At 42.2% G+C, this 72,089-nt stretch overlaps 1 long non-coding RNA gene across 4 annotated transcripts; it reads right to left on the reverse strand.

The window, feature by feature from the left end:
- Positions 1-895: 895 nt before the first annotated feature.
- LOC112545280 (uncharacterized) lies at positions 896-26,483 on the reverse strand. Of its 4 annotated transcripts, none has more exons than XR_003088746.2 (6): positions 25,032-26,483; positions 19,951-23,502; positions 16,358-16,542; positions 14,721-14,826; positions 13,294-14,299; positions 896-5,886 (listed from the first exon to the last, which is right to left on the reverse strand). It is a non-coding gene; the product is annotated as an uncharacterized LOC112545280 (long non-coding RNA). The 4 variants fall into 4 exon arrangements; XR_012903301.1 differs by lacking the exon at positions 16,358-16,542 and having other exon boundaries at positions 13,294-13,468; positions 13,892-14,299; positions 25,032-26,481; XR_012903300.1 differs by lacking the exon at positions 16,358-16,542 and having other exon boundaries at positions 25,032-26,482.
- Positions 26,484-72,089: the final 45,606 nt, after the last annotated feature.

Here is a 72,089-nt window from a genome sequence, read left to right on the forward strand (position 1 = left end):
ATTTTGCTGTTATATTCATTCACCCACAACCAAGTTTTGTGGTAAAAAAAACTCAGACCAAATTATTACTGTCTTTAATTATAATGATTACTTGTTTGATTTGTTTGAAACTATTTTTTAAAACCCAATACTTCTGTGCCAAACACAAGGAAAGTGCCCATTTCACTACCTGGTTTTCCTCTAGCCACCATCTGTAAAATTTACAACAGTGGAAAAATCTGTCAGAGACAGTGATATAAGCGAGGGGTCCTGGAATGGGTGAGTGCATCTCCAAAACTCATCTCAGTATGAGGCAGTGGCAGGTGGTGTGTTCAATTTTGTCTTACTAGGCAGCCTTGGTGGGCAAGGCTCTGAATAAATTATAAAACTATCTTCCTCCATTAAAACTCCTAGTGATGATGATGGTGGCTCCTTTGCTTGCCCTTCTCCATGCAGCAGAGATATATGGGAATAAAATCTGCATTGTCCATGTTGTATGGTTATAACATCCCAAATGCCAACCATAATTTTTGGCTGTTGACATGGGGGAGGAGACAGGCGGCACCTAATCAAAGGACTCTAAATACTAATAAGCACACTTGGGGTATGTCTAGACTCCGTCGACGGAGCCATGTAGATGAGTTTACTACACATAGCAAAATGAAGCGGCGATTTAAATAATCGCCACTTCATTTACATAAAAATGGCTGCCGAATTGTGCCAACGATCAGCTGATCGACACAGCGGAGCAGTCTAGATGTGGTTCACCGGAGTGGTTGTCAAAGGCTTTCCTTGTCGACCACGGAGTGTCTAGACTGCCCCGCTGTGCCTATCAGCTGATCGTCGACACAGCGCGGCGGCCATTTTGATGTAAATGAAGCGGCGATTATTTAAATCGCCACTTCATTTTGCTATGTCTAGTAAACTCATCTACATGGCTCCGTCGACAGAGCCATGTAGTCTAGTCATACCCTTGCAGAATAACACACTGTCATTGCAGCTTTGGGTGCTGAAATACCATAGTGATGGGCATGATATAAGAACCTAATCAGAGCCTGGGTATTGCCAGTGCATGGAGGTGAAGGACCTTGAGCAATCATGCTGCAACAGCAGTTATGATTTGCAAGTGGGTTTTAAGGGTAGCCCGAAACACAACAGCATATAACAAACCATTCTGGAGGTTACAAAGGCACAGAAGGCTCTGGGAAGCTCTGCATCAGGATGGAAACATCACAAAACATTTTGGGGATGGAAAAAAGCTAAATTTCTGAAAACATGGGATTCCATAGGGCTATCGAGTGACTGGGCCCAGTAAATGAAGTAGGTTCAGCTTGCCTTTGTTAGAGTGGGTGCTCTCACTTGGCCAGTTAATTGAGCGGGGGAATGCCTAGAGCAGGGCTGGGCAAAATATGACTTACAGGCCAGATGTGGCCCACCAACCTGCCAGATTTGGCCCACAGGAGCTTCAGCCACCTCCCAGCCTGCCCTGCTCTCACTTGGTACTCAGAAAAGCTGGCTGCAGGCTCTCTGAACCCTGCAAGCACAGGGAGTGGGGGAGAGGTTTCTCATGCTGCCTTGCCCCCCAGCAAAATCTTGCAGCTTTCATTGGCCAGTTTCTGGCCAATAGGAATTGCCTGTTTGCAGGATAGGCAGCATATGATGTATTCCTCCTCTCCTCTCCCAGGCTCAAAGCATTCAGTTCAGAGCAGAACACATGGCTCCTACAGCTGCTCTGACTTGTGCTGGGAGTATGGAAGCTAAGGAACCTAGCTAAGGAACTAGCTGTCCAGGTAAGTGCTTCCTGACCAGACCCTGCTTCTGGCACCTTAACCATTCACCAATCATCAGTCCCCTTTCTTGCTTGCTACCCCACATAACCCAAACCCTCTGCTCCTCCATTCCTGTACCCATACCCCTTCCCAAATCCTGTACCCCCTCTTACACCTCTCCAGGTCACAAACCTCTCCCAGACCTTGCACCCTAATCCCCTACCCTTGGTCACAACTCAAATACCCGCACCCTCTTCTGCACTCCTGCCCCAGATCACAACAACCTCCTACAAGACTCTGCACTTCCTCCTGCACCCCTCCTCCAGGTCAGAATCCTTTCTTATAACCCTACCAAACTCTGTACCTTTAGCCCCTCCCCCAGGTTACAGCCCCTTCCCAGATCTTGTACCTTCACCTACACTCCTCTCCAGGTCAGAATCCTTGCCTTTCCCCCTGGACTCTGCCCCCCCTCCTGCACTCCAGTCCTCTGCCCCAGGTCACAACCCCCTTCTTCATCCAAACTCTCTCCTAGTTCCCATACCCACTCCTGTACACCAAGCCCTTACCCCTTCTGCACCCAACCTCCATCCTATACTCCGCATCTCCTCCATTAATATCATGGAAGAGTGCAACCCTTGTCCACTTACCAAATTCTTGGAGTGCCCCCCCCCCCAAAAAAATTATTGCCCACCCTTGTCCTGGGGCTATGAAATATGCAATGAAGGAGCTTGAGTTTTAATGTGAGTGAAGGTGGTTCAGTCAGGAAGGGCAAGTAAGAGCTTGCAGAGTTCAAGAGACTGGGAGACTCCTGGAAGGAAGCAGAAAATGGTTCCAGGTAGAAGGCTGAAGGCAGAAGCATGGCTAGAAGGCTTTGCTGGCTGGCATACCTAAGTCAGTATCAGATGGCTGAAGGCAGGAGGAGCAGCAGCAACAGGAGCAGTGAACTGCCTGCCTACCCTAAGCTGGAGCAATCAGCTATAGGGGTATGAAGGAAGGGAGAGCAACAGAGGTGGTCAGGGTATGTCTACACTACAGCACTAATTCGAACTAACTTAATTTAAATTAGTTAATTCAAACTAAGCTAATTCGAATTAGTGCATCTAGACCTAAAAACTAATTTGAATTAGCGTTTTGCTAATTCGAAATAGCATGTCCACATTGAGTGGACCCTGAACCGAAGTTAAGGCTGGCTGGAACCAGTGCCGGCAGGGCATCAGGTTAGGACTTCAAGTGTGGAGCTGCTACCTCAGGCTAGCTGAGGGCTGTGCTTAAAGGAACCCAATCCCCACCATGGACAGACAGTTCTCTGGGTTCCCCACTTGCTTGTCTACCTCGATGAGGGACAGCTAAGCAGTCCTGTCTTGGAGTGCCCTGAGTGCCCATACTCGGCACATCACAGCACTCGGCCATCAGCCCGGCTGCACTTGCAGCAGGCTGCTATCGGGGGGGGGGGGGGTCAATCGGGGGGCTGTCAAGATCCAGAAGGCCCTGCAGGAGAGCTTCCACCCTGAGGAGCCCGCAGAGCCACCCCAGTCTTCCCCATCGGGGTCCAATAAACCATTCCTTCTTCACCTCCTTCCACTTACCCCTCCCTAGCCCCCCTTCCTGATGTAAAAAATAAAGGACACGTGTGTTCAAAAATAGAAAGTGTGGGGAGGGGGATTAACCTCTGGGGAGACTGGGAAAAGAAGGTGGGAGAGGGGAAGAGAGAAGGTGGGAGAGGAGTGGGAAACCAGGGAGGAGGGAGCTGGAAGGGGGAAGCCAGAGGAAGAAGGAGGAGGGGAAGTATAAAACTATGGTACGCCATATCTTCAGTACTTTGTACAGATGTGGTCTGCTCATCTCAAAAAAGATATTTTGGTCTTGGAAAGGGTTCAGAAAAGGGCAACTAAAATGATTAGGGGTTTGGAACAGGTCCCATATGAAAAGAGGCTAAAGAGACTGGGACTTTTCAGCTTAGAAAAGAGGAGACTGAGGGGGAATATAATAGAGGTCTATAAAATCACGAGTGGTGCGGAGAGGGTGAATAAAGAAAAGTTCTTCATTAGTTCCCATAATATAAGGACTAGCGTACACTAAATGAAATTAATGGGTAGCAGGCTTAAGACTAATAAAAGAAAGTTCTTCTTCACATAGCTCATAGTCAACCTGTGGAACTCCTTGCCACAAGAGGCTGTGAAGGCTAGAACTATAACAGAGTTTAAAGAGAAGTTAGATAAATTCATGGAGGTTGGGTCCATGGAATGCTATTAGCCAGAGGGTAGGAATGGTGTCCCTGGCCTCTGTTTGTGGAAGGCTGGAGATGGATGGCATGAGACAAATCGCTTGGTCATTGTCTTTGGTCCAGCCTCTCTGGGGTACCTGGTGCTGGCCACTGTCGGCAGACAGGGTACTGGGCTAGATGGACTTTGCTCTGACTCAGTATGGCCATTCTTATGTTCTAAGCCAGGCCTCAGGGTCGGGGGTCTCACTGGACCAACTTGATTTTCATGCAAACCTGCTCCTGGGTTTGCATGTGGCCTTTGGTGGCCAGGCTGGCAGCTATCCTGCCCAAGACAGCCATATTCCTGTGCCTAGTGCAGAGATCGTGGATGTTGGAGGCCTCCCCCCAAACCTCGATGAGGTCTACGATCTCTGTACTAGACCAGGTGGGCGCCCGCCTCTTGCGGCCCTGGGCAGACTCCTGTGAGCCACCAGCCTGGTCCCGGGAAGAGGTGGAGGGCTGGGTGGCAGCGGGTGGCTGGCTCATGCTGTGCCAGGTGCAGGGTCTGCTGGCTGGGTGCTGGCAGGCTTGCAACTGGCACAAGCACTATATCCAGACTATGCCCCTTTAAGGGCTCCGGGGCCAGGAAGGGGGCAGAAGAGTTTCCCTTGTTTGGCCCAGAGTGGCCACCAGGGAAAGCTGGGGCTGGCTAGCCTCCCACTAGTTCGAATTAAGTGGCTACACAGCCCTTAATTCAAACTACTTAATTCGAACTAGGCATTAGTCCTCATAGAATGAGGTTTACCTAGTTCCAATTAAGCGCTCTGCTAGTTCGATTTAAATTCGAACTAGCGGTTTGTATGTGTAGCCCCTATTAAAGTTAATTCGAACTAATGGCTGTTAGTTCGAATTAACTTTGTAGTGTAGACATACCCTTACTTAGTGAGATGTTCTCCCTGGAGAGCTAGACACAGGGGAACAGTGAGAGAGGGTCAGGGCGAGGGATGCTCCCCTAAGGATGACCTCCCAGTAGAGAAGCTGCAGGGGATCTTGCTCAGGAGAACAGGGTGTCACTCCAGTGGGAAGAGCTAAGGTGGCAGCCCAGGGACAGAAGTTTAGGGACTGAGTCCAGTTGTGGTTGCAGGGTGCTGGGGTATATGGAGGGACTCCCAGCAGAGACACTGGTTGGGGGTGTGACAGTCTCCATGGGTTGCAAGGCAAGGTGTGTGTAGGGACCCAGCTCCGCCCTCCCAGAAGAGGCAGGGACTCAGGTGGAAGGGATGGAGCCGGGGAACACAGCCCTAAGCACTGCCCTGAACATACCACACCAGCCTGCAGGCAGCCTTTAGTGCTGCCCAGTACACTGGGCCTCTTGCCCCAGCCCTGAGAGCTGCATAGTGATTTCATGTCTAAAATGGTAACAAGCTCAGTACCTACAGGGCTGAATACAAAAGAGCATTTGGACATCTGTAATACATTCAGTTAGTCCCTGAAATAACTATGGGATGCTATTCACATTTACAGTATTAAAAACCTGCTGATGAAATAAACTATTATGAATAGCTATGACAAATTCATAATTCAGAGAGCACCTTATTTCAGAAATAAGTATCATCTCCACATTGTTCCAGGGTTTGAAACAAGACTAGAAAATATGAGTCCAAATCCCTCCAGATGTCCCTGGGAATAATTCAGCCTTCACCTACTTTATGGATATTTCCCAAAACGGCAGATGTTCTGGAGGTGGTTGTTCATTAATTACTTTACTCCTTTGAATTCTCTCCAGCTTTTCAATAGCCATCTTCAGTCAAGCTGTTCAGAACTGTGCCATGGATGTGCTCTTACCAGTGCTGCATAGAGAGGGACTTGCTTTGACATTTCCCTTTTCAACGTATCTTTTCCTCTCATTGAATATCTGTGTTCTGCATTACATTTCTTCAGGAGAAGAGATATGTGTTAAATGCAATCAACTGTACATAAGCTTATGTAGACTAGCAAGAGTCAATAAAAATGTAAAAAGTATAAGGCAATAATATTCACTATAACAGATTTATTTTTATTCCAGTTGAGACCCTGGAGAGCTCATAAGTCAAGTTAACCTTGGTGCAGAAATGTATTATTGAGAAAAGAGATCACGTTTTATTGTTTTAACGGTGAATCCTTGAATTATAAGTCTTACCTTTGCAGATTCCTCTAACATAGCAGACAAGTTAATATCTTTGGCTTCTAGCACATGCACAACAAATGCTGGGTTCTGCATACTGGTGGCAACATTTCCAAAGCTAAAAAAATGTTACATTCCCTAATTTATATCAATCTATGCGGATCAGGGTTATCCCATTGTCACTATACTGACTTCCTGAGTCGTGTGGCCATTCACATCAAGGGAGCTCATGGCTCAAGAGGGTGTGTGTGTTGTAATATTTTATTTCTGGCTTAGTTCAGTGATATTCAGCCAGAAGTCCTGTAGCAGCATGTGGCTCTTCATGGTGCACTTTTTAAGGGTTTGGGTGAGAAGTCATGCAACATCATGACACGAATATGACAGTTGCCCCAGAAAACAGGCTGGTTTCATCAGTGTGTGAATTATTAGATGACAAAAGTTTCTTTCAGGGTTAAGAGTAATTAGGACCAGATGCAAGAAAACATTATCCCATTTTCCTTTCCAAAATCATGGATTCCTCAAGCTTATGGTGTCATATAAAAGTTTAAGTCTGTGGAATACCATTAAAAAGCTAATGTATCAGAGGAGCACAAGAATCCTGATTTTTTTCCCTCCTCTACCACTCTGTCTGTCTTATTTGTCTGCTTACCAGCATAACTGAAGGAAGAATTAGGTGCCCTGATCTTTCTGAACTATCTAGCTTCCCCAGCAACCTGCCTATTTGCATGTGCCCCATTGCTGTTGTATCTTAGGGTGTGTCTAGACTACAGGGTTTTGTCGACAAAAGTGGACTTTTATCGACAAAACTATACCAGCGTCCACACTACCGCTGAGTTCTGTCGACATAATGTCGACAGAACTCAGCAGTTTTGTCGACGCTGGTAAACCTCATTTTACGAGGCATAACGCCTTCTGTCGACAGAGTTTCTGTCGACAGAAGGTGTTATTGCATGTAAACTGTCCTTTGCGTCTACACTACCATGTCGACAAAGCAGCTTGCTTTGTCGACAGAACTCAATGTAGTGTAGATGCTCTTTGTCGACAGAAGTTTTGTCGACAGTATCTGTCGACAAAACTTCTGTCGACAGAAGCCTGTAGTCTAGACGTACCCTTAGCTCCCAAACATTCAACTATGAGTAATAGCACTCATTTCCTCCCCTGCACACAGAAGTTAAAGTTTAATCAGTGGAAAAAGTGTGTGAGTGTGAGTGTGAGTGAGAGAGAGATGGGGGGGATTTAATGTAAAAACAAACCCCCACTTTTACAGTTAGTAAATATGATGAGATAAGGAGTCCCTTCAAAGAGACTACTGGCATGTCATAAGCTATTGCTCTGTTACACCCTGTCAGGCACGGGCTCCTAGGATTCATGTATGTTGACCTCGATATGTATCAATCACTAATAAATACACTCCATGCTTTTGTAGTTCTGTCTGTGGGTGTCTTGACTCTGCAGTCGTGTGTGTGTGTGTGTGTGTGTGTGTGTGTGTGTGTGTGTGTGTGTGTGTGAGATTTCAACTTGTAGTTCTGTCTGTGGGTGTTTTGACTCTGCAGTCGTGTGTGTGTGAGAGAGAGAGAGAGAGAGAGATTTCAACTTGTGTACATGTACCCAGGCTAGTTATGATCTGGTACAGAACATGCTTCCTCCCAGGCTAGCCTTGAGTTATTGTGCAAAGTAATCTTGCACAACTCACACTGTGAATTTGTTGACATGGCTTTGCTGCTCCGGTACCTAAGCTAGCTGGATTAAACCTCTCTCAGGTAGGTGTACTCAAGCTGCTATCACACCCTGAGAGGTCAGTATAGACATATCCTTTGCCTAATGACTAACTAAGTGGCTCTGACAGTGAGAAGCAGTACTGTCATGCTGGAGTTAAAGTACAATTCTGAAGAAGAAAGTATCAAAGCCATTTATCATAGTTATTCTCCTCACATTTTAGGACAAAGATACTGTACTATGTTTAGCCCTGTTCCTGAAAACAACAGGAGACACATTAATTTTACATAAAATATGCTACAAAACAGTAACAACTATTGGGCAGGTCTTTCTTTTCTTTCTTCAAAAGGGTAAATTCACATCTGAAGACCACGCATGATTTTTTTTTTATAAATCCAGTGTCTTGCTATTGGAACTAATTGAATAGTTTCTCTAAGGAACATTTTTCTGTCAAAAAGTAGCAATTTGTCAACATCTAAATGTTCTGTGGGAATGAGTGAATACTGTCACGCCTTCATGGGCTGCCGCAGCGCTGGGACTCTGACCTGAACTGAAGTACTCAAGACACCCTTCAGAGAAACCAGGAGCCTAGTAGCTCTAAATCAAGCAGGGCTGTCAGGGACTTCCAGGCTTGTGGGTTTTGGCAGCTCATCAGATGGGCATTCACAGCACTGGACAGCTTAGGGACTAGGGTGACCAGATGTCTCAATTTCATAGGGATAACACAATATTCAGGGTTTGGTCATATATAGGTGCCGATGCATCCCCCTCTCCCCAGCTGTTCTTTCATACTTGCTATCTGATCACTCTGTTGGGGACCCTTATTCATTTTTCTTTGAAATAGTTAAAACAGTGTCCTTTCTATTATTCTTAAATAAAAATTCTGGACTCCTTTCATTCCACTTGAAATTCTAAAATGGAATTATTTTTAAAAAACCACACTGGAATTCCCTAAGGAGCATCCATTCTGGGTTTTGACCACCCCTACTTGGAATTGGGTTTTTTTAAAGTAAATGGAACAGTACAATTAATTGCATATTTTGTTACACAATTTCAAACTTGACTTTAGTGCCAACTCCCTTCTCTCCTGGGCTACACAACTATCAGGAAGCCCTGCTGGAGCACTGCAGTGTTCCAAAGAAGATTCAGAAGAACCCAGACCAGGAAAGCACTTAATACATGCTTGGCTCTAAATAAATGAGTAATGCAACTGAAAAGATGATGCTGAAAAGAAGGAACCAGATGGCAGGGTTCCAGGGCATGTGAAATCAAAATAAAAACATTTCAAATCAGTTAATTTCTGAAGTGAATAACACATCATTGAGTGAAGGCCACGTGGTAATAAAAGTACATTTTCTTCCCTTCTAGTTACCTAAAGTTAACAATCCATTGGCTAACTCTTGACAATTCTAGCATTATTCATCTCCTTACTGGAGTGTGAGGCTTAAGTCCCCTGTTAAGCAAAGTAGTACTGAACGCCTGCTGTGAAATCCTGAGCTACCTCTACTGCTATGAAGCTAATAGAAAATGGTGATACTCTGCACTTTGTAGGTTGAAGCCAGCATTCTTGATTCTGCTGATGAAGTCAGACAAACATTTTCGTGCAGAAACCAGAACACAGCAGAGTCACCTCGTGGCACCAAATGTGCACAGGGAACATGGATCTGGTAAGAGGAGCATATCTAAGACATCAGACCAAGTTTTACAAAAGAGAACTAAGGCTCCGAGCCTGACATCAGATTTACAAGGATGGGTCTATATATCTGTATAATGCCACAGTGACTTCACTAGGATTCTGCATGATAATAAGGGTCTGCCCATTTGGATCAGATGGCAGGATTTGGATCAAATGTTAAAACACTGCAACTGGTCACAACAAAAGGAAGAAACTTTCATGACTTCATCAGTGTGCTTGCTACTTTAAAATACAAACTGCTTAGTATATCCAGAATAATTATGGATATATGTTACTGTCTCTGGTCGTTATGTATAAAATGTGTGCACAGAATGAAGGGGAAATAAAAGACTGCTCTGCAAAATAAAAGATTCTGGCTTCAAAAATGTTGGGTGCAGAGATTCTAAAATATTGTCTCTTCTACCCTATGATAACAGTTGTGTGAAGATACAGGGATAAAATAGTATTAGCAGATTTATCAAACATATTTTAGATCACAGTGTAGATTTAGGCAACACTTATATTAAGCAAATGATTAGGAACAAAAGATTTACTTAATGTAATGAATAAGGGCTTGCCAGAAGAGAAAGAATGGTCTCATTCTCATTAGAATTGTCTTCTATCTCTCTCTCTGACACAGAGATCCTAGGTAATGCGGGGCAAGTCACTTTTCACAGATGGTCATTGCAGAGGTATGTTTGTAGATTATAATTTAGAGATGTTCCCTCATAAAGGACAATATTATGAACATGGGAATTTGGAGATATGTCTTGCAGGTAGGGATTGGGAACGCTACATTGCTGTGTGCGGCAGCTTCCTACAGAAGCTCTCCATATTACTTTATTAAAGTGTTAGTCCTTTTTCATTCACTGGTTATTTAATGAATCGTGAGATGTTGTCAGACATGTTGTCAGAAGTGCTGTAGTTTCCTTCTCATTCAATGATATTGAAATTAACTCCTGTGTTAGCAATGAAACATAGAGACAAAGGGAGGTACCAGAACAGCATGTGGAATACCAAGTACAGAGGCTTTTGCTACAACAGTAGCTTGACTAGCTTAAGAAAAAGGGAGAGAGGAGGAACCAAAATGGATGAGTTCCAACTGCCTTGTAGTCTGCAACTGTAAGGAAATGTTGCAGAGAAATTTCAGACAATTTGAACTGTATTTAGCGGTCATAGGGGCAGAGGAGAAAAAAGATCAAATGAAATCATCCATCTTTTTGCATGTTGTTGGGGAGAAAGCACTGGATATTTAGAACAATTTAAAATATGAAGTTAAATAAAATACTGTCTAAATTTAAGGAACATTATCTGCCAAAAAGGAATGAGACCTTTGAGAGACAAAGTATTTTTACATGCATGCAGAAAACTCATGTCACCGTAGTGCAATATGTCCCAAAATTAAAGAAACTTGGTAAAACCTGTGACTTTGGTTTGTTGACAGAGTCTCAGGTCAGAGAGAGAATTATTTGAGGCATTAAGGAAAATGTGTTGAGAGACTGCTTTGTGAAGGTGATATAACTTTAGAAAATGCTCTTGAAATATACATGGCAGCAGAAACTGCGAAAACACAAGCCAAAGAACTGAATTTACTATATGGGGTTATCCATGTATAAGGTATTAAAAATAGCCAGAACAGGTCTAATCAGAAAGTGGAATGACAACTTGCTATGAAAACCACTGCTAGAGAGAGGGAAGACACAGATGGTAATATGGAAGATATGGATCATAGCCTGATCGCAAACAAACGTGTTGCCTTTGGGAAACTCCATCGTAAGTTTGTGGGAAATAATCAATTTTCAAAATGCTGCAGATCTCAAATGCAGAAAACTCAAACAAATTCAGTTAATGACAATCTGGTTGAGGACATACTGGGATCTACCAAGTCTGATGAAAGGGATTACATACTGCCTATTCCCGTGAACGGATGAATTTCTCCCCTAAAAGTGGATACAGGAACTCAGGTTTATTATCTGTCTGAGCAAGATTATGAGAGGCTAAAAATAAGTAAAAAAACTGGGACCCCAAAAATAAAAGTATCCGATTATCCTGGAACAAATATACCAGTGAAGGCAGGTGCATTTCTAGCATCAAGCATAAAAACACCAATCTCCTGTTCATTTTAGTGCCAAAAGGAATTATAGCAATTTTCGGCCTGGCTTCAAGTAAGAAGCTCAGTTTGGCAAAATGGATGCTCTCACTCCAAAGTCATATTGAACGTGGCTCTGAGGCACTTTTTACGGAATATCATGACTTATTTCAAGGGTCAGGTTGCTTGCAGGGTGAAAATATAAGCAGATAAACAAGCGGATCATTCCAGTTATCTGTCCATGTGGAAATGTGAAATTTGCACTTGGGGATAAACTCCAGGCTGAGCTTGCGAGGATAGAAGCAATGCAAATAATACAAAAAATTGAGAAGCCAACACAATGGATGTGCTCCCTAGCCATCATGGAGAAAAGTAATGGCCAATTATATATACGCTTATTTGAGAGACCTCAACAGATCTGTAAAAAGAGAACATTTGAACCTACCACCAAGAAAGAGATCATGGCTCAATTTGCAAATCTTATTATATATTTTAGAAATGTGTGTTTGTCTGTCTATCTGTGAGTCCATTTGTTCAAGAACTCCTCCTCAACGGTAAGAATTAGGACCAAATTTAGTATGCAGCTTCTTCTTATCATAATTTAAAGGTGATGTGCCTGGAATTCAATTGATTCTCATAAATTGGCAAGGGAGGAGTTTGACAAGAGGGGCAGTTACATTGCAGAATGACTACAGGGGAAGCAAGGGACAAGAGATGGGAACCAGGACAGCTATAGCCCCACTGGGCCAGCAGGAGACAGGAGTAAGGATGTTAAATTTAGATTAATTTGCTAATCAAATAGTCAGTGCAATTTGCATCGACTATTTGATCAGTCGATATGATCGCCCCCACCTTTGAAGTGAAGCAATAGCCTCTGGGCTGTTGCTACACTTCAAAGGCAAAAGCACTGTGGGGAGCATGAGGCCAGCAGGGGACTCAACCAGTCCCCTGCTGGCCCTGTGCTCCCCATGGCATTTCAAAGTGGCAGCACTGCATGGAGCCTGGTGTCAGAGTCCCCAGCTGACCCCGGGCTCCATGCGATGCTGCCTGTATGAAACACCACATGCAACCCAGGCCAACTGAGGGCTGCTCGCGGTGTTTCAAAGTGGCAGTGCCTCATGGAGCCCAGGGTCTGGCCACTTTGAAGCAACCTCTCCTCTTCTCCCCACTCCTGGCTGCCTCTTTCTGATATAGGCAGCAAGGGGCGGGGGGAAGTGATTAGTCAATTAATGTGTCGACTAGTCATTCACATCGCTTGACAGGAGTGGAGAAAGAGATAGCTATCTACTATATATTTCAGGGAATTTGTCTTTTTATGTATCTGTTTGTCTGTGCATTTGTCTGTTCCCCAGCCAGGGGACATGCACTCCTCTCCTGGCTGTGCCCACTGCAGCTGCCATGGACAGGTGTTTTTCAAGCTCCTGCAGAGAGAGGGGGTTGGGGTTGTTCTCTCTCCCCAGGGCTGCGTGAATACTGAGTTCCTCATCCCCAGGCCCACCCCAAAGCAATGATTCAAATGAAGAGAAACAAAACTTATTTGAGTTAAAGACCTGAGCAATGCTGGGTAAATCTTCTAATGTTCAATATTTCAGCAAACTGGATGCACCCTCAGATTTTTGGCAACTAAAATTACCTGAAGGAAGCTGAAAATTATGCACATTTAATACCCCATTGGAAAATACAGATTCTTACACTTACCCTGTGTCATAGCTTTAGCAGGAAAAGTGTACCACAAATCCATACATATGATCCATGAACATACTAATGGTGTTGATACTTCAGTGGATGATGTCATAATTTGAGGCTCAGTGAAAGAGGAACATGAACATAGACTCAGGAAGTCCCTCATGCAACTAGAGCTGCAAACCTCAAACTAAATAGGGAGAAATGTTTTTAGGAATTACAGTATTGACTTTTGTTAAGGATATTATTTCCAAGGAAGGTGTAAAACCTGTTGCAACCAGGCAGGCAGAAGGCCACTCAGAGAGGTCCTTCCTCCACCTGCTGTCACTCCACCCTCCTGGGCATCACCAAATGTCCTCCGTGTCTGGGGGGCCGCCAGCCCACTGGACAGGCCTAGTCAGCTGGCAGCCTCCCACTATGTCCCTTGCGACTAAGGCCTTCTCAGCCAGTAAGCAGCTGGGAAAGGTAGGGGGCCTTGGGCCCACCTCCTCTCCTCCCGGCCCAGGGTCCTAAGGTCCAGGATTGGGCTCCCTGGTCCAGTTGGTGGGGTTAAAACCAGCAATGCACCAACCTGTGGGCTAGTCCAAAAGCCATGCCCTGGGCCGCTTCCTACCTTCCTCCTCTCCTCACGGTCGCTCCCATCCTCTACACCGGGCGACCCCTCTCTCCTGGAGGTGGTGCTTCTTTTAAGCATCCCGCCGGGGCTGCATCTGACATGGGGAGAGCCGTGCCGCAGGTCTTGTCCCCTCCCCCTTCCTGCTCTTCGGCGCATGAGCACAGGCCGACGTCCCCAGTCACCATGGAGCTTGCATGTCCAGCACCAGGCCAGCGCACCACCACCACTTTTCCCCTGAATGCCAGGGATGGTGCAACTGGCAGGTGGGGTGTCGGAGTGTCCCCATCATATTTGCTGGCAGCCGCAGAGCAGGTGCCGCAAAGCCAGAGCGACGCGGCCGCTTCTCCCCAGAACGCCAGCGACGGCGCGGTTGGCATGCAGGGTGCTGGCACGTCCCCGTCACACCTGTGAAGAAAAAGATTTCAGCCTCTGAAGTGATGTCATGTCTCCAGTAACTGATATTCCACGGTTCCTAGGAATGGTTAATTCTCTTAAGAAAATTCAGACCTGCTGTATCTACCAAAGCAGCAGATTTGATAAAACTCATAAAGAATAGCAATGAATGGCATCAGGGTGCAGAACAGCAGGAAATCCTGGGCAGGTTTAAAACAACAACTGATACAAGAAGCAGTGTATCCCGGAAAAGTTCTGTAGTTTAGATGTACCCTGAGAGTGCAATCAGTGTATTTCTGGAGAAGCAGTGAAAGCTGAAATGGATCACAAGCACCTGAGAGTGCTCTTTCGCAAACAGCTAATGACGGTAATGTAAGAATTCAAAGAATAATGATAAAGCTGCAAAAGTGTGATTTGGTCGTGACCTACACACCTGGTAAATTCGTGTTCACTGCAGATGCACTTTCCAGAGAAGTGGCTCATTCCCATGAAACCAAAGAAGACTTTAGAAACAGAGATGCGAGCCTATGTAGATCTGCCTGTAAAGTCAATTCCCATAATTAATAAGACATTGCGACATGTAAGACAGGAAATGGAGAAAGATGAATCATTTGAAATCCTTAAAGAAGTGATTTTTAAAGGATGGCCTAAAGATATAAGCAGTTGCTGTCCAAGTGTAGCAGAAAATTGGCACTGCAGATATGAACTTACTGTGATAAACGGGATAATTTTCAAGGACAGTCAGATTGTAATTCTAATAAGCCTCTGAAAAGAAATGCTGTGGAGGATCCACGAGGGTCATTTAGGAACTGAGAAGTGAAAACAATGAGCACAAGAAGTACTGTATTGGCCTTGGATCAGTCACGACATTAAGTGGTAGAAAATTGCTTTTCATGCATGAAATACAGGCCATGCTAACAAGCAGAGCCACTGAGACCTAATCCAGATTCAGAAAGGCCTTATGCAAAGGTTGGCTCTGATTTATCCATCTGGCAAGTAAAGCATTATTTAACAGTTACAGACTATTATTCTCTGTATCCAGAAATTTGCACACTGCATAGTGCTAAGAGTAAGCCAGTGACAACTGGCATAACGGGAATCTTCTCCAGACATAGAATTCCAGATAAAGTCTTTAAAGGTAATAGGCTGCAATTTTATAGTGCTGGTTTAGGGAATTTGCCATAGATTGAGATTTTCATCCAGTGCAAACTGCCCCCTATCAAATGGACTTGTGGAAAGGCTTGTGAAAGTCTTTTGACAATGAGGATATTTGTATGAAGTTTTATTGATTTACCAAGGTACACTTCTGGGCTGTGTCTACATTGGCCCCTATTCCGTAATAGGGATGCAAATGTAGCACTTTGGAATAGGCAAATCCGCGGGGGATTTAAATATCCCCTGCGGCATTTGCATTAACATGGCTGCCGCTTTTTTTCGGCTTGTAGATAAGCCGGAGAAAAGCGCCAGTCTGGACGCGATCCTCTGGAAAATAAGCTCTTTTCCTTGAAAGTAGGAATAAGAGATCCCCCGGAAAAGAGCTTATTTTCTGGAGGATCGCGTCTAGACTGGTGCTTTTCTCCGGCTTATCTACAAGCCGGAAAAAAGTGGCAGCCATGTTAATGCAAATGCCGCGGGAGATATTTAAATCCCCCGCGGATTTGCCTATTCCAAAGTGCTACATTTGCATCCCAATTATGGAATAGGGGCCAATGTAGACACAGCCCTGGAGAATAACAGCTGAGCCGGAGAAAAGCTAATGAGAAGAAGGGCATCTAACTTACCAAAACAAAAGACAGGACTATGCAGCACATTAAAGACTAACAACATGGTTTATTATGCTGCATAGTCCTGTCTTTTGTTTCAGCTACACCAGACTAACACGGCTACATCTCTATTACTATCTAACTTACCAGTAACTGATAACTTCCCAAAATCACATAACAAGGAAAATATACAGAAGATGAAGAAAAATAAGAAGTGGAAGGTGAAACATTATTTTGGCAAAAGGGCTAGTGACCTCCTATCTCTTAACCCAAATGACATGTGCCTGAAAAATCACACCTCTAATACCTGGGGCCAATGGAGCATCATTAAAGAACAGCTGCATCCAAGGTTTTATGTAATCCGGACATACCAGGGGGCCACATTTCACCATTATCAAAGGGATACTTGGGTAATCAAGTTCCAACACCTTGACAGTTGATGTGGACTCTGGCATTTCCCATCTGACTGATCATCTACACACGAAGGAGAAACTGTCAAGGAATAGGAAAGCAGTAAACACTCTAATGAAAGGCTGATACTGCAAATATCAGAATCAGAAATTAAATGTACTAAAGACACTTAGGCTGTGTCTAGACTACATGCCTCTGTCGTCAGAGGCATGTAGATTAGACACATAGGCAAAGTCAAATGAAGCCGCGATTTAAATGAACACGGCTTCATTTAAATTTACATGGCTGCCGTGCTGAGCCGACAAACAGCTGATCAGCTGTTTGTCCGTTTAGCGCGCTAGTCTGGATGCTCCCCTGCCAAATCAAAGCCCTTTGTCAGCAGCCCCGTTATTCCTCGTGGGCCCTGTCTAAATGGGGCTTTTTAGCGGCAAAACCTCTTCCGCAAAAAGAATCAGAAGAAGATATGTAAATGAGTGTGCCATTTGTGTATCCTCTTCAGCAAAAAAAAAAAAAAAAAAAAGCAGCAGTGTAGACATAGGTTCTGTGAAAAAAGAAAAACCTGAGCAACAGGGTTCTATGAAAAAAAGTATGTGATTGTGTAATTAAAGACTATATCATAATGCAAATGCACCAGGGTCCAAACTATGATTGCACAGGTAACCTTTATTTTGGCATTTCTTAACTTGGAGTGTTTGATTCACAGCCCTGCTAACTTTCATTTAATGTCGGTTTGTGTACATAATATGTTACATATATCTTTCACAATGGCCGACCTCATAATTCACCCTGGTCAGCAACCAGATGAAGGTCCTGGTCTCACATTTCACTCTTGACAGCCTCACTCTTCTCAGTTCTATTTTAGAGATGATGCAAAGCTGCATGGGGGTGCTTTAGGCTCAAAATAATCTGCTACATTAATATTTCCATATAACTTTGCTAATTTAATGGAAGCCTTCACCACCTGCTTTGTCAGAAGATAAGGAAAAGTACCTGTTAGGCCATATAGTTCATTGCTTTGCAAATGCAGGAATAGTCCTTTTGGGCAGCAGTCTGGACTAGTTTTAAATATACTAGTTAATGGGGCTTTGACTACTGGCTTTGGAGTCTGTTTTACATTCTAGTAGATCTCACTCCCAAGAAGAGAATTTGTCCTGGATGAAATCATGATCTCACCACAACTTGTTGGGAAAGTGTTTCATCTTGCACGTTTTCTGTCCCTTACAAATACAAGCATGGTTTCAGAATCTAATCTTTAGTGTGTTGGTGATTTCCTGAATCTTATGGTTTGATCATGCTGGGAAGAGCACTTGGAACTGTGAGTTTCTTCACTTATAACTTATGCTGATATTTTATATTTCATTTTATTATTTGCTATTGTATATAAAAAGCTAAGCTGTAGAATTTATTATAAAGGGAAAGGGAAGATCCTTTGGATTTCCCAATGTTTGCACATAATTCTTCTTTTCATTTGCCTCATATGGGACCATAGAATCTTGTCAACCAAAGATGCTATGTCTAGGGCCAGATTATCCACACCAGAGACATCTTGCTTGTCATATAACCAGAGGATGGTGTCAGCAAAGATTTTATTATTCCATCTTCCTGACTGCCCACTCCCAATCCTTGGCTAGCATGGCATAGGCAACTCTAGGGTGGATCTATGCCACTCATTGGTGCTGGAACTAGGGATACTCCTGGACCCAGCAGCGCAAAGTGATTTCCATCAGATACAGGGTTAACATTTAGTTCAATGGCTCTCAGCATGTCGATTATACAATTTGTTTAAGCATCCCTGATGCCACCTGAATTTTCAGTTGCTCAAAGGGGATTCACTGCATCCAGATAGGCCATCTTGAAGGCAGCTTTGCTCCAGAAGATTAGTGCCAAGATGCTTTAAGAGACCAGTGGAGATAACACCAGTGCTTCTGAAAAATTATTGTGCTGGCTTCATTGTGTTGCCACAGCACTGTGCACCTAAGTCAATGTTTAAAGCAGAGAACTGGAACTCAAGCCTTGGATTTTATTCTGCTTCTGATTCTTGCATCTGACGAAGTAGTTTTTACCCATGAAAGCTTATGCCCATATAAATCTGTTAGTTTTTAAGATGCCACTTTTGTTTTTGTAGATACAGACTAACTGGATGACCAATTCTCAGGGTGGTCATAGGCCACTTGACCTTTCTATGCTATTCATCTCAAATGCAGATAATATTACTTACCTGCTTCTGTTAGCATTTTTCATCCAACAATATTAAAAAGCTTATCAAAGTGCACAATGTTGTTGGTAATATTATTCCCAGCCTCTGCTGGCACAGAAATGTGCAATGAAAGCCAATCTCAAGTGCAGATCACCAGAGCACTCTGCTAATTATATTTAATGAATACCTTATACAGTAGACTATGCCAGAGTATCGGGAGGCACTCCGGTGGGGGTCTGTGATGGGTCTGCCGGGACCTGCACTGCGTCCAAGAGTGGGCGGGGAACAGCGCGGTGAGGGGAGAATCCTCTGCCATTTTACAGGAAGGCGGGGGAAGCCCCACACAGCCGCCGGCGACAGGCCAGCTGGGGAAACCCAGCCGCTGGCCTGCAAGTGGCAGCAGAGGAGTGGGAGTGAGAGCTAAGTCCCCGAACTTGCCCCGTTCTGACTGCGCTCAGCCCCGTGCTGCCGTCGAGAGTTTCTGGGAGGGGAGCGGGCTCCCCACCCCCCAGACTGCAGTAGTTATCACCAAGCAGGGGGGTGAGGGGTGGTGCTGCGGGAACAATGCGGCAGCACCCCAGCTGCTCTGCTCCACTGCTTCCCCAAGTTTGCCGCTCATCAGTTTCAGCAGCAGCAGCAGGGTTCGCCCCTCGCCGCGCCGTTCCCTGCCCACCCCCCACCCTCTCCGGCCAGACGCAGTGTGGGTCCCAGCAGACCGGTCACAGGGGTATAATCCCCTTCCCATCTTCTCCTCTTCCCTTTCCCATCTGCAAGCGCCCATGGGGCTCACAGCAACTCCAATTGTCTGGCTGTCCGGAGCACTTCCAGGTTCCAGTTGCTGCTGGACTATCGGGAGTGCCGGGCCACTGGATGCTGGACAATTGGAGTTTTACTGTATTTTTTATATAACATGCACAGTTGTAGGTTACCATGATTTCACTTTAAAAAACAACAAAAGGTCTGGTAGCACTTTAACAAAACATGTAGATGGTATCATGAGGTTTTGTGGGCACCGCCCACTTCTTCAGCTGACTGGAGTTTTGAGTTTAGGATGTGCAGACCCAAAATAAAATAGTCCTGTATAGACTAACTCACCTACCACCTGAAGCTTCTCAACATGATTTCACTGTTAGTGCTAATGCGATCTGAGCAGACTACTTAATGGTACCAGGTCCTAAAAAGGATTTAGACTCTGAGGCAACACGTTAGTACAATTTAAATGAGAGCTTTAAAGGTTACATTGTTGAATAAAAAAAATCATACAGTTTGTACTTATTACATAAGCTACTTACATGTTATTTTTGCAATGCACTGTGATGGGGTTCTCACCAGGAGGGGCACCTCGTTGTGGCTGAAATCTTGGGATTTGCTCCCTCAGTTTGAAACCCCTTTCCTCACACTGTCGCCCTCTCTATGAAGGACTCCTTCTTTGTGACTCAGCTCCTCTGGACACGGGAATGCAAACTCTCTCCCTGATGAAAAGTTGTGCTGGAATAATTTTTATGGTGAGAGCAGAAAAGGCAGAAACTACATATACGGGTTATTATTACTACTTGAAGCCCAGGGGTGAGACAGTGTCCCTGGCATCTATGCTCAAGATTCCTTCTACTACAAACTTCCTGGCTATATAGTCTAGACAGCTCTGACCCAGCTGAGCATCTTGCTGAAATGACTTTCCCTCCAGGTGCAGCCAGGTAATCTAATTGGCCCACATTAACACAGAGAAGATGGACTGGGGCAAGCACCCTGGGGCTCCGTGCATTGGGAAGCTCTGTACTTTGGGCACATGTGTGTCGGGGAGGGGACTAGCAGGAGGCTTGGTGCCAGCAACAGGAATCAGACCTGAACCCTCCCTCCTCCTGCCAGGCTGGGCATTTTGATTATTTTTCTTGCCTGCAGCCCTTCCTTTACAGCAGACCTGCAGTGCTCCTGTGCACGGCTCTGCCGGCTTCTGGAGCTGGCAGCTGCAGGATCCTACTGCTCCCCTTTATCCCTTCCACTGGTGCCATTCCAGCAGCCTGTACAGAGCAAGCTCATCCTGACCCTACCCTTTGCAACTAAGAGGCACCCTTTCCCAGTACAGCCCTACTGCACAGGCCCCCCACTCCTAGCACAGGTGACAAAGAGCCAGTCCCTGTGTCTTCCCTCTGCTGCGTGCTCCACACCTTGCCTTCTTCCACTGTCTTTTCTCTCCTCTCCCAGCACTGGATGCGGGAGGGGGGGTCCTTGCCATAAGGGGAGCCACCCCTTATCACTCCTGGCCTCAGGGTCCTCCTTACCCTTTTCAGCTCTCCAGCAGCAGGCTCCAGCCTTGGGGTTCTCCTTCCTGCAGAACAGGACCTACAGTCCCACACATCTGCAACCAGGACTGGCAAATTACAAGAAAACCAGAGGGTTTCTACTGACTTTCATGAGCTTTACAACTCAACATAAGTGCTGGAGTCTTGGAAAACTTCCTTCTGGTGATGCAGAGTCACTGCTGACCCAAATTTGGTGTCATTTGACTGAGGGATCCCCCAAAACCTGTTCTCTTCTGTATTTATAGAAAGTGAGGTACTGAATGTCTGGATGAGTCATAGCCTGACTTCATTGTTTTGACTGAGACAGATGGTGTGAACTCACCCCACCATAGGTTAACATAACTAAGAATAAATCAATCCCCATTAGACAAAAGGAGTTTTGGAATAATGCCTGATGGAGGGTGCTACATTTTGTGAGTCATGAGTGGTGGCAATTTGTCTTTTTTGATGAGCATGTAATCAGTCTTTGTGGGGGAAGGAGCAAATTAGGCATATGAATTCTTCCTGGGCAAGGAATAGTATTTCAGGGGTGGGATACACTGGGAGGAGGAAGTACTGTGTACTGCAGTCTGCTGGTCCCTACTCTAGAGGTCTGGGGGTAGGGGCTGGTGAGGTTTTCCTTGTTAGGGGGACAGGAATTAATTGCACTGGGAAAGAGGAGCACTGCTGGTTCCTAATTACAGGGGATGGGGAAGTTTGCAGGTTGAGGGAGGTGGATCAGGGCCCCTTTGTCTGTATAAAAAATATTAAGAGGGGTCCCATACAAGTGATTTACCTCTGGCCTCATACTCCTCTAGGATGGCCCTGTTAACCCTTTCAGGGCCTGTATGGGTTATACATCTTACCCTCTCTTTTAAAACTAAAGTATAAAAGCAGCATTTTAGATTAGCCCATTTGTTCATAATCCAACACTTCCAAGATGGATAGGTAAAAATAGCAAATCCCTAGGACCCTTTCATAAGCCAATCCTATATTTCAGGGGTTGGCAGGCTTCAGTTTCCAGCCTGTCAGGGTAGAGCCGCTGGCACACTGGGACATTTTGTTTACCTGGAGCATTGGCAGGCATGGAACCCTACACCTCTCAGTGTCTGTGATTCAGTGTTACCAGCCAATGGGAACTGTGGAAAGTGTACGTCCCTTGGTCCATGCCGCATCCCTCAGTTCCCATAGGCCGGGAATGTCAAAACACAGCCAATGGGAGCTAAGGGACTCCATGCCTACAGACACTTCAGGAAAACAAAATGTCATGGCATGCTTGCAGCTTACCCTCATGGGCCAGGAGCCAAAGTTTGCTGACTCCTGTTGTAGATCACTGATGATGGAATGTCAATTGTGGACTTGCTTCTTTAGAAAAATGGGCTAAAGTTTAGTTTTACTTAAATTGTATATTATATTATAATTGAGATAAAAGTAATATTAATATAAATAGATATATATTGATAATAACGTTTTTCTCAGCTCATGCCCATGTAAACAAATCACTTAAAAACATACTACCCTAAAGTTCAATGTTCCTAGTGTTAGCTGTTTGCTTTTCCTAGTATCATTCTACTACAAGACTAGGTTATAATTATGAGTATTTTTATAGCACATACTTACATTGATTATAAAATAATTTATTGTTGTCAATATTATAGCCATTTAAAGTTGAAAAGGCTTTGTTTAGTGGGACAGATTGATTGGAAATGAATGCTAAAAGAGCAGTATGGAAGATCTGCGTGAAATTTGACCCATGCATTTCACAAAAGACTAAACCTTACAAGCCAATTAGAAAAATACAGTGAAGGATAATACTACAGTACTGCTGTCAGTCTTCCACTATGACATGCATCTCTTCATGCATGTCAACCACTGGATCACCTAAGTATCTAGCCAATCTGAAAATATAATGTGCAGAATTGATGGAATCTGTTATAATATTTAAATAGCCTGTTATTACCACAGATACTCCAATCTTCAGGACTGCTTTCAAATAAACAAAGAACAATTTTAATTTGACTGAGATGAAGCAGGTGACATTCTTATATAAAGTCCTACAAAATTTATAACTACATTATAATTATAAACTAAAAAATCCTATAAGTAAAGATTTTCAGATTAGTATTTAAAATGAACAACAGTGAAATCAAAAGAAAAGGTTCTGCTTATGATGCAACTTAAAGCTGTTGAATATGAAGAAGCAAACAATAATTGCATTGCTGCTCGTGAACTCTGTGTCAATGTGAAGCAGGTAAGAAAATGGGAAAAAAATAAAATACTAAAAGACATGTCAAAAAGCAAGAAAAATATTCCAACGAAGAACACTTCATTGCCTCAGCTGGAGAAAGATCTCAATGTTTGGGTTGTTGAATGTCACAAAATGGGTACCTCACCACTAGGATTAGAATTTGTCTGGGTGCTCTGCAAATGCCGAAAGACAACAAATACAAGTCAGTAAAGCCAACAATGTTTGTCACATCAGCAGGTTGGTGCATCTGCTTGATGAACCATCATAATCTCTGTCTTTGACAGCGAACAAAGATAGCACAAAAGCTACCTGGAGATCTGGAAGAAAAAAATTGAATCTCTTCAAAGGTTTATTATAAAACATTGAAAGGAATATGCATGTAAACTGTCACAAATAGGATATATGGATGAAATGCCAATGACATTTGATCTCCTGAACAACAGAATGGTAACTATGGTTGGGTAAAAAACAGTTTTAATTAAAACCAGTGGTCATGAAAAATCCTTTTTACTGTGATTTTATCATGTTTAGCTAATGGATCAAAGTTCTGTCCTGTTATTGTTTTAAAAAGAAAAATCTTGCCTAAAAGCATGAAATTTCCTGCAGGTATCATCGTACACGCATGTGAAGGATGAAAGTGGAACTACTGAATAGCTGGAAAAGTGTGGAATAAGAGACCAGGAACACTTTTCAATAAATGTGCTAGGCTTATTTGGGACATGATCAGGGTACACAAGACAGATGAGGTGAAACATGTGGCCAAAAAAATGAAAACTAATTTGGCTGTAATACTTGGAAACTTAATTGCTGTTCTACAAATGTTCAATGCATAGGCATGCGCAGCACATTTCATTAGGGTGTGTCCCTAGGGAATTTTACTTTTTTTTTTTTTTTAAAAGGCGAACATTTATTGAATACTCAATCATAAAGGACATGCTGTGAGCGAACGCAGGCTTTCTATACATTTCTACATTCGGTGCTTAGTGCATAATACAACAATCCATACTTTAAAACTAAAAGAGCGTATCATGCTATTAAATTAAAATGCAAAGTCACTTTTTTTTGAGACATTAGGGTGTGCCTGGGCATACCTGACACACCCCTTACACATGCCTATGGTTCAATGTCTGCCTGAACAAACCATTTAAAGATAGGCTATGCAAATGTGGTTTGACTGGATGCGCTCAGGCATGGCAAAATCGGCAAAAGTTGGGAATCTTTTGAAACCCCAAATCAATCTGGTTGCCTGTTGCAACTTGGTTCGGTGATGTGATAGAAGCCCCCAGGGGTTAAAGCTGACTACCCAGTGAAAACTACTGGATGATGGTGAAACAAATGATTTTTTATTAAACAGAATGGTTCTTTTATCAAGAATCAAGTGACTTTTAGATGAATTTTAAAACAAGCAATTGCCTAATGCTTCTACAGGAAGGGAAAACTGAACCAAACTGCACTTAACTGATTACAAACTTTGTGATTATAATTTGATTATATTAAATCACTATGTCTAATTCGCTTAAGGCAGCGCAGCATGCAATCAAAAAATACAAAAACAAAGCCAATATAATGATAAGAAAAACTCCGTCAACAGCCAGCCCCTCTATGCTTATTTTAGGGCAGCTGGTAGAGTTAGTCATTAATCTACCTCTACAACTTAACAACTCCTGGGTTTCTATTTCAACACTTATACATGGCCTAAATACAACACCACTACACAACCCAAGATTATACAATTTACACAGTGTGGTTAATAGAACTCAGTTACACTCTACAGAAGCACACAGTGAAATTAACACGATTCAATTATTAACTAAACCAATAACTAATATATTTAAGCAATACTTACAAATCCAGCAACGATAACAGCGTAAAGACACACTAGAACTCGGAGCATGCTCAGAACTCACGCACTCCTATCTTTGACTCGAAGAGTGGGGAGGCAGACTCAGGATGATCAATCCTTCAGCCAGGCAAAAAGACATGTGCCCTCAATACAAGGAACCTTGCTGAACAAAGGGGTCGAGGGTCTTTTATAACATAACCTGATATCCGGTACCTTATTAGGGTCTGTTCCCTGGCCGGGCCTGATAGGCTGGTAATGAGGTAATGTGCAATATTGCCCTATAGGATTTTTCATGATGCCTGCCTGATGGCCCCGTGGACAGTGCCGGGTGTGCGCATGGTCAGTGTGCATGGCAGTTGCGTCTTATCTCCCTATGCCTACCTCCCTACCTTCAAGGACTGGTCAAGAGAGTCTTATTTATCTCTTGCAGCTGTGCTCTATCTTTTCACGCTTACCTCCCTGTTCTTAGATGCCTACAAGGTTAAATTCCGTTCACAGAAAGCTGCATTGTGCGCTTACAAGTTATGCTTTCTCAGAGTGTGTCAGCGGCCTACATTTTCTGGGAGGGGCCTTTGTGTGGCAGAATGGGCAATGCACGCGCGAGGCCGTGGTCAAAAGGACCTGCCCTGCGACAGTTGCCCAGTGTTTCAAAGACACATAGGAGTCAATCCCTTCAGAACTGAAACAAAAATTATTTCAGAAATTGTATATCTGCAATGCACTTGATGGGACAGCAGACAATGACACATTTCCTGGTGACACAATGAAGCTGATGATAAGGAAGCTGAATCTGAAGACGGCACTGTTGACTTCTACAGTAATAATGTAAGAGCATATACAACGGACACCAGGTTTAATGAGCTATTTGCTATATTGGAGACTGATTTGGACTTTGAAGTATTTTAAGACTTTTTATATAAATACATTAGTGATATGAGATTTTAAAATCAGTAAATGGTTATTTAAAACATTTCCTGTAATTTTGAAGATATGTGAATATATATTTGTTCAGTTAATACAACAGGTTTTTCAACAGGTTACATTAAAATAAATCTACTAAAACTTTTGCATGTTTCTCATGATTCCAACTTTTAAAATACAGCAGAGTTAGCAAACTTTAGCTCCCAGCCGATCTAGGTAAGCCACTGGCTGAGGAACATGCTGGCTGCCACTTCCCACCACTCCTGTTGCTTGGGAACAGAAAACCACAGCCACTGGAAGCTGAGAGGCTCCATACCTGTGGATGCACCAGATACACAAAACATCCCAGCATACCAGCAGCTTGCTCTGACAGGCCAGGAGTCAAAGTTTGCTGATTTCTGATCTATGATAAAAACATAGACTGATTGATAAGCAGATCTCAGCCCTTTGATGTTTCACTTTTTTTACCAAAAAATTCAGCACATGAACAAGTACATACAGTAATTAAAAATGAAATATAAAATACTCAATTACTGGGCTAGAAATTGAATGACTTATGCACAGTAACCAATAAAAATGGAAGAAAATGAAAGGCTTTTTGGAGCCACTCCACAACTATGAAGAGTTAAAAGTTCTGAATTCTATTGCCCTCTCAGTCATAGATTTCCTACATAACCGAGGCAAGTCATTTCACCTTTCTATGACTCATGATTTCTATATGTAAAACAGTGAAAACTGTGAGGTTGAATCCATTTGAATTTGTAAATCTTTGGAGGGAAGGAACTTTAAAAATACGAAATATTATTTCACAGTTTAAAAATCACTTTAATCGCTTTAACCTATGCTTAATCATAAACAGAGCCTTTAAAAAAACCAACCAACCAACCTGGCTGTGGTCAAATTCAGCTAAAGCAGACTGACCCTTTCCTCTTTATATCATAAAAAAATAATGTGTTTAAAATGATGAAAAAATGAGAATGATCAATTTACAAACTGTTAATTCCATTATTATGAAGTTCTTCATGGGAGCATAATATCCTAAATTCAAAGTGAGTAGAAGTTATTTATTTTAATTTTGTATCAAGCAGAAGCATAATGAAGATATTCGGATTGAAAACCTGGTTATCCTCTTTTAATGGACAAAATTCTGATTATGAATATGACTAACCATATCTTGTCACTTGTCCCTCAGGAATCTTCATCGACAGTAATCTCCAAATAAACAGGAAGGGCTTAGCAAGAAAATTCTGACTCTGTTGTCTTACAAAAGCACTATTTTTCTCAGTCTCTCAGCTATGTACAATATATTTTGTATTACTTGTTATCTCTGATCCACACCACACAAAAATAATCTATTTCATGTCCACATTTCAGGTGAATAGAGCTCTAAGTCTAGATTTGTTTTGCATCTTTTGTGTTATTTTGTCAAATGACTTGTGGTCAAAACAAACTTGCCGTTATAACTTAATAGATGCATAAAATCTGAATAATCTGAGACAAAGAGGTAACGAAGGTATATGAGGGAATTTTGGCACAGAACAGAAAATTAGCCTGAATGGCTCTCAACCCACAAATTTAGGTAACACTGAACTTAGCTTGTACTGGCAGCCATGTTCTATGGCTGAAAGAGATAAATGTTACCCTACACTGAACCTCCAAGCAATCTGTCATACATTGGCTCATTGCCCACTCCAGCAAATGGATCGTCTCGATTGTGTTACCCACCCACATGCTCCAGACAGCAGGAATCATACAGTCCTAACAGTGTATAATCTGTCTCTTGCATGCTTAGAAAATTCTCTTCTCTCATCAATGTATTTCAGGGCTAATCCACCTGGACTCTACTGGGTCACAGTGGTGTTAAAACCACACATCTGAGATAAGAATCTGGCCCAGGGATTCTTCTCTTCCCAAAATGTCCTAAGCATCTTGTAAACTGCTGCAATATAAAATAAAAAATGTCAATGACAAAAATATGCAGTCTAAAAGCCCCATATATCAGGAAGAAGTTTGCAAATGTATGTGGAGCTTTTCTGATGCATTTTTTGGCATTGAATATTGTTGTGTGTCACTTTTGCCTATGCCGCTTTGTGTATGTCTACATTGAAAATAAGTGTTTTTATTTCAGATTAACTGAACTGCATTAGCTAGCTTGGGTTAAAACAGAGGTGAAGTCACAGCAGCTCTGCTTTTAATTCAGGTTCGCAACTTGAGTTGAAACCTAGGCTGCTACTTTAAGTTGCCGGGTCTTCATTGCTATTTTAACCTGCATTAGGTATTCAGGTGAACTAATTCAAGAGCACACTACCTCCCACACCCCTCCCTGTGGAGACATCTTTAAACTATCAGCAAGAAACAGTGGAATGGCAGCAGCATAGATCTTGAGGGTCCTAAAGAGGAATCATGTCACCCAGGCTAATGCTTTCAGATCACTTTTCTTGTCAATGTGGCTGCAGGAATCAAAGCATTTTCATCCCCATTTCTCACCCTAAATCAATCTCCCCAAATTATTGGATGTAGCAGTGCTCTGAGTGAGGGTGTGGTTTCTCTCTGCCCTGCAGAGTTGTAGCAAAGGTGGTGCGGGGGGGGCAATTGCCCCCGGGTGCCACGCGAGGGGGGTGTCAGGCCGGGCTGAGAGTGAGCGCACGCTGCACAGGCTCACCTGGCAGGGGCGATGAGTTATATGGCCATCCCCCCCAGCCCCGGACTGTCCCTGCCGTGCTCAGCGTTCAGTCGGCTCCCCCTTGACTGCACATGCTGCCAGCTGCTGCTGCTGCCGCCATGCACAGCATTTCCAGGTGACCGGGGAGATGCCCAGGACATTAAAAGTGTTCGGTGTTGCGTGGTGCCACGCGGCTTAGCTTCCAGTTCGGAGTCTGGGGCCTTCTGGGGCCCAAGCACAGACTCCGGCCTTGCAAAGTGGAAGGGCAAGGTAGGGCAAGGCAGGGGGAAAACTAGGGGGAAGGGGTGACAGAGGAAGGGGCTTGTGCAGAGGGGGAGGGGAGGAGAAGGGGGCCAAGTGCAGACAAGAGGAAAAGGGCAGGAGGGGAGGTGTCAGTGGGAGGGGGGACAGGGAGATGCTGGGAGAGGAGAGGAAAGGGGAAGGGCATTAGGGTCTGCAGGGGGAAGGGAAAAGTGCTGGGAGAAGGCTTGAAAGAAGGGGTGGGCATGTGAAAGGTGGGGATGGAGCGAGTCATGTGTTAGGGCACAGAGGGGCATGAGAGGAATGGGGGCAGAGAGTGGTGAGGGGGTGGGCATCAGGGGAAAAAAGAGGGCAAAGGGGGCAGGCACAGTAGGGAAGGGGGAGGCACCTGGAGGGTGCAGGGCTAAGGGAAGGTGCAGGTGCCAGGAGATTCTGGGGGTGAAGCAGAAGGGCAGACACCTGCAGGGGAGGGACCAGCACCAGAGGAGAGAGGCAGGACAGGTGTGTAGAGGGAGGCGTTAGAAGAGGGGATGAGGAGGGGTAGCTCACTTGATCAGAGTGGGGCTACTGAAGGAGTGGGCACAGGAGGAAGAGAAGGGCTGGTGGAGGGGGGCAGGTCGCAGGAGGGCTGAGGGCAGTGAGAAGGGCAGGAGTCAGGACAGCAGAGGAGGGTGAGGAGTTGGAGGGCAGCAGGCACCAGGGGAGAGGATGGAGCAAGGAGAGGAGACATGGCAGCAGAGAGAAAAGATAAAGGTTTAAAAATATTTATTAATAACGTGGTATGCTGTCCACGGCCAGTTTGTTTGTGCCCCACGGTGCAGTTTGGGTTTATGTGGGGATCAACACGTGGCCGGCGAGTGGGAGCCAAAACAAAAAAGTAGTCAGTGTAACGATCTTCTGTTGATATGTGTTTTAGTAGTTAAATTCTTGGACTGTATTGCTCATGAAAATTGCTGTCACCTGGGTAGAAATTGGGGAAATATTGCATTTTATTAATATCAGCACAACTGACTTAAATTGGGCCTGTGTGTTGTGTAGTCTTGCCTTAATCTTTGTATTCATGCCTGTCAGTGTGAGAGAAGCTATTTGTATATATTGGCTTGCATATGCAACCACACTTAAGTTGAGGCCCTCCGCATGTTCTGTAAGTATCAGTGTGGCCCCTGGGGCTTCCAAAGTTGAGTTGCCCTAGCTCATCCCTGACAGGTGTCTGTCGAACCTGGTCTTAAATATCTCCAGAGATGGAGATTCCGCAATCTCCCTAAGCAATTTATTCCAGTGTTTAACCACCCTGACAGGCAGGAAGTTTTTCCTAATGTCCAACCTAAACCTCCCTTGCTGCAATTTAAGCCCATTGCTTCTCATCCTAACCTCAGAGGCCAAGCAGAACAATTTTTCTTCCTCCTCCTTATGATACTCTTTTAGATACTTGAAAGTTGCTTTCATGTCCCTTTTCAGTCTTCTCTTTTCCAAGGTAAACAAGGCCAATTCCTTCAGCCTTGCCTCATACCTCATGTTCTCTAGACCTTTCATCATTTGTGTTGATCTTCTCTGGACTTTCTTCAGTTTCTCCACATTTCCTGAAATGTGGCACCCAGAACTGGACATAGTACTCCAGCTGGGGCCTAATGTAGATGGCTCATTCCCTGCCTAGGTGACGTGAGATTGGGCGGGTTAATTTCCAATCCTCCTGTTTATTCTTTTTCTAAGCCAAGAGGGCACGGTAGTTCTGATGGAGGCTCTGCAGGAAGGCAATCCCCACTGCCCCCTGCCTGAAACCTTGTGAAGGTGTTAAACAGCTGTCCAGCCCACCCTAGAGGTGACTGCATTTCAGCGTGCATGAAGCAACACTACACCAGCAATAGACAGGAGAATGGCTCCCGGGCATGGCTTACTTATGACTGCTTCAGTCCCATTTGATGGGCCTCAGATCTTTTCTTCCCCTCCCCTGCTTTGCAATGTGGCTGTAGACTCTGGGGGAGAAGGGTGGAGGCAGGCAGAGGCGTCTCCCTGCAGCAGATGTAGACATGTCTCTGTATTAATCATTCTCTCATTGAAGTTTTTAGCTTTGTATTGAGTCCTTTTACATGGAAACGTTGTATTACGTCTTGGTAGAATAGTCCCTAGGACAAGTGAGGCAGAGACTGTCCCTGTGGAGTGAATGAGGTGGGAATGGATAAGGCAGAAGGTGAGCACCTCTGGGCAGTTGCAAAGGTTGGAGAGGGGATGGAAGCCAGATCCAAGATCAATGAGCCCTAGGAAGTGGGCCCATTGAAAGGAGACTGGACCTGTGGATGCCTTGGGGGTCAGCAGCAAGGGCCTGCTTTGGGAAGCCCCCTCTTTGGAGGTGAATGTGGCAGCATTGAGACACCACCTAGAAGCAGGCGCCACAGACGCTAACTGCAGAATCATGGGACGGCTCTCACAGATTTTACACATGCATAAGATGATAGATCTGCAGGAGGGGGGGGGCAGTGGCATAGCAAGGGGGCCGGAGGGGTCAGTTGCCTCTGGGCACCATGCGAGGAGGGCTCCAATTTTATCCCATTCTGCTCCCCCCGTTATCCCTTCAGCTCACATGCTGCTACTCCACCTGCCACTGGTAGCTGGAGCCTCCTCCCTACCTCTCTGCTCCAAGCCCGACCCTTCTCCAAGCCCGACCCTCCTCCATCTCCACTGGCGGGTTAGTGCATGTGGAAGCCCGGCCCCAAACTGTATGGGGTGGGGGGAGATGCGGTAGAAGTTCCCCTCAGCTGTGCACCAGGTTCAGGGCCGTGCCACATGGCGGGGGGGGGGCAAATTTTTCCTTTGCCCCTGGGCGCATAACACCCTTGCTACGCCTCTGCTGCCATGGGCCCCTTCCTGACCTTTCCAGAAAATATAAAGAATAATAAAAGACTGTCGCTATACCCCCTCTGTGTTTCTGAGGGGAAGCAGCCACATGCACCAACAGATGCTTGAGGGAACGGGCCTGTGAAGTAACTGGAAAGGGGATTTAGACTACACTCCTGTTGAAAAATCCTATTCAATTTATTAGGCATGAAACCAATTACAGTAAACTTCCGATAATCCGGCACCTTTAGGACCCAGGGGGTGCCGGATTATCAGATATGCCGGACTATCAGAAGGGGGGGGCTATGAGGGGTGTGGAGTGGGGTCGGAGGGGATGCCACCCCAGACCTCTCATAGCCCCCCCTTACGATAGTCCCGCTCTGCCCCAGGCGTCCCCGATTCAGCCGCTGCTGGTCAGTTTCAGCAGCAGCTGAATCAGGGATGCCTGCAATAGAGCAGCTGGGGTGCTGCCGGGTTGGTCCCGCAGAGCCGAGGGATAGCGCTACAGCACCAACCCAGCAGCACTCCAGCTGCTCTTGGGGACGCCTGGGACAGAGCAGCTGGGGTACTGCCTGGTTGGTCCCGTAGCGCTGCCCCTCGGGGCTGCGGGACCAACCTGCCAGCACCCCAGCTACTCTTGGGGACGCCTGGGGCAGAGCAGCTGGAGTGCTGCCGGGTTGGTCCCGCAGCGCCAGAGGACGGCGCTGCGGGACCAACCTGGCAGGACCCCAGCTTCTCTGCCCCAGGGGTCCCCGATTCAGCCGCTGATCTGTTTCAGCAGCGGCTGACTTGGGGACCCCTGGGGCAGAGCAGCTGGGGTCCTGCCTTGTTGGTCCCGCAGCGCCGAGGGGCGGTGCTACCAGACCAACCCCGCAGCACCCCAGCTGCTTTGCCCCAGGCGTCCGGATTCAGCCTGCTGGTCAAACTGACGCTGCTGGTCAGTTTCAGCAGCGGCTGAATCCCATGGCCTGGGGCAAAGCAGCTGGGGTGCTGCCGGGTTGATCCCATAGCGCCGCCCCTCGGTGCTGCGGGACCAACCCGGCAGCACCCCAGCTGCTCTGCCCCAAGGGTCCCCAAGTCAGCCGCTGCAGAAACAGATCAGCAGCTGACTCCAGGAAGCCCCGGGCAGATCAGGTCTGCCCAGGGCTTCCTGGAATCAGCCGCTGATCTGTTTCAGCAGCGGCTGAATCGGGGACCCCTGGGGCAGAGCAGCTGGGGTCCTGCCGGGTTGGTCCCGCAGCGCTGTCCTTTGGCGCTGCAGGACCAACCCGGCAGCACTCCAGCTGCTCTGCCTCAGGCATCCCCAAGAGCAGCTGGGGTGCTGCCGGGTTGGTCCCGCAGCCCCGAGGGGCAGCGCTACGAGACCAACCCAGCAGTACCCCAGCTGCTCTGCTCCCGGCTTCCCCGATTCAGCTGCTGGTCAGTTTCAGCAGCAGCTGAATGGGGGAAGCCTGTCCGGCTGCCCCAGCACTTCCGGGTTCCTGATGGTGCCGGACCATCAGGAGTCCCGGAGCATTGGATGCCAGACTAATGGAGTTTTACTGTGGGTAGTAGAGAAAATACTCAAAACAAGCAACGAAGATTAAGAGTGACATACCAATCTATTTATTTGATAGAGAATTAAACTCTATAGTTACTATACTAGAGAACTGCATAGTTTTATAGCTAAGATACATTACATTCAGTAGGATTTCTCCATAAAAATGGGGACAGATGAAAAAATTAATTGTAAGGTGGTGTTGAATCCTGGAGTGATGGGATTCAGAAGGAAGAATTAGGAAGAAGTAGCCCAGCAGGGATTATGGAGATTCAGGTAAAAACTCTCAGCCTGCTCCATAGTCTCCCAGCCTGCTCCATAGTCTTCTGCACTCCCTCCTCTCTTTTCTTCCCACTGCAAAGCCCAGTGCACCCGTACACTGGCAAGTCCATTAGTTTGAAATACAGAGGAAGATTCAGTCTTCCACTGTTTGGGGCTGTGTTTCATCATTTGTAAAACAAATGTGTTCTATAGCTTGCTTTTAATTCGAAAGCTAGGTCAGGCTCCCCTTTGCATTCAGGAGAATTCTCCTGAGTTGATCAGTATGGGGGTGGTAAATGCAAAAATGTGCCTGGGAGTAGAGCCGTGTACTGCGAAAGACATTATGCAAGTGGTGTAGATAGAATTTTATCTTCTGAATAAGAACTACACTGCACTGCTGTTGATACACAGAAGTTTGCAGACACATGTTTTGTCACACAAGAGCTTTGAACTATAAATTCCTATTATTTACAATTTATAAAATAATCTAACAGACCCTTACTAAAGTAATCAATTTACAAAAAATTGTAAAAAGCCTGAAAACAATTCATAAGGCTCTCAAGATGATTGCATAAATCACTGTAGGAGACCATGGATGTTCAGGAGACCATGGATGTTCAGGGTCATCATGTGACCCCTCTCCTGTCTTGCACCTGTCACCATGTCCAACTGCAGCCAACATCTAGCCCCTCATCCCAGGGACAAGCAGCAGCCTTTATAGGCAACACTTCAGTGGTGGGAAAGGGGGATAAAGCCCATCCACTATCCTTCCCTCTGGAAGCAGCCTTGTCCTGCCCTCCTCTCCCTTCTACTGCCTCCTCTTCCCTGTGCCACTACTCCATGACTCATTGTGCCTCCTTGGCCCCTGCATCAAGGCCTACAGTCTGGCAGGTGTCAGACTGGAGCCTCTCTCTCTAGCTCTCCTGAGCCTGCCCAGAACTGCTATATCCAGGGTGCTTTCTTTCCGGGAATCAGTCCTGCACTCTACTTAATCAGGACCCAGCTGCTCACTGGACTGCTGAGCAACTCCTTATAATCAGGACTGTTCCAGCAAGCCTCCCTCTGATTAGCTCCTCTAAGAACTCTTTCCTCATAAGATGGGGCTCCCTCCAGGCTGCTTTAACCTCTTCCATGCCAGAGTGGAGCAGCCACCCCACTACAAGGATTTACTGTTTCACACTGTAAATTATGCTGTTTTATTGATTTTACCACAAAGATACAAACTATATACGGAAGAAGGAATATTCAAAAGTATTAAGCTCTGGCCTAGCTCTATTTCTGTTGAAGTTACAGGCAAAACATCCATTGATTTCACTGGTAGAAAAACTGGGCCAATCCTGAGTATTTTTGAAAATCCCGCCCTAGATAGCCAAAATATATTCTAGACAGACCAAAATTCTTCCCCAAAACATAATCCTGGATTGCTATACAACTGTCTCCTCTCATTTCTCCCTAGTAATCCCATGCATGTATCTATTTTGGGGGATTTTTTTTTAAGTAAAAGACAAAATATTCCCAAATATTAATTCAATTCTCCAGTTTCCTTATAATCTTATAAAAATGCTCTTTTATAAAAGTGTTAACTTTGTCATTAAGATTAAGAATTTTTGTTCCTTTCCTGAAAGACACCCAACGAACATAAGCTCATTATTTGGACCTTAGACACCAAGAACATAACTCATTCTCTAATAGATGATCCTCAATGTTTAAACCATTATCCAAATATCTAACATTTGGATCCAAGTATTTTGTTCTGCCCTTCACCAAAATAGTGGGTGGCTGTTAAATTTACATATGGAGTTGAACTTCTCTAGTATTTAGAAGTGTTCAGATCTTGGTATGGCCCATCACTGAATTCTTAATTTTTTAAATAAGATAAAGGTATGTTCAGTTCACCTGTGTTAGAAAAAAATACAACATTTTAAATGGGTAACAGTGAATACCATGGAAATATAAACTGTACAGTAAGCTAACAAATGTGCAATGAAGTAATTATATAAATTATTGAAGCAAAAAGTCAGGAAAAATAAAAATGAGTATAAAATTAACAATCTTGTAAAGACCCCCTTAGGAATATTACATTTAATTGAAGCACAATAATAAAAAACTGCAAATTTTAAAATACTTATTTCTTGAAATTCTGGCTTTGTAAATTAAGTGATATAAACTCACCAGGCTTGCAGTAGATTTTCAGAGATGAAAAGACTACAGCAGTGCATTAAATTGCCTATATTAAAGCAATGACACTTTAAAAGCACACAGTAGAAGATTCTCCATTTCATCTTGATTTGTGAATAATTCATCACTTTTAAGCCACATATTTTAAATTTAGACGCATGCTTATTAAATTTACTCGGCTCGTGTTGTTGATTTAATCAAACTTACCTACTGTTAGTATAACTCTGACAGGTAGAGCTGAAGCTGGGACCTCTGGAGCCTGGTGCATGAACATCTATAGCTGGAGCTAAAAGCCTGCTAGCTCTTAGCTAAGGCTGTAGAGCACACTCATTCTTTCTCTGGTTAGGTGTTATAAGTGCCACTACATTGGCCGTGAATGACACCCTGAAGGTGTGTGGGTTACATTAGGAAAACTGTGTTATGATCATTGTAATATAAATTAACATACATAGTGGACAGTGGTATGGATGTGGGAGAGCTTCTCCTGCCAACATAGCTAACCCGCTCACAAAGGAGGTTTTATTATGCCAACAGGAGAGCTCTCTTCCATTGCCATAGAGCATCATCATCAGATGTGCTGCAGCGGCATAACTTCATCAACCCAGCTGTGCTGCTGCAGCACTGTACAGGTAGACATTCGTCTTCCCATTAGCTATAGCTGGGAAGGAACAGAAAGAAGATGCTAAACCCAAACCACCCAAATTAAACCAAACTATTATAGCCCACAGGAGACTAGATACATGCCACAAGCAGAGATTAGGAGGTACGAAGTGCACTGGTTCCTGAGGCAATGAAATGATTAAGTGAGATATACCCAGATAATTCTGTAAAATGAAATGCTGCTGAGGAAGGCAATCCCATCTCTTAAGGTGGTGACAAACTGACTTGGGGGAAATTGTTTCCTGACCTCACATATGGCCATAGTTTGAAACTTAGCATGCGAGCAAGAGCCAGCCAGCAGGGGAACCAACTGCCTGTGTGGGCTCCCAGGCAAGGTGGTTGTGGGGGCTGACTATGTGCTCCCAGAGTGCAGCACACCTTCTCCCGCTCCCCTCCCCCCCCCCCCCCACTGGAAGAGCTGGAAAGAGCACTCTACACTTCATACAGCTCTTCCAGTGGGGGGGAGAGGGAGAGGGAGGTGCACCACACTCTGGTGGTGATTTGAAGTGCCTGGGAGCCTTGAGCCCCTTTGAATCTCTGGGCCCTAGGACAACTACTACCTTTACCCCCATTGGCGTGTCTGGTAGCCAACCAAATCCTTGAGAGAGAGAATTAAAATTCTCTTATTCAATCAGTGGTAGAGTTCAAATTGTATTAGTTAACTCTGCCCTTTAGTTCCAACATGTGATTCCCCTCACCCCTCCTATTCAGTTTAATCAGAAACTTACAAGGACTTCAATCTGTATTATCAATAAGTATTATATATGAAGTCTCTCAACTGCACCATACACTGGTTCCAAATTTTCCTTGATGAACTAGTTATACACTTCTATTTCCCACTTCTCTATCTTTGTTTGTTCCTTCTACCTTGGTTCTTACATTTCCTGGATATAATAGACAAGTTAAAGAAGTGTAATCTTCTCCCTGTCACGTCTGATTATTTCATTCTCTCCGTCATTGCCCTGCTCAACCTCTGTCTTATTATACTTTGAGATCAATTTTCATGCCTCTCACCATAACTTTGTATTAGATTTCTGTCTATCAGAACAATAACATTATCAAAAAGGGCTGGGCAAATAGATGCCACAGGTGATTCATAAATGTGGATAAACTTTAGAGGTTAGAATACGCCCTGATCCTACATGGCCATGTGTGTAAGAACCATCATGGAACTTAAATGGAGGTGTACATGTTGCAGGAGGGAAGATGTTGAAGAAGGAAGCAGGAAAACTATATGCATACACATGGTTAGAATGCTGCTTATTGTTGCAACAACTCTACAGATAATTCTATTCATAAAGAACGTGCTCAGTTTTAGAATCATGGAGTCCTTTCCTATTAGTTCTTTGCATGTAGTACATGAAACGAAGTGTGGGAAGGCGTAGTGAGGTCCTGCCTCAAACCCCTTGCTTGCTGTATAGAAACAAAGTTCTAGATGCAGGAAGAACAGGTGTTGTGTGTCCAGTATTTCTCCTATTCAATAAATTGGGTGGGGAGTAGGTGGAAAAGGCTTGTTACCAAGGATCTTCTACACCCAGTGCTCTTGGTAATATTAATCTTTGCAAGGCAGTATCAGGAAATAAATCAATGGAGGCATAGCATGTCCATCTGACAGGTGGTTGGGACAAGCAGTAAAACACCAGAGTGCTTTCACTTAAAACTTCTACTTTATTTAGTCTCCAGCACATACAAACCCAATAGGTTATAGAGTACCTCAAAGGTTTGGAGAGGTTTTGAGTGGTCAGTAACAGCCTTCCAGTGGCCAGCCTTCTGTCTGATACTGGGGACCTTGAGGTAGGTTCACATCAGTGTCCACTTGACCCAAATCTCTTTTCCCTTTTTTATGCTCAAAGTATTACATAGCTTGTCAATCACTAGCAACCACTGAGCAAGCAATTTGTTAAGGATGAAGTTTCAAGCATAAGTTATACAGCTGTGTGTTTGCAGATTCTATAGTCTCATGGGCCCTGACAAATACACAGCAGAAGTCAAATCTAGATACACTTCTTGTCCTTCAAAACGGTATGCTTCAAAAGTTTAAAAGAAAGTTCAACAAAATGGCACAGGGTCATGCTCAATTATCATGGTTGCTCCACCTCTCTTCATGACTTGCCTAGTTGTTCTAAGGTACAAAGGTCTACTAGTTTAGCTGCTTTTGGCCATAAATGTAACAGTTAATATTCCTGTTACTGACAGTGGCTTAAGTGTTTTGTTACAGTCTCAATCTTCCCCTTAACAATCTCCTCTTTGAAGATTGCATCATGTGAAGACCTTCATTTATACTGAGTTGAGTAGGTTTCTAGTGAGGTAGCCCAACCTAGACTCAAGGGTCATAACTGAGACCAAGCAAAGATCTTACTGGCACCCTTAATTTTCAAACTTCATATGGTCTCCCTCAGGAAATACCCATCGTGCAAGCTTTGCAGATGATTGATTTTCTTTACTACCCAGCAGAAAACCACCACCACAACCTGAAACATCAGGATCACCACAATTGAATATAAGGCAAATTAAAAATTGCTATTGCTATGGGGGACCTTTGCAACAGTCTCCCCCACCATTTGTTTTAAATTCTTGCTAACCCTCTCAACCACTTCTTTAATCTTGTAGGTGGAGCATGATTCTTCTTGCCTCCTGTTTAGCATCATATAAATAATCCCTTAAATGGGGGTACATGAGCAACATCTCTTAAAAAGTCAAATTCATTCCCATGTATTCAGCTGTTACATTTGAATACAATGTGTATTTCTTAATTGGCTATATTTTAACTTAGACGCTTAAAATTTAAAATAATGTCCTTCTATAGCTATAATATGGCAAAACCATATATTTCCTTTGTTCAACAATCATTCTCTTGTGCTCCTCCTGGGATGACATACCTCTGCCAACTTAGCAATAGATGGACACCTTCCCTCTGAGATGTATTCAACCAGCACTCTGTGCTATTAGATGATGCTAGACTGCTATAGGTATTGTTTTAGAGGGAAGATTTAAGAGAGATTCTTACTACTTTGGGCTATTAAAAGATGGCATTTGCACGTTATGTGTGCATAGAGATATTCATCCTGGCACATATAAACTGGATGAGCCCTCATCAAAAGCTACTCACTTTTCAACAAGTCCTGATGTCTGGTTCAACTAATAAAAAACTAATTACACAACACCACCATAAGAATACCAGGGCAACTCTTGTTAGGACTGGCTGTTCTGAGTTTCTTCCCCTTGCTCTCTAAGGCTATGTCTACACTCACGGCTTCTTGCGTCAGAAGTATGCAAATGAGGCTAAGCGTGGAATATCGCCGAGCCTCATTAGCATACCTAATAAGCTGCCATTTTTGCAGAAGGGGCTCTTGCGCCAGAAGGAGCTGTCTACCCTGCCCCTTCTTGTGCAAGAAAAACCCTCTTGCATAATGCCGCTACGCTGATTATTTTTAGGGGTAGACTCTGGCCACAGTGCCTGTGCCAGCTCCAAGCCTGCCAACCCAGAGCCAGTAGTCACTGCCCCATACCCAGAGGCCCCAAAACATGAGCCAGCAAGCCACTGGCAGCCAGCCCTCCACCACTCCCCAGGAGCAGTCTGCCAGCTCCCAAAAGCCTGCCAGGGCCCAGAGAAGGTGGTCAGTTTCCTAGTCCAGGGTGGAGATCATGGACCTTATTCAGGTTTGGGGGGGATGCCCCCAATGTCCATGATCTCTGCCCTAGACTGAGGAATGCGACCGTCTATGGCAGGATAGCTGCCAGCCTGGCCACCAAAGGCCACATGTGAACCCAGGAGCAGGTTTGCATGACAATCAAGTTGGTCCGGCGAGACCCCAACCCTGAGCCCTGATCTTTCCCTCCCTCTTCTTCCTCTTGCTTCCCCCTTCCAGCTCCCTCCTCCCAGGTTTCCCCCTCCCTTCTCCCACCCTCTCTTCTCCCCTCTCCTGCCTCCTTTCCCCAGTCTCACCAGAATTTAATTTGCTTCCTCCCCCCCCCCCCCAGTTTTGTTAAATAAAGAGAGTTTGTGTTCATGAAAATACGTGTATTTTATTTTACATCAGGAAGGAGGGTTAGGGAGGGCTAAGTGGAAGGACGTGAGGGAGGAATGAGGCACAAGCCCCCAGTGGGGCAGACCAGGGAGGCTCTTAGTGCTCCTCAGGGTGGAAGCTCTTCCGCAGGGCGTCCTGGATACTAACAGCCCCCAAATGGAGCTCCTGGATGGCAGGCTGCAGAAAGTGCAGCCAGGCTCACAGCAATGCCTCCAAGAGAAGCACCAGAGTGCCCAAGGGCAGCTCTGTCTCCATGTTGCTGAGTCCTGTGGTGTCACGAGTGAGGGCAATCAGAGCACGCAGAGACAAAAAGCTTTGCTTTCCCTCATTGAGGTAGACATGCAAGCAGGGAAACCTGAGAACTGGCTGTTTGGGGGGGGGAGGGGGTGTTCCCTTTAAGCACAGACCTCAGATAGCCTCAGGCAGCAGCCCCACACAGTAAGTCCTGACCTGGTGCCCTGCTGAAACTGGTTCCGGCCAACCTTAAATGCGATTCAGAGTCCACTCAGTGTGGACGCGCTATTTCAAAATAGCAAAATACTATTTCGAAATACATTTTGTGTGCAGACAAAGATATTTTGAAATAACACTGTATAGTAGACATACTCTAACTATCCCCAGATCCAAGTCCCCAGTCCCATTTTCCTACACTTCTAATAAGCCAGACCTATTTTAGAGAGTCAGCAGCAATTAATCCTAGGTGCACTGAAGATTTCAATCATTCTTTCAAAGATTGGGGAAGTCAGAAAAACAAGCTAAAGTAGGCCACTACATTTTGCAAACCTAATGATCCACTGCTATTTCAGAGGATAATGTGTTCTGTATTTCTTTGCTAACTTGTTTAGATGCTTCTGTGCACTGCTATACAGATGACAACATTCATTTAGAGGATTTCAGTGGTCATGAAGTGATCCCTGAATATAGTCTGCAATTTTTTTTGGGATCCCACAGAATGAAAGGTCACGTATGGGTGTATGATCCTTAAATAAAAAGGATACACTCAGGGTGAGGAGTGAAGACAACCAAGAAACTTCTTCAAGATGACTGGGAGACTAAAGTAGACCCCACAGTTGACAATGAATCTGAAGACTTCTGGTTCAAAGTTAATCAAATAAAACAAATTATGAGGGGAGAAGGGGATTGCATGAATTTAAAAGGTTAACTTCCATGAAAAAAAATTAAATCTAAAGCTGGGATAAAAGGTTAGACAGATTTATCATTAAATAAGGCTGTGCAACATTTGGGAGATTCAGGAAGAATTTGCAAATACTTGGATTGCATCAGAGTGGGGTACAATTTTGGTAATTAAGCCAATATCCAAAGATGGTCTGTTAATGGAACGTAACTCTATAAAACAGGCCTATTTAAGCTAGCTCAAGATGGACACTCAAAAGCACACTTAAAAATCTTGACTGTTATGTCTAAATAATGAATTATCACATTTTATAAAAAGAAGAACTAATTACAACAAAAAGACACACTTTTTCACAGGATTACAAACAATTTGAAAGAAACACATAAAAATTAAAAATCTCTGGTAGGTTACAAAAGTGCTCAAAATCAATTATCACATCATTATAGCCATCCATGTTTTGCTCTATCTAGCTCTGAACACACTATGCAATTTTTAAACTTATAATACGTTGTCTTTCCCATTGAATTGTGAAAGCACATTCTCTTTTATTATCTAGTATCTTTGCTAAAGTAATGATCACATCTGATGCACCATGACTTGTAATTTAATATTAAAAGATATACACAACAGTATAAGAGAGACTTACAGAACAAGACAAATGGAAATTACAGCCTGAAGATAACACAAAATAATCACAGTAACACAGAAACTGAAGTCAGATAAGCAAGGCCAGACATCACCGTGAGATTTACAAGACATTCATTGCTCATGGCAATAAACAATACCAGTATGTTTTGCATATTCATTAATTCCCATACTCAGATGCTGGCAGTAAGTGCAAGTTTGTCATTACACAACAGATATAAAGTAAGCAAGTGGAATAAATTACAGTAATATCAATACCTGACTAGACATTACATAGCTCCAATAAATAAATTAGTGCTTGAGGGCTGTCAATTTATTTTTATGAACTGTCTTCTGTGTTCGTGCCTTCATTTCAAGTAGGTAAAAGCTGGAATGGTGAATGAAATGAATAAGCAAAAATGCCATATGTACTAATACATATACTTATGAGCAGATAAAATGTAACTGAATGTGCATTTACTTTGGCTCATCCCCTGAAATTAAATAATGACAGAAAATATTTGTATGCTATGGAATGGAATGTGTCTGTGGCTCTCCTATTTTTGAAGAGGTTTAATTTCACCCATCCGAGAATTTCCCTCCCCCTCATCTCACAACTCATTGTTTCTGGTATTTTGTTTCATATTTAAGCATTGAGGCACAGTAGGTGACAGCCAAATCTCAGCAAGTTCAGCATTCAGATTTGGTTCCAGTAAGCACCAAGAAATTTGCATGTTTATTTGCAACTGTAGAGCCCTGATCTGAACAGAGTGACCTCCTCTGCTTGCATCAGTTACTTCATCTCTTTTACTCAACCTGTGATGCTGTCAGACTAGTTGCAAACTCATACCAAAGTCCCTAGGTTTCATGTGAACACTATCAAATGCATACGTGGAAAACAGTCTGACTCACCTATTAGTATTGTTAAAATAGGTATCACACATATAACAATGTGTTCAGACTGTATAACATGCTCATAAGATTCTACATGCATTAACAAAACAAAAGCCCTTGAACAGATATGCAAGGAGAGGGAAATAGCTCAGAAGCTTTGACCAGATGTATAAGGACCTTGCTCAGAACAGCACTTCTTTAACATCAGGAAACCTGGTCTCCTCACCATCTATCCTGTTCTCTTTCATGGTGGTGAAGTCCCAGTACCCTTTTATCATGTTCTATTATTTTCATCCAATAATCAGCAGCGCCCTGCTCTAGTTCTTCATATGGTGATATGAGGATCCATTCCTTCTTCCTGTTTCTTTAGGGCCAGAACAATAGACAACTTCTGCTTCCTAAGTCACACAGGGTATGTCTACACTACCCTCCTAGTTCGAACTAGGAGGGTAATGTAGGCATACCGCACTAGCAAATGAAGCCCGGGATTTGAATTTCCCGGGCTTCATTTGCATAAGCCGGGCGCCGCCATTTTAAAATCCCGGCTCGTTCGAACCCCGTGCCGCGCGGCTACACGCGGCACGGACAAGGTAGTTCGGACTAGGTTTCCTAGTCCGAACTACCGTTATTCCTCATGGAATGAGGAGTAACGGTAGTTTGGACTAGGAAGCCTAGTCCGAACTACCTAGTCCGTGCCGCGTGTAGCCGCGCGGCACGGGGTTCGAACGAGCCGGGATTTTAAAATGGCGGCGCCCGGCTTATGCAAATGAAGCCCGGGAAATTCAAATCCCGGGCTTCATTTGCAAGTGCGGTATGCCTACATTACCCTCCTAGTTCGAACTAGGAGGGTAGTGTAGACATACCCTCAGATATAACATTTTTTCACTATTATATTAATACTCTACGGTTAAGAATTTGGCCATCACTGCTCTTGTGCAGTTTAAAAGTCCACAGAATACAGATTGCAATGAAGGGGGTATATAGGCTTCTGTAGGTGGAGGGACCTTGGAAGACAGTAGGAGAGTCACATACCTTGGAGAAAGAGGAGGATGAGGACTGTCAAATCTCTCCACCCTCTTGCTCACAGAAAAGAAGATGGGGAGGTCAAAGATGAAACAAACCTTCCCAAACCTTTGGAAACCATTTGATTAAAAGGAATAAGGGATCTTTCAGAAAAGGCTTTATTTTCTGAAAGATCCCCGTCTAGACTGGCGCTTTTTTCCGGCAAAGCTCTGAGCCGGAAAAAAGTGGCAGCCATGTTTATGCAAATGAAGCAGGGAGGATTTAAATCCCCGCTTCATTTGCAATTGTGATATGTCTAATTTGCATCCCTTTTACAGAAAAGGGATGCAGTCTAGACACAGCCCAACAGTCATATGAAGAAGTGGGGTGCGCCCATGAAAGCTCATGATACCATCTACATGTTTTGCTACTAAGGGTACGTCTAGACTACCGCGTTTTGTCGACGGAAGTTTTGTTGACAGACACTGTCGACAAAACTTCCGTCGACAAAGAGCGTCCAGACACATTGAGTTCTGTCGACAAAGCAAACTGCTTTGTCGACAGAACTCCGTAGTCTGGACGCAACGTTACAGGCAATAACACCTTCTGTCGACAGAGTTCTGTCGACAGAAGGTGTTATGCCTCGTAAAATGAGGTATAACAGCGTCGACAAAACTGCTGAGTTCTGTCGACGTTATGTCGACAGAACTCAGCGGTAGTGTAGACGCTGGTATAGTTTTGCCGACAAAAGTCCACTTTTGTCGACAAAACTAGGTAGTCTAGACACACCCTAAACAATTTGTTGTTTTTTAAGTTTTTCCTGTTACAGACTAACTTGGCTACCCCTCTGAAACCCATAAAATTATTTAGCTTTTATTTTATACTTTAAGAATTAATATGAACAGGAAAAGCTCTGAATGGAAAATTAAAAATTATGTTGGTTAGTGACTGGTCACTATGCCTCATGGCATTGTTTCTGTTCCCTGATTAGATCAACATAAGCCACATCTCCTGTCTAGATTGCAGGCTTCTTTTGGAAGAAGCTTTTCTGGCAGACATCTTCTGAAAAAACTTCTGAAAGAGTGTCTACACTGCAAAAGTGCATCAAAAAAGCAATCTGAATGCACACTATCTCTCATTTAATCTGAGATTACTATGGTCAGAGTGGCCACCAGGGCACCTGTGCTCTTTCCTCTTCTTTCGAAAGAACTCCCTCTTCCCCGTCCACACACACCTTTTTTTTGAAAGAGCTCTTTCGGAAAAAGGCTTTTTCCTTGTAAAGGGGTTTATCCAATGTCGAAAAAAACCCCTTCTGTTCTTTTGGTTTTTTTTTTTTAAATGATCACGATTGCAGTAAGTGAAGTTTTTTCAGAAAAACAGTCATTTTTTCAAAAAAAATTCTGTACTGTAGACATAGTCTCAGTCTCTAAGTATAATGTAGGAAAGAATAGAACATTTTAAAACTTTTCATTTCAGACACACATGAATTCTGGCTGAAGCATTATTCCTAGAAACGTAGGTAAATGTATTGGAGGAATTCAAAGTTTTAAATTTATCTTTTTCACCACTGGCACAGAAGCTAATTGTGAACACATGTAAAAGCCAGGTTACAAAGTATGCAGTAAGAACTTGTCTGGTTCATTTAACTGCTTCAGGGTCAGGTTTGTTTTTTCCTCCTCGCTATTTCTCATTTCTTTTAAAATATGCCCTGTCCTGTGCCAAAACCTATCACGGTAAATTTAACATTTACTTTCTGCTTAAAATTAATTATTAAATTTCAAATTAACTCTCCTTGAACTGTGTAAGTAAAATTCAAACATGTCTTTTTTATGTTCTGGCCAAACAAGTACACCTTCAAATTTGAGTGCATACCCGTTGAGAATGATTGTGTTGCATTTGCTTAGCTGCGTTCAATATCTGTTAGGGACATACAGCCTTGTCATTGACTTGTTCACTCAACTTTTTTCTGTTACAGTAAGATACTGTACTTCTAAGGAGTCAACAATGCTGGAAAGGATCACAGAATTGGAGCTTGTCTATGAGGGTGATTTTTCCAGTTATCCTAGTATAACTAAACAACTCTAGTTGTATCTACTTAGCTCCCTTGTGTGGACACTCTTATTTCAGAATAAAAGTGGCTATTTGGGTTTTTCTTAAAATTCTTGCAAAGCAACATGAGTTTGTCTTAGATTTGTGGCTGCCTCATAGTGCCCCCTGCTGGCTGAGTGTGGTGCTGCCAACACTACCTGCCTTCATTTCCCTCTTTATAGGGTGGGGTCTCCTTGGCTCTTCACACTCTGCCATGTCCTGGAGAAGTGGCTTAGAACTTTGGTAAAATCACAACAAACTTAAAAGTCAAAACCTGAACTTTTTCTTCTTCAGGGGAAGGGCAGAAATCTGGTTCTCCAGATCCTTCCTTGCCCTCCTGTTCGTAAGTCAGCTCCTCCTCAAACTGGTTCTCTCTGGCTCCATCTGCCACAACTAAGTTTCAAAGCTGAGGTGCTGCACTTTATTGCTAGGCCCCTAGCTATCCTCTTGCTACAATCCATTTCCCCCTCCCCCAAATTCAAGCTCTTATTGGGACAGGTATTTTTAATTTGCCCTATGATCCCACACAAGAATCATTCCATCCCAAGGGACTTGCCTATTCCTGTTTTCAAGGGAAGACCCCTCTTTATGTGCCCCACCTTTCTGAATCTAAAGGAGACCAGGGGCTTCTCCCTGACTGGAGCTGGGGTACTTTCTGTAAGTGCAGTTTTTGTTGGTCCTGCAAGAGCTGCAGGAAGTTTGCTTGTGTCTGCCTTTGTTGTGTCACCAGCAGGCAAAGAATGTCTTCCATTTCTTTCCTTTTGTTCTGGAAGAGGTTCATCAGATACATCCTGCTCCTCCATACATCAGCCTAGCAAAGTGGATGTTCCTCAGCCAAAGAAAGCACCTGTACCTCTCTACCCCATAATCCCCCCCTTGATGGGATAGAGGGTCTCATGATCCCACCAATTGAACCAATTTATCATTGGGAAGTGGTTGCTCTGTTATACCTCTTATTGACCAAACAAGGTTCTGTTAGCATGCCTTGCCTCAGTTTTCCTCCCTGAGGTGGGTCTCCATGGCTCTATACACACTAATCTGTGCTAGAGAAGCAACTTAGCCCTTCAGCCAACTCACAAACAAAATCCCTTCCCACATAGCAAAAGTCCAGACTAAAAAGTCCTCACCAAACTAAGAGGTTTCCTTGCATTAAGAGCTTCTATTCAGCTCATCCTCTTGACCCTGTTCCCAGTCCTTTTCTGAGTTCTGTTACAAAGCTAAAATGAAAGACACACACTTATATCATAATAAAAGTGTCTATATAGGGGGTTATACCTGTATAGCTATAGCACTTTAAAATCACGTCCTACTATAGATCTACTATAACATCCCCATATAGACAAGTCCTTTAAAAAAATGTTCATATACAAAGTTTAGGTTAGGATTTGGGTTTCAGATTCATGACCAAATCAGATCTGGAGTTCATGTTCCAATTAGATGTTACTTACATCTTTAAGAGATTTTTGTCCCAAAATGGAAATCTAACAAGATTTCATAAACTCACGAGAGTCCATCATTTTGGGGCCAAAAAATCTCACAGGAATGCCTCTTCTCAGATTTTTGGCCATTTCTGAAGTGGAGTAGGGGAACAGGACTTTAGTTTTAGATTCAACCTGGAAACAAAATTGTAAGGGCTCGTGCAGGTCTGGAGAAATAAAACCAATAGCTTTCCTCTTCAATTTAGAAGCTGACACATTACATTGGAGGTTCCATTCTTTTCCTATCTTTATCTGGATTGTTTTGAATTAAAAATTCAAAGCAGAGCTGAAATCCACACCAGTTAGAATAAAAAATGTTTTTCTTTAGGTCATCATCTCTTTTGTATAGTCCCTATTTAAGTAACAAAAAGCCCAGAATGAATATTTATTATGGAAAGAAACAGAAGACTTCTACTTCTTACTTCTTTCTGCCAAAGGCAGAGAACACCTCATGCTCTCGGTGCAATGTTACACTTCAGCATGTAGTTCTGCAAGGGCTGTGCTGCTTTTACCCCAAGCAGTACCTCAACAGCCTGACATATCAATTCTTAAATGCTTATAAATATATTTGTGTTTATGCATGCCTGAGTGTGCATGATAATCATGTACCATACTGACCTTTTTCATGTAAGTTATAATCCCACGCATTGGGCAGGAGGTTTGTGAGTCTATAAACAGAGAACTGGATAGTCAACCAATTAAAATTCTGAATAGTGAAATATAAAGGTCAAAGCAGAAGATCAAACTACTACAACTACTTGAATATAAGATATTAAAATTAAAGGGGACATATTCTTGAAATTGTACAGTCACCTCAGGCCAAGCATATCCCTGATGTAGCATACTGTGAAATCAGTCACTGGCTCCCCATGCCATGCTGCGTCATGTTTAAAGGATAGTTTAAATAAAGAAAACAAGTATAAAGACGTAGGTCAAAGGAGCAACACTTTCTGCAATGAAGGTGAGTAGAGTAAAGGAGAGGCAGTTTTGTGATCAGAGTCCAGGACTAAAAGTCAGGATGACATGGATTCTGAACACTGGTGGCTCTGACACAAATGCCAACTGAGGCCTTGCAGAGGAAATGTGCTGAGTGTGTTACTGGAAATATTAACAGGCTGCCCAGTGACACTACCTAGAGCATGGGCTCATCCGACATGCCAAACTGGGGGGCATGAAGAAATTTCGGGAGGGAGCGGGGGCGTGAGGCAACCCAGCACACACACACACACACACACACACACACACACACACACACACACACACACACACACACACACACACAGTTCAATTCCCACTCCTAAGTTTTGCTGCTATTTTTGTTTTTCGGTCCTGGTCTGTTCCTTTTTTTTTTTTTTGCTCAACAAGTTTTGATGCTATGGGGGTGGGGAGAGGGTGGCATGAGGGTTTCTCAAAAATCAAAAAGGGGGTGTGATGCCAAAAAGTTTGGGGACCACTGAGCTAGAGAGAACCTTTGGTTACAAACTTCATGATATTTTGTAATCAGCCCTTTTTTCCAACTTCTTTCCAGGTCCTAAATTTTTAAAAATACACAAAGATATCTGACTGTGCTTAAGGTCTGTCTTCCTAAGATGTGTGAGTCTTACAAAAAGCGCTGTTTCACAGAAAAGCAAAATAATGCTCAACGTCAACCAAATTATGGCTAAAAGAGTCTTGTTTTAAAACCTCCCTAGACTCTTTCCATGTAACTGTATGGTAAGGGTAAACCAGTCCACCTAACCTCACATTTTTTTTATTTCTGATGAACCCAAAACAACAAACAATTGCCATTTTACATTGCTAATGAAAATGCAATAATAAAACACGGAAAATGCTGTGCTTGTGTGCAATTACTCTGATTTTTTCCCAAAAAAATAAAATTCATATAAATATAGACATTAGGTAAAATCTCCACATTTCAGGAAAGCTACCATTGCAGACCTCTGTGTTACAAATCATGCATTGTGCTGTGTTATTTATTATTCTTTTGAGCTCCCTGCATTTAGATCCAGAATCTGAAGCAGAATTGCATGAAAATCTGGAACAATTTCTCTGGAATCAGCCTGTTCCTTGATTTCTTAGCATTCAGAATAATTGTTATCTAACTTAATATGGTACTGCAGAATGTCATCACTTGTAGATTTAGGTTAACAACAACATACTCTTGCAAGGAGTTTACATTTAGGAACTGTTGCAACTAGGGCCGCACACAGTCATCAACTCATATTTCACAACTACTTTGAACTCAAGTGCAAATTTCTCCATGTATACATATTCATAACATAAACACAGTACATGGAAAAAGAAAACTGAGAGACAAAAGCAACAGCTGCTACTAACACTCCAAACCTGGAAAAGCCATCCAATGTAAGTCAATACTTTGCTTTTTTTTTAATGAGAAGTCCATTACCACATTAAATTACCTCCTAGACAGAATGCTCCTAATCCAGACATCTTCACCTTTCTAATCTGTTGTCAATTTAAGAACTCATGTAGGCACAGTTAGCTGTGGGTGGCAGGAGGAAGCTGAATTAGCAATAAATGATAAGTCTGAGTGAGATTAAGAGCAATTAAAAAAAGATTTCTGAAACTCCTTCTGCATGTTCATTTTACAATTTCAGGGTGACTTCCCTTCCATATTTGATGATTGGAAGCAATGTTGTTGTATAATATTACTCAAATGAACTATTGATCCCATCAGCCATTCACCTTATCAACAGTAAAAACTAGCTTGGATCTGTTAAAATCAATTAAATGAATAAACCATGCGAGGAATAGTATAAGAGTTTCTTACCCTAAAATAGTATTTCAAGATGCAAAGCGCTCAGTAAATTGTTTTCTGTGTATAGAATTCTCTGTATAGCCATTTAAACTTCAATGTTAGACCTTTTTCTATGGATTGAAGTTTTCAACAGACTGGCTCAGTGTTTTTATGATTAACAGTCACTGTAGGGTGTAAGTTAAACCTGTAGCGGCATCCAGCAGTAACTTACTATTTTAAATTTCTTATGTGACCATCTCATGGTTGCTACTTCAGGAGCTACTACTCTATACCTTAAATATCCACAGCTCAGCAGAGATTCAAAGCTCTCTAATGAGTCAGCCCTTTCTTAGAACTGGATATATTCTTTTTTTCTATTACCTGGTTTGCTCTTAAATAAAAATAGGACACCCATGTACACATACAGCATTGCACTCTTCTGAAGTTATTTTTATCTAAATAGCATCAGAATGTAATTTTCACAAAATAATTTAAATTGTATTTTCCAAATGAATATAATAGTTAGATTTAAATATACTGTATTGTACCTATATAGAAAGATCTATATTTAACTGCATTGTATCTGTATATTTCTCTTATACTAATTTATATTATGAACTAGCATATCTCCAGAAAGTGATAGATTAAACTGATTTAATTTAATATTACATTGCATGTGGACATATCAGAATAATTTACTTAGTTTTTATTAAACTTCACAAACATCAGTGAGAAAGGTACACACTTGGGTATGTATTTCCATGTATGCATAAATAAAAAATGAATAATGCCACTTTCAAATAAATAATTCAGTTGCTACATCTGTGTGTGCAAACACAGGGTTTTCTAAGTTTCACCCATGACAGAAAAACATAGCTCACAATTTCCATTAACCCCACATATTATTGAAAGTAAGTGCTTCATTGATTTAAAAAAAAAGCAGTGGCACGTTATAAGTCTGTGCACAGTTTGTGCATATAAAAACTGATTAATATATTTAGTATATTGTGGAAGGCACTTGAGAAGACCTACTATAATTACAATTTAAGGGATGATAGAGAAGCACTGATTACACATAGTGCCATGTTAATACCAGTGAGGGAATGTATTCCGCACTATAGTAAACTCTAGTGCCCACTGGGAGCTCTGAAGAGGACCCATGAATTTGGACCAGCTCGGATCAAACTGGATTTATAAATAAAAAGAGAATTTTCATGGAAAATAATTATTTTGGTCAAACTTCTCTGGCTGGTTCATGAAAAAACTCAGAAGATTGACAACTGAAATTTTGACCTTCTGATTTGCTTTCAAACAAAAAGTTTCCCACAAAAATAATTGCCATTTTTAACAAGCTTCAGCAGGAGATCTGTCAGGATACTCCTATTGATGAATGGACTCAACTAAAGGCAGGTGCTATATATACACATAAGAGGCAGCTCCTCCCCTCAAACATATGCAGTCAAAATAGACAAGGCAGACAAATGGTGGGAAAGGAAACAGAGGCTCAGAGAAGAGAAATGAGTTGTTGCAGGGGTTAATTGCAGAAGAACTTTGTATGTGCAAGTTTAGGGGTAGTGAGGCCTGCATTCTTTCCCTCCTTTTTCCGATGAGCCAAAAGCAAGTCTTTGGGAACATACACCATTTAAGACAAGCATTGTTGCCAGTATAGCAAGAACAAGTATAAGATAAAGGTAAAGGGCAAGAAACAATTCTGTTTACCCTAACGTACTGATCACGTAAACAAGGCCAAAGAACAAGTAGAACTAGATCAGAACCAGATCGATAACTAACAGCTAAGCCCTACATCAGCACATAATGAGTAACCCCTGGAAATTTCCAAACTGCAAAACAATGCAAGAGAACTGTATTGAAGGCTGCACCAAAGCACAGCAATTTGGACCTCACTGATGGGCTTTGGATACCGGTGCCTCGGAAGCTGAGACGACCTCCCACTTCGTCCGCAGACTATCCGGAGTTCCAGGCTAGCAGGAAGAGACATAAGATATGCCACTTCTTTGTTATATTGTTCTTCCAGTTATGGGGCACAGCTGTTAGCTGTCAGGAAATAAACTGTTTGTGTTTGACAGATACCTGTGTAGCATCCTTTGTACTTTGAGAGCCCAGTGTCGGACCTGAGACTTACTCTTGCTGACAACAGTTGTCCATAGTCACCCATCAGGCCAGTGGCCGAGCCAAGAATAGATCCATGATGTCCTGAGTCCTAGTCTCCTACATATCTACAATGCATTCTGGTTGCTCCATTTCTTCCTCCCCCCTAGATACAACATAAAGTAGATGATAGGATAAGCAGGAGAAAATACCCTTACTTCCTTTTACACATCCCTAGCTATCTCCCTCAAAAGATAAAACAAAATAATGAAATAGGGCAGTTTAGGAATCCTGTTCTATGTCTATCTCCTTACTGAGCACTAGGTTACCCTGGTCTGTTGCTCCCCTGGTCTGGATGAAGAGTAATTAACCACCCTCTGAGCTAGTGTTGCTTTCTGTTACTCCTTCACTGGACCAGTCTCTGAGGACTGCACTGTTTCAGTTTTTGCAACAAAAGCCTGATCTTGCACAATTGAAGTCAAAGGAAGATTTGCTATGGACTCCAATGAGAGCAGGATGGAGCCTTAAATTGGTGGCAGAACTTGGGAATAGAACTGTTGAGTATGAAACACTAGAACTGTTGAGTATGAAACACTGTGTTATACTTAAAGTGATAGCTTGTCATTTTAAGGAATTTTCTGTTCCTGCTTGCATGCCAGGGACCTTTCTAGGGAAGCATTGAAATCTAAGTCAGTTTGCAATACTCTAGTAATATGCCAGACCTTATATCCCATCCCTCCACTGTTTTTGGATGTGATGAGGGTGGAGAAAGAAGCATCCATTATAAATGATTCTGACCACAATACATTAGACAAGGCTAGAACAAAAACTATAAATGTCTGAAACAGGAAACTCATCATAGACACAGTCCTCAGTGAGTACGTAGGATGTGCTGGCCTGTGCCAGCAGTAAAAAATTATGTTAATCTGTCATGTTATTGCTAGTTAACACTATGCATGTTTTATAATCACAGCACTCCATCTAGCTTCTGAATCTCTATTGCACAATAGGACAAATACTTCCCTGGTCTGAAATTGTGCCACAGATAAATATGGCCAAACATTGCTATTGAACATTTTGCAAAAAATTACTCTTCCAATATATGGGCTTTCCATGCTAAAAGAAAAAAAAATCTTTATTTTTTTCCATAGCTCCTATTTCATTTGCATAATGTGACAAAGTGTTTCCATAGAAACAACTGGGATATATAATTTCCAAATAATGATTTTCCCACATAGTACTGAGCAATCATTTTCATATAAGAACAAAAAATCTCCAAACACAGTTCACTGTCATACATTAGAGAAAAATTATGTAATATCTTTTTTAGAACAATGCATTAAAAACTTAATAGATAAGATAAATAAAAGGTAGTGAACAAGTATTAGAATGTACTGTCAGCATCCATATAAACACTGTAAACAGGGTAAAACATTGTGGCAAACAGGTAAAACAAGTTACAATAGGGTAATTCCACTAAATTCAATGAAAATCTTGGAATGGGGTTTTAGATCATAGACTCTTACCTGAAAAAAATTGCTACTATGGATAACAACATGGGGCACATTCCAGGGTCCTGACTCAATCATTATTCAGGTAAAACTTCCACTGAACTTAATAGTAATATTCAACATGCGTCAGGGCTTTACTGAATTGGGGTCTAAGCAAGGGCTGCAGCTGAGCTCATTAGAGAGCTTTTCTGAACCAATTCTATTCCACTTAGCTGCAAAGTTCAACAGCAGGTCCAATTTTTTCCCCAGCATTCCAGGTGTTCTGCCCTAGCATTTTGATGTGGCAGATTATACTGAAGACAGCAACTGCAGTGTTTGGATTTAGAGCTAATTCTGAACTTTCCTATATTTGTGAATGTATATTCTCAGGATTTGTGTTTAGACTCATTGCGTTGTGACCTTTTCTCAGAAAAGTTTAAAAAAGCTGATTTACAACACAAGTGAAGAACATTTCTTTCATGCAATGCACCACAGATTCAATTCATTCCAAACACAGGGCTGGCATACAGTCAATTAACCACACAAATCCTCACAAGAGAGCTGAAGAGGCACTTTAGTGGTGCCTGGGGCTCATACAGGCCCTTTGCAAAGGGGCAAATGTCACCTGCAATGGATTCCAACAGCTCAAGCTGCTGCTATAATTCTGTTCACTTGGAACTCAGCTGAAGCGTCTGTTCATGCACAGCTGAGAGCAGGACTGAGTTCTAAATATATAATGCAAAACAATTATAAAATATTATACACAACTGAAACCACAGCATGTGAACCAACTAAGATCCCTAGTTCACTAATAAAAAACAATGCATCAATAAAAAGTGAAAAAAAATCTGCAATCACTTTATTCAGTCTTTTTTTAAAAAGCATGATGGTTTGAACTATTATAGATAAACTGATTAGCATAGCTATGAGGTCATATTTTAAGCCCGTCATAATGTAGCAGGTCAGTAATGTTACAGCATGCTACTCTCACTCTAATGCACCAATTTCAATCTGACTGGACTGGCTAAATCTACATTAATCATCTCTGGTATTGTAACGAATGAACTTGGGACCCTACCAAGCAGCCATTAAAGTCAATGGAAAGCATCTCTTGGTGAGTGATAATGTCCTATATGTGTACTACTACCTTCCATCCAATGGCATTCACTGCTCAACTATATCAAAGATCTCATACTCATAAAAGCTGCTCAGAATTTGTTTTTAATACAAACAGCAGAGGATATTTGAATTTAACACTGAATTATCTGATTTCTATTATCTTTGTCTTTGTTAAATTGTAAAGAACAGAAGAATAGCCATATTGGGTCAGACCAAATGTCCATCAAGTCCAGTATCCGGTCTTCTGAAATGGCCAAGTGGGAGGGAATCAACAGAACAAGTAATCATCCAGTGAGCCATCCCATGTCACTGATTCCAAGCTTCTGGCAGAGGCTAGTGACATATCTCTGCCCATCCTGACTAATAGCCATTGATGGACCTACCCTCCATGAATCTTTTTTTTAATCCTAGTGGCCCTAGTGAAAAGCAGGATGACAAAAATGGACTTATAAGTAGTCACAGTATTACTATTGTATTACAGAAATAAAGTTTTTGTTATAGCACTTGACTCAGGAACACATCCTGCTTTGACATTTGTAGCAGTGGAAGACCCTTACTATTATATTACTCCATCCTACAGTAGGACCTTTTACACAGAAAAGGTTGTTTTATTCCTAACATAGTGGTTCCAGTTTGTATGATTCTAAGAGTTCTGGGTGAAGGGACAGATCTATAAATCCTCTCTCCCTTCTTGAACAGCACTTGACTGGCACATTAAATAATGGTTCTATTTTGGCTCATGCAAAGTTTTTGGCATCATTCATGTAAGCTGGAGTTCTTACTACATGTTTGTGCCTGCAGATCAGCTAATAAGGCCTCAAAAATGTTGCTAGTTACCCCCACAAAATTACATGCAGAAAAAAGGTAGGGTTGAGACTGACCCCAAAATAAGATCCAAACATCAAATAAAGTTTTCAAGATGTGGACATACCAAAGAAAAGCTTAGTGCATTTAGAGAATCCTAACCAATAACCACTTTTTATGGCTACATTCTATGCACCAGATTCTGCCTTCTGAGGAATCAGATTCATTATGCAAAGGGACATGAGAGCACGTTTAGTGTGCTAGTGAAGGATTTCCCTACTACAGCAGCCCGTAAGCCCAAGCCAGAATTTTAAGTCATGTGACCAAAACATTCTTATGTCTTGGTGATTCCTGGCTGCTGGAATGGTCCCTTTTGGCTACAGGTGGTTCAGAAAAGCTCCAGTTTACACAAGAAACCTGCCAAGAGAACTGAAAGTTCCTAGACCAGGGAAACACAAAGGTGGTATAAAGACACCTTTGCCATTCTGCACAGAACCCAGATCAGTTGGTATAAGAGGGGATGCTTCATCGTCACATGTCTGGACAGCTGGGATGTCTGGTAGTAGCCACCCAGCAAAATCTTATGAATGGTGTCTAACTCAGACAAAAGAAACCCCAAACCATGGCATTTTCTCCATGTAATAGGCAATAGCTTGTGTAATGTGATTAAATAAAGTCACATTGTGGCACACCCTAAAAGTAAATTCAGTTAAGGCTGACACTACTGGCTAATTCACCATCATATGAAAATAAATGGGCCAAGTACACGAGTTTAATCAAGGAGTTGCAGTCTCTATTTGAATCTTGGCATCCGTCATTTTGCATCAGCATCTCTTGCACTATTCAAACATAGGGTTTTATTTAAAATTCCATTTCCCAGATAAGACTCTTGTAAACAAGAAACCTTTCAGTAAACTGCGAAAGCATATTTACCATATCCCATGCAACAAAGCATCTATATTAGTCTCTTGAGAATATGGGTATGGTTGTCCCAGCCATAGGTACTAAAACCAGGAGTGCTGGGGGAGCTGCTGCACCCCTTGGTTTCAAGCAGTAATAGCAAGCCAAAATACATGGTTTCCACCTTCAGTGCCCCCACTATAAAAAAAATGTTCCAGCACGACTGGTTCCAGGATGCTCTCACAATCCCATTAAGATAACAAACACTTGCAACACATTGGTGACTGGCGTTAGAGGTTACCCTGTGCCTATACCCAGAAGATATAAATAGTTATAGTCCCTGTTCACAGACCATTGGCTCTATAGCTCAAGCTGTAGCAGCTCATGCTTTTAGCTTTGAAGGTCCCCCACTCACTCCTCACTGTGTCAGTCAAAAGGGCAGCTGTCCTATTTGCACATTGCTTTTACTTACAGACCCCCTGATGATTGATGCCTCTTTAGCCAACATAGGGCCCTGGTAAAGGTGTGTGCTTTTTAACAGAAAAAAACACACCAGCAAACAAAACATGTAGTCAGACAGTGTTACTGTGTCACAAGCTTTTCATTATAAAAGCTGTGTGAAATGCATTAGACTCTCTCAGTGCAGTAAAGTGCAGCCCCATCTCAAAAATAAAGATGAGCATAGGAAAAAATCAGTGAAGCATGCTTTACATAGCACATATATTCTGTCTAAAGATCATCCCTTCATGGGGCACGGTGAGTAACCAGATGGAGGAGAAAAGTCTATTTTTTATATGTGGCACAAAAGGAGCCAACTTTTTTACAGCTAAGAGAATGAAATCAGAACACTGAATAATTTGAGGGTATTGTCCTTTTATGTGTATTTGCTATTCAAGACCACATTGATATTCCAGTCAGCTTATAAGCAGCTAAATCATTCTGCAATAGGGCATCAAATGATTCCAAATATAAACCTCAAACGTAGCTACAGAAACTGCCTTCATTTGGACAATATTTCCCAGAAAGGGTTTATCTTGAAATGTGACAAAGAGAACAGAGGTGACAAGGCTCCTGCCTCTCTTAGTAAGATAGGCTACAGGCACTATATAAATGTGTTACACTCACAAAAACTATGTTAAAAATATTAAGGTTGCAATGTCAAGCCTTCAAAAGTTAGGAAATGGCAGAATTATGGTTGCCTGTGTAACCTTAAATTTGCTCCTGTATGACTGATAGTCTTGAATTAAATGACTGCATAATATGTTCGTCTTCCCTCCATTTCCCTCACCAGCTCATGGTCCATCTCTTCCATTGCCACCCATACACATAACTCCCAGTTCCATCCTCCTTACTCAACTGTCTTAACCTCACCTCCCATTCCCAGTTCCCAGTCTCCTTGCCCAACAAGTCCCAGTTTCCCTCTTCCAACACCCAGTCACAGTTTCTCTTCCATCCCTGCAATCTGTCTCAGCAGGCATTTTGTCCCAATCTACTCCTTTCCTACCCCTCTGGTTTGGATTTATCTATTCTGCATTCAAATCAGGTGGCTTCTTCTTCCATTTTGCTGAGTGCCAACAGAGTGGTCACCGAAGACACAGGAGAGACAGGCTTCTTGTCCTCATTTCTGGACCAGGCCCCACCTTCCCAAGGGAGCAATGACTCGAAAAGTCCTTCTGATCCACTATACCCCTGGGCTAGGGAAGGTTATCATTCTGTGCATGTGCAGTGTGGTTCACACTAGGAGCAAGAGCACATTCAATGAAGATAAACTCTTTGGAGATACTAGGTGCTAAGCTCTCACAAGTCTTTACTAACCATGTCTAGCTGCTATTTTTCAAAGGCTAATAATTTGACCAAATACAGGAGAATTTCATGAGGATGGAAAAAAGTCCAACCCTGCCACAAAGGCCTTCTGACTCTCAATTTTCACGTTCCCATTCCAAAGCATGGAAGCACTAAATCTTCCCTAGAAAAGATCTTCAGATTTGTTGTTAACATGAGCAAAACAATGTGTTTTTCCCTAGCCTCATTTCTGGAAATGGGTGAACAGGCTTGGCTGAATTCCTCCCCCTCCACCCCCCCCCCCCCCCCACACACACACCCTCCACACACAAAAAAGTCAGCCTGAGGCAGGCATATTAAGGTGGAAAATTTCAGCCCAAATGGTTTAATTCTGGCATTAATGTGCAGCAGCAGTCAAAAAAGCAAACAGAATGTTGGGAATCGTTAAGGAAGGGATACACAATAAGACAGAAAATACCATATTGCCTCTATATAAATCTGTGTTATGAAAGCATTTTGAATACTGTGTGCAGATGTGGTCTCCTTGTCTCATAAAAAGAAATATGGGAATTGGAAAAGATTCAGAAAAGGGTAACAAAAATTAAGGGAACAGAATGGCTGTCCTTATAAGGAGAGATAAATAAGACTGGTACTTTTCATCATGAAAAGAGACAACTAAGGGGGACATGACAGAGGTTCATAAAATCATGACTAGGGTGGAGAAAGTAAATAAAGAAAAGTTATTTACTCCTTCCCATAACACAAAAAACTAGGGGTCACTAAATGAAATTAATAGGCAGCAGGTTTTAAACAAACAAATGGAAGTATTTCTCTACACAATGCACAGTCAACTTGTGGAACTCCTTGCCAGAGGATATTGTGAAGGCCAGGAGTTTAAGAGATTTCAAAATGAGTTAGATAAATTCCTGGAGGATAGGTCTGCCAATGGCTATTAACCTGGATGGGCAGGAGGGTGCCCCTACCTACTCTCTGTTTACCAGAAGCTAGAATAGCTCACTTGATGATTACCTGGTCAGTTCATTCCCTCTGGGGCATCTGGCATTGGCCACTGTCAGAAGACAGGATAGTGGGCTAAATGGACCTTTGGTCTGACTCAGTATGTCTGTTCTTATGTTTTTATGGAAAAGTTATAAGCCTTGAAATCTGGGATTCATAATGGGAAATGTCTGGCTATGTTAATAATAGACGGTGCTGATAGCTCCACCTGTAAATGTAATGAAGTGAACTGAGTTAGAAGAGGGAGTCCATGTTTGACTGGACTGCTGCTCAACACAGTTTTATGCAGGTTTGAGTTAATGAAGCAGCACTATATTGAATTACATTTTGTTGGCAGAGTCCTGATAACAAACTTGTTGACTTTTATTGCATGAAAATAGTTTTCTGGCAAAAAATGTGGTGTTATTTATATAAAAATACTACAGGGGAAAATGTTGATTTCGATTAAACTTTTCTCCTTTCTTGTCAGACATTTCAAAATGAAAAATGTTGCTTTAAACTGACATTGGAAACAAAACAAAACATTGTTTAGTTTCATCTTGGAAATGTAATTTTGTTTCAAGTTTTTGAAAACTGAAAAAAAAATCAAATGTTTCAGTTTTAACTGTTGGCCAACCCTCTCCTTAACCACCATTCTTTTAAAAAGGTTATTTATTAACATTTCCTTCATTTTTCTCCCACTAAACAAGTAAGGAAATGGAGGAGGGAAACCTTCACTCTTTTGCTTTTTTCCAAATTTTACATCCAGTTAGAAAATCATGAAAAAGTAGACTTACACCAAAATGAGCATTGCTCTAAGAGTTCAAAATTTTTAATTTCATCATTCAGCTGTGTTAAAGAGAGCTGAATGAAAAATAAAAGTGTAATATTTTTAAAGTATTCCCCCAATTTTATATAACTCAACTGAATGATTGCTTTAATTTTCTAAATAAAATGTATCTTGTATTGGAGACCAAACGCAGTGAGTAAAAACAAAGACTTAGAATTGGGGTTTGAAGCCTTTACTATGGTATATGCTACCACAGAATGATACTTACACCTGTGCAGAGGGCTCAAAGAAAGTCTATAGACTACTTTGGGCTCACTTAACATCTGAAAACAAAACTTAATTAGACTTGAAAGTAATGCATAGAATGTGGGCACATGGATTAATTTCACCCAAAGCTAATATCAGAATGCAATCATATGCAATATGATAAATATTGAGGAAATATTGCTCATCTTGCTCACACTAGTAGAATAACAGATACTGTAACAGAGATTTCTGTAACTCCTGTTTTACTCTTCAAGCTTCTTGTTATGATGCTTTTATGTGGACAGTTGCACACCAGGCTGTAAACACGACAGTAAATATACACAGCAGATAATTATAAATGATACATGCATAAACAGTTGAGAAGAATTGGTCATGGGAGACTAAATTTTGATGCTCTGCCAGCTGAGCTAAAGGAACAGCTACAGTCACCGCAGAATCTGGCACATATTATTCACTTTTGCTGTAACAGTGCTTATGTGATTAAGTTAGTCTAACTAATGCACAAAAGAATCTCTACTGGCCCAGTGATGTAAAATGACAATAATAGAATATCCACTTTCACTCATAACTCTTGTTAACCATCATAAAATCAATATAACTGAATATAGTACAGTGTATTAATTTTCCAATAAAACAGCAAAAAGAGAAAGAGAGAGGAATAAAGAAAACCCTTTCTTTACAGAATAATAAAATACATACATTAATGCTGATATCATGTAGCACCAACTAGTTTTTGCAGTAGTGCATCACTCTGCCATGGCATCCTTAAGTTCCAAAGGCTCCTTTCATGCATTCACAAACCCAGTTCACCCTCTGGGATGCAGCAGCCATTGAATGTGGACTAATGAACATTACTTTTTCTGCCTGCCCGCCCTGCCCTGCCCCGCCCCGCCCGCAACAGAGTATTTTTTTCAGCCTCAGAATGATCAGTCAACACATTCTCAAGTATTAGCAGCCTAACCTAAATTATGATTCTATATAACATAACAGAGAGAGAAGAAACATAAAAATGCAGAAATACATTATGGGCTTGTTTCAAAGCCTGTTGAAAGGAGTGGGAATCTTTCTACAATATTCAATGAGGTTTGGATAAGGACCTATAAAATACTTTTGTCTAATTTTTGTACAGGTTGCAAAAACCTTCACTAGTATAATCTCTGAGACTCAATTACATAATATTCAAGACTGTTACCTACAGCTGTCACGTGAGAGAAGAAATTTAGATTTTTCTCAGCCTTCTTTATAACATCCAGTGCCTCTTTTGAGGGAAACCACAATGATGGTGCAAACTTAGATTTATGTCACCTATTTCATCAAGGGTGTGTCTACACTGTGATTAAAAACTGAAGCCAGTCCAGATGACTCAGGCTAACAGGGCTTGGGCTAAGGAGCAGCTTAACTGCAATGTGGACATTCAGGTTCAGGCTGGAGCCCAGGCTCTAGAACCCTGAGAGATGGATGGGTCCCCAGAGTTGGCTCTCCAAGTCCAAACATCTACACCACAATTAAACAATCCTTTAGCCTAAACCTCTTAGCCCAAGTCAGCTGGCACAGGTCAGGCATGAATGTCTAATTGCAGTGTAGACCAGAGGTTCTCACTCTGATACATGGACCAAGTTCCATGCAGGTGATCAACAGATACTTCTCTCTAAGTCCTTGTCTACACTTCATGGTAGATCGACGCTACAGTGGTCTATCCACTGACCGTTGATTTATTGCTTCTGCTGTAGACATGATAAATCAATCTCCAAGAATGTTCCCATTGATGCGGTACTCCATCAAGGCGAGAATAGTAGCTGGCATCAATGGGAGAACAGCCCCCATTGACCTTAATTCACATAAGATGGCATGGTGAGTATACCAACTTCAGTTACGCTATTTGTGTAGCTGAAGTAATTTGACAGTGCAGGTAAATGTAGACAAGGCCTAAAATTCCAAGATTGGAAGGTTTTCTGTCTGAAATGAACTGGTTCTTGACAAAACAAAAAAATAGCATCAAAGAACATATTTTTGCTCTTAAGAAACACTTTGAAGATCACTTTCCAGAAGAAGCTGAACCGAACAACTGGATATATAATCCTTTGAGGCTTGAAATCAATTATCTGCTCTTTGGTTTGTCCAGTCAGGCATCAGAGTGCTTGTTGAAGCTTTCTTGCAATGAAACATTACCATCAGAATTCAAAAGATATTTTCTAACTGAGCTCTGGATTCAAAGAACTGGAGAATACCCAGAGTTTGCAGACAAAACAGCTCATTTTCTGATGCCATTTGGTACTACGTTACCTATGTGACACAGGATTTTCATCACTTACTACCCTCAAATCCAAATCCAAAAGAAGAATGAAAGCTGAACCTGTTATAGGCCACAACAGCAAACATGTCACTCAGTTTCCCTGAACTTTGCTCACAGAAAAAGGCACATCCAACATGTGGTCCCTTCCAGTCCTATGATTCTATGATTCTAACACATTAGAAGGGTAAGACAACTGATATTAAAATATGAGTAAGGTGCTTTTATTTGTAGATCAAAAAAGTTAGGGGGTTTTAATATAGCACTTTTAGCCAATGCTCTGCATAATAGTTAGCTCACAGTACAAACAACATTTGGAAAGATCATTAAGTGATCCCCTAAGACCCTCAGCAATTTTCAAGTGGTCCACACACAAAAAATGTTTGAGAACCAGAGATATAGAAACACTTAATGAAACAAAATAACTATGCCAAAATAACTACACAAAATGATAAATCCTTCATAATCATGGTTAAACTTGTCAAACAAATCTTGAGCTCTGTCACAAATAGGAAGATATGGGTTTTCCTTCTTTGAAAGAGAGGTATATTTGTGAATATTCAAAGAAAAATGTCCATATTCCATAGGCACTGATACACTTGCTCAACTTTAAGCATGAATGCATCCACACAGAATTCAGTGGTTAACAGTATTTCTTGAAAAAAATTATCAGAGGACATGGATTGGACATTAGGAAAAAATTCCTAACTGTCAGTGTGGTCAAATATTGGAATAAGTTGCCAAGGGAGGTGGTGGAATCTCCCTCTCTGGAGATATTTAAGAACAGGTTAGATAGACATCTGTCAGGGATGGTGTAGACGGAGCTTGGTCCTGCCTTGAGGGCGGGGGACTGGACTCGATGACCTCTTGAGGTCCCTTCCAGTCCTATTATTCTATGATTCTATGATTCTATGGATTTTCTCTGAAGAAACTGTGATTGCAATAGGACTACTCATATGGTTGTTAAGTGTTTCAGTATTGAAGTCCAAATGTGCTACATTGTAAAAACATTTTTTATAACATCTATTTATTGACCATTATTCAATAGTGTTTACATTCGTTTTATCCTTAAGAAAATAGCAAAGATTTCTATAACAGTTGTGCAATTGGCAAGTACATATTATGTGTCTGTTTCATATTTTCTGTAATTTACAAGATGGCTGAATCATGAAGCAATTGCAAGTCTTTCATACTTGAAACAAGAAACAATAAGATTTACTTTAGCATTCAAGTGGAATAATAAAAGGGTGCATCTATACAGCAGGGCTTAACTCAAAATAAGCTATGCAAATTGAGCTATGTCAATTGCATAACTTATTTTGGAATAACTTATTTTTAAATTGGGAGCGTCTACACAGCACTTATTGTGAAATAGAGCACTTTTCCTCTGACTTCCCTAACTCCTCATACAATGAGGATTACAGGAGTTGGAGTAAGAAGTCCACCAGCTTGATAGTATTTCAACATTATTTCAAAATAACTGCCGGCTGTGTAGATGTGGACTAAGTTATTTTGAAATAACACTAGTTATTTCAAAATAATATTGCTGTGTAGATGTACCCAAAGATTATTTTCATTTACACCAAAAGAACATCTTTATATCTTTACAATGTATTACATAGATTGAACAATATATCTAAAACTCTCAGTTCTATCTCACCAGGATTACCTCTTTCTTTGGTTTTGACATATCCAGTGGATGTTAATTGCCTGTTAAAGGCTGGTATAACCCAATTCCATCATATTACTAAGACAAGAAATGTCAAGTTTTATAAGCAAAACTGAAAACACTACAAAACTTATGATTTGCTATGTTAACAATATTTCATTTAAATCCTGCAAACACTTAGACACCCGCTTAACTTTATTCACTATTAATAATTTCATGGAAAAACCACAAAAACACTCAGCCCATAGTTAATTTTGTATGTTAATTTTTCCAAGTTCAGATCCCTACATTTTGAACAATAAAGTATACTTGCTTAGTTTAGTAAATGAGCTAAAATTTAGTATTATAAAACGGGATGGAAAAAATGTGTTAAGTACATGTATTACCCATTGAAGGCAAAAGGTCAGTTTTAATTTCAATGAATTGTCCTTGGAGTCAAGTACTACTCAATGTGAATAAGTAGTATCTTACTATGGCCTTAAATGTGTAGAAGCTTCAAGGGAGAAAATATCAGAAGTAAACTAATTTTTTTGCTTTATTTGATTATCATATTTGTCAAAAAAAGGAGTGGACAAGACCTACTTCAGTGTGTGATCTTATTTATCTAATCCTGACCAGTCTGTTCTCATTCCCCTCCTTGTTCATTCTTACCATCACTTGTTATGTCATGCTTTCTAGACTATACCTTCTTCTGGCCATGCATTACAGGTCACTGGGGTGCCTATGTCACTTTTGGGTATGTTACAAATAAGGCAAAATTCTATGGTGAACTTGTGCTTATTTTAATAATAAAACTTATGATTAGACAAACATGATAATAGAGAGACAGATTGAGGCGCTCTTACTCATGCTGATGAACATTTGCTCATATGCGTAGTGCTGTGGAAATCTATCACTGAGCGGAACTACAACTCTGAGTAACTGAGAGGTCGAACTCCACAATCTGGCCCACAATAACTACATAATTCTGTGCGTTTATGTAAACAGTTTTGATTCAGTGGTCTCTCAAGGGCGAGTTACAGACTACACAGACAGCTCACTTCACCCTACCGCTGAAATGGATTCAGTTCCAAAACAGTCTGCAGCAGCAGACTGCACAACAGCTTGGATGAGGAGATGTATACAGGAGCTAATTAATCCTAATGTTTTTCAAAGTTTAATCATCCAGGTCATCTGCATCCAAATATTTGACTGTATGTGTTAGCAACTCCAACGGAGCTGTGAATAGGAGCCAAGCAGTAAAGTGAGTGTTCCATTCCTTCCAAGTTGCATAAACGCCCTCCTCCAAAGAGTAGCACTGATAAGCTTCTTTAAGCCACTCCTCCATAGTTGAGTGTTTGTTTCCAGCCACTTTCTAATAATATATTTCTGAACTCTGGGCTTTAGCTGCATCCCTTGAGTAGCATCGGATTATACCTTCTCTCCCTGGCCATGTATGGAAGGTAGCCCATGGAGACATCAGGCTACTGCTGAATGGCCTTTATTCAAAGAACAGTCATGGTACAATGGTATCTTAGACAAACATCCTGTAAATTGTCAGCCTTATAAGCGACCACATATAGGCCTTGATGATGCATACCCATGAGCTACAGATTAGCAGTTCTCAGCTATACCTCAGGGCATTTTTAAATAATTGTCAAACTACTGTGCTTCTTGCTCAAAGAACAAATGTGGCTCAGGGCCAGACAGTTATTGGCTTTTCTATTTATACCTTTGGGATTATTTTTCATCCCAAATTATAATTAAACTTTATTTTTCAGGTAACCCAGGGACTCTCAACTACCACTTGTACATTTAAGGCACCCAGTTACCTTTAAATATCTTATTACACACAGCCCTTCCTTTGACTCCTACTCCACCTGTTTCATACACATCAACACCTGGCTCCATCTCCTCAACTGAATGTCATTGATACTCAGTTGGCACAAGAAATACATCCAGTTACGTCACTAACCGCTTCAACTCTGATCTCCTCTGAGTTCCAAAATCTTGGAGTCATCCTTGACATTGACCCTTTATCTCAAATTAGCACCTCACTCTGCTATTCTGTAGAAATCAGCCTACTGCCACCTCCACAAGATAGCCCACATCTGCTTCTACTTCTGCATATGTCCTGGCCCACTTATTCATAGGCCTGTCTTGATCACTGCAACTCCCTCCTGTATCCCCAGTGCCAGTCATGCGCAAACACCATTCTGCTTAGAAGACAGACATACAAGTGTACCAGCCCTCCTCTCCTACGCTTCCCCATCTAGTCCATATCCATTATGAAACCACACCCTTTATATTCAAGGATCTTAGAGTTTGTTTGCATTGCAACGGAAGCCTTGACTCAGCCTCAAGGCCAATCCCTCACCTCTGTGTCGTGTAACAGATATATCGTCATTTACTTATTCCCACAATATAAGAACTAGGGGTCACCAAGAGCTCGTCTAGACTGCATTCCTCTCTCGAAAGAGGAATGCAAATGAAGCAGATCTAAAATTAAAATGAAGCACAGATTTGCAAATCTCATGCTTCATTTGCATAATTGTGTGACAGCGTTTTTTCAAAAATGTTTTCTTGAAAACCCCCCACAATCTAGATGGTTTTAAAAAAAAAAAATAACACTCCTTTTTCGAAAGAACCTGTACTCAAAAAAAAAAATAAAAAAAAAAAAAAAAAAAGAGGTGTATGGGTTCTTTTGAAAAAGAGTTGGGTTTTTTTCCCAAAAGAATCCTGTCTAGACTGAGGGTTTTTTTCAAAAATCCCTTTTTTGAAAAAGCGCTCTGATACGATTATGCAAATGAAGAGTGAGATTTGCAAATCCATGCTTCATTTGAATTTTCTATCTGCTTCATTTGCATTCCTCTTTTGAGAGAGGAATGCAGTTTAGACATAGCCCAAATGAAATTAATAGGCAGCAGGTTTAAAACAAACAAAATAAAGTTTTTCTTCACTCAGCGCACAGTCAACCTGTGGAACTCCTTGCCAGAGGATGTGGTGAAGGCTAGGACTTTAACAGGATTCGAAAAAGAGCTAGATAGATTCATGGAGGTTAGGTACATCAATGGCTATTAGACAGGATGGATGTCCTTAGCCTCTGTTTCTTTGGAGGTGGGTGACAGGAGAGGGATCACGTGAGGATTACCTGTTGTGTTCCCTCCCTCTGGGGCATCTAGTATTGGCCACTGTCAGCAGACAGGATACTGGGCTGGATGGACCATTGGTCTGACCCAGTATGGCTATTTTTATTTTCTTATGTTCCTATCCCCTCCCCACCCACCCACCCACACAATCAGCTTTTGAGTAGTCTTGACATGATGACAAGCACAGGAAAACCTTTATTTTACTGGGCAGTGACTTCTGGCTTTGTAAATTCATTGACCCTGATGTTCTTGTCATGGGACCAGATTTTTAAAGTGATTCTGGAGCCTAAAGATGCAGATAAACACTTAGTGGGACTCTCAAAGCACCTCTGAAGTTAACTCCAATTGAGAAACAGACAGCAAATGAACAGGACTCTGTTCCAGCTTCAACTTCACAATAACTTTAGCAGCCAAGATTCCCCCAAGATCAAGATCTCAAAAGAGGTTTCAGTATTTTAAAACATACATTCTAGGTCAGAGATTTTCAAATGTGGGTTGTGGGCTCACCAGGTAATCCACTGGTAGGCTTCAAATGCTTTGTTCATCGAAGCACCCATAGGCACAAAGCCTCACAGCTCCCACTTACTGAAATTGGCTTTGATTCTCCATTTTCAATCTAGGGCAGCTGAGGGAAGTGAAATTAGCTGGACTGCTGCTTCTTGCAGCTTCCTTGGCTGGAAACAGTGAATTGCAGCCAATGAGTGCTTAGATAAACAAAAGTCCCCCAGGTGGGCCCATGACCCAAGTTTTAAAATCCCTGTTCTATGTTGCAATCATCCATCTTGAAAAATGATGATGCAAGTGCCAAAGCAATTCAATTACTGTGTGACAAGCTGTACCATGAGTAACTAGAAAGTCCAATTCTCAAGCAGCTTTCTAGAGCAGGTACAGGCATCCGGGGCAGAATCAGTAGGTGAAACAGGCACAACACTAGCACTTAAAGCCTATCAAATATGTTACAAATATATATACACAGCATTTGTACCTTTTATACCTATCATTATAGGCTGAGTTAAACCCATCAGTTTCAGTGAGATTGGGTTTAACAGCCACCGTTCATTTGTGAAACCTGTAAGAAACAATTCAGTGCTTTTCTAGAACCAGAAGACAGGACTATGCAGCACTTTAAAGACTAACAAGATGGTTTATTAAAGTGCTGCATAGTCCTGTCTTTTGTTTCAGCAAGACCAAACTAACACAGCTACCTCTCTATTACTTTTCTAGAACCAGAATGCTAAAACAATAGCACTGCATTGAAAACACAGGCACATATCACACCATCTACAACAAAGGGCACATGGCAAGGCACATGTGGGTGAAAAGGTTTTGATGGATATTGTTTTAGAGATAGATGAGGAAAGTGAGAAAAAACACAGAAACACACAGAGAAGGATCAGGAAGCCAAGGACAAAACTCAAACAAGCAGTGCGATTGTGGCCTTGAGAAAGCCTCCAACAGAGTGCTTTTTGGCCAAGTCATGCTGAAAGAAGCTTGGAACAATATGCCAAGAAGCTATCTCCCGCCTGATTTCTACTTTGTTCAAGGAAACAGAAATTTGTCCATTCTCTGAAAATAAAAAGGACTGCATCAAACATATCTGGTTCCAGTATCAATTTCTTCTGTTTATAGAAACAATTGCAGGGCCCTACATTTTGGCCAACTACTCAAATCATGAAAAGATAACAATATCTATAATTCAAAAATATATTTTGTATTTCCCCCATGTGTCATTTGAATAAACATCCCTCACAGTCTTCTTTCCTCAGGATAGACACGGCAAAGAATTCTGTCTAGATGTGGGACCCCTGAAACATCATGACTTACCTGAACTTATGTATGATTTTTGGTGAACTAGCTAAAAGGTGTACTTATTCTGTTTTAGCATTGTATATATTAACTTTCAGACAAACAAGCTCACTAATTACTCTCTTTGTAATCTTTCAAAATGTTCTTCCTGGAAAAAGAAAAATAAAGATTTTGCAATGAGGTAGTTGAAGGTAATTTCGCTATGCTGAAATTAGCGCATTCCTTGTGATTTCCCAGGGCATTGACAGCCTCTGAGGGCACCTGAGCAAGGTGAGCGGTGTATGGCTCTGTGCTCCCAGAAGGGGTGGGGTGCAAGCACAGGAATAAAGTTACGCACCAGGGTTAATGCTTTGCTAAACAGGGCTAAACAAGTTCATGCTTAAAATGTTATCATTCCCCACCCCACCTCCGTAGTTTGATTCCTTTATAATACTCCAAGGAATTCTATGTAACGCTGAAATTTCAATGTTCAAAGAAGAATGGGATTCCTTAAGTATTGCATTCTGCACAGCAGTATCGACAAGATTCAATATCTATACTATGCTAAAGCTGAGGATCCTTGATATAATACTGAATCATTTTATACTGTGGTAGTGTTAATTCACTGTGTGTGTTTGGAAAATTAAAATGCCATCCAAATGAATGGTTCACATTTTTTACACTGTACAGTACACAGTGGTTTTGCAAAGGATTTTTAGATTTCAAAATTTAGCTTTGTTCTGAATCAGAATGGAAACCAACATGTGAAAATTCCATGAAATGTAAAATTCTGGGAGGGGAAAACCTGATTTGGGATCAATTGTAACATTTTATTTTGATCTGATTTTGACCTTTTAAAAATGTTGTATTATAACTAAAACTGGTTAGACCAGCAAGAACCCTTTTTCCACCAAAAAAGTTGAGATTTTGATATTTGTTTTCATTTGATACTGGAATGAACCCAAGATTTTTTTTTTCTATTTTCCCTCCACATAAGAAAAGAGCATCATGCCCAGCCTACAGCAGCCAATTGTCAAAGTATGAGAGCCCTCACCAGGAATTGTATGGATCCAGGTTCAAATCCCTGTTCTGCCGAACCAATAGCCTATTGGTTATTTTAGAACAGACTCATATACACAGGTAACTCTGTATTCTGACAAAATATGGTTGCATCAAAATTTCTCCACCAGTTCTTCACAGAGACATAACTGTTTATCAATAACTGTAAACACACATTGAAATGTGAAAAATAAAATGCAGATAGTAAAATTCAGATTAGTCTCAATGAAACAATGTCTAGTTCAGGGCTTTTTTAAAAAAAAATTGAGCCAAGTAAAATCAAACCCATAGACTGTGTTTTAAAATAAGCCTTATGCAGCAGGAGCTATGTTTAAATGCTGCTTTTAGCAACTGTGGTCATGTGCAATGTGCGACCCTCTGCTCTAAAGTCCTCATTCAAGTGTTATTCCTGAAAGTAATACTTATATTCAGTAGATCTGTGCAATGGCAATTTTTCAACTGATGTTTCACCAGGTGAGGGCAGTCATATTCCTTGATGAAAAGCAAGCAGCTGTCACCTTGGGAGAAAACCAGATTGGCCGCCCACACATATAGCAGGAGAGATTCTGCTTGGACTGAGCTTTGTATGCAGAAAGAAAAGAAAAGGAAGTCAGAAACAGAAAGGAAGAGAATACTGCACAAGCATGATTCATCTGGGTTTTTGTCTCATATCACATGCCTTATTTGAACATCAATTGCTATCATTTCGGGGATGGGGGAAAGCAGCAACACTGGGATAAATAATATACATATTTATGTGCAAAACAAAAAGACATGGAAATTCAAACATTTTTCACTGCATCAGGATGAAAACTAACATCTGCATATCAATAGCCACAGATTTGATGCCATTCTCAGTGGTGTGGCTTCAGGAAATCTGAAGGTGGAATCTATACCTTTTTTTCCGATGTTATTGGAGAAACGTTTTCCTTCCTCCCCCATTTCAGTTGGGAGACCAAACTCAGGAAACCTGATGCAGGAAGATGTAATGTGCACCCTGCTATACTTGACAAGGTAACTGTGCTCTGAGGCTGAGGGAGAGGAAAATTACGTTTGCCTCCTCCCATTTAGCAGAAACAAGCATGGCATGATTCAATGGCTACACATTGAAGCTACAGGTTGTACTTCCCTAAACTGGGACTCTCTCATCCAGCAATATTCATGGTCTGACAGGGCCACAGAGTTCCTGGACCACAGACCCCAGGAACAGGGAGATCTGGCCACAGAGCCAACAGTGTGGCAGGGGAGTCTGGAGAATTTGTGGCTCTCTAGTTATCATAAGCAATTTTACACCTGACAACATTAGCTTAAAAAAAACCCACAGAAGAACTCACTATACTTCCATGGACCTTCCACTGTGTAATTAATGCTCATTTATGCATGAAACTTGATCTGAAGTCAATATGCTTTTGTATTGCTAAAATACGCCACAACATGGCTGAATGTGAAAAATGTGGCTCTCCCTATAAATATTAATATAATCACTTAGTCTCAGTTTAATGTACTGACCTCTATAGAAACCCGATAATTTCTCTAAATAACTACACCAAGCAT

The sequence above is a fragment of the Pelodiscus sinensis genome, chromosome 4 (genome assembly GCF_049634645.1).
Source record: "Pelodiscus sinensis isolate JC-2024 chromosome 4, ASM4963464v1, whole genome shotgun sequence".
In the NCBI taxonomy this organism is placed as follows: Eukaryota; Metazoa; Chordata; order Testudines; family Trionychidae; genus Pelodiscus; species Pelodiscus sinensis.